The sequence below is a fragment of the Pongo pygmaeus genome, chromosome 12 (assembly GCF_028885625.2).
Source record: "Pongo pygmaeus isolate AG05252 chromosome 12, NHGRI_mPonPyg2-v2.0_pri, whole genome shotgun sequence".
Taxonomy (NCBI): Eukaryota; Metazoa; Chordata; class Mammalia; order Primates; family Hominidae; genus Pongo; species Pongo pygmaeus.
In genome coordinates this window covers 35,981,981-36,053,865 of record NC_072385.2, presented here as the reverse complement: position 1 = coordinate 36,053,865, position 71,885 = coordinate 35,981,981, and the positions used below count along the sequence as shown (strand labels likewise).

The following is a 71,885-nucleotide window of genomic DNA, read 5'->3' as shown; positions in this document are numbered from 1 at the left end:
CAATGATGATGAGCTTTTTTTCATAGGTTTGTTGGCCACATAAATGTCTTCTTTTAGGAAGTGTCTGTTCATATCCTTCACCCACTTTTTGATGGGGTTGTTTGTATTTTTCTTGTAAATTTGTTGAAGTTCTTTGTAGATTCTGGATATTAGCCCTTTGTCAGATAGATAGATTGCAAAAATTTTCTCCCATTCTGTAGGTTACCTGTTTACTCCAATGAGAGTTTCTTTTGCTGTGCAGAAGCTCTTTAGTTTAATTAGGTCCTGTTTGTCAATTTTGGCTTTTGTTGCAATTGCTTTTTGTGTTTTTGTCGTGAAGTCTTTGCCCATGCCTATGGTGAGGACAGTCTTCTATGAACCCAGACAAGAACCAAATCTGGCAGCACCTTGATCTTGGACTTCCAAGTCTCCAGAACTGTAAGAAATAAACATTTGCTGTTAACACAACCTAGTTTATGGTATTTTGTTATAGCAACATGAACTGACTAAGACACTCATCCAAAATGGTTTCTTAAACAAACACACAAAATAACTCCCCAGTGGGAAATTTTGCCTCAGAGTCTAAGCTCTTTATGGCTGGGCTAATTTTCTCTGATTCTGTCAGAGTGAAAGTTCAGCCAGAAGCTATTCTTCTATCTAACTCTGAGGAAAATTAATAGATTTTTCTCCTTAGCCTTTATTCTGGGCTAAATAATCACTAATCATTTAGCTTTCATTTGTGGTCTTACTTTTTACAGTTTTAAATTTATTTTTTGCATTTGAGGATGTTTCTCTTACACCTTCCCTAGGTTCTGCATGGCTCACAGTTGTAGCACCCAGTTCTGCATAATCCAGAGAGATTCTGTTTGGTTGGTCCAGTGGCCTCCTCCCCACCCTCTTTTGCTTCTATTTGAGGTTTAACTTAAGGGACATGAGTCAAGAGAGTAAGAGGAAACCTTGGGAATTTCTTACCCACTCGTTTTCTTTCTTCTCTTATTTCCAATCTCACAAGCACATCCTTCCAAACCTAGAATCAATTTTATGTTCATTCCCATTTAATACCCTTCTCATCTTATTCTCATGTAATGATCTGAAATACAAATCAACAAAAGTGTTCTCTAATAAAGACATAAAGGGCTACCTTTCCCAGGGCAAATGATAGCCAACAAATGATAGCCAACAATGCCCACCAAAGTGAAGACTGGATTTGCTGGTGGAGAAGTTGGTTTCCAGTTCCTCTAATCACTTGTAGGCATGAGTACAAAACCCAGAGAAGAAAACCCTAGATTGCTCCAAGGTAGGTTAGGAGTGAATATTCACTTTTTCAAGGATTGCTTTCTCATTAAAGGGCTTCATGATAGAACTTAAATTGCAAATTCTTTAAATTGCACTGAAAGTTGCTGGATTAAGATATCTTTGCAGTATAAAAATTGCCATGTCTATAATGCTCCCTACTTTATTTTTGAACCCTAATGCAATTAATAGATACACAGGGCTATTTTCATAATACTCTAGATTCACAAAGGAAGAAGTGAAACTAATCACTTTTTACAAACTGGCAAAATTTTGGGACTGGTTAATGGAACTAGTGAATAGTGTAGCCAGCAGAGGTTGCATTTCATCAAACAGTTATATGAAGCTCAAAAGTGAGATGCAAGATTTCAGACAAAGAATAAAATCAATTCAGAAAAAGAGAGGATGAATAGATCAAAAGATGAAGAGATGAGGTTATGAAGAGTTGAAAGTGGAAAATGAATTTGAAAACCGTTTGGGTTAGAGATTATAAAGGAGAAGGATTGAGATTGATAATTATTTCATAGTGTTGAAAATCCTGTTAATATGAGTCCAAAGTTGTGAAATGTGATACTTCTTGGAGACAAATCTTACAGTTAATCGGAAGTAATGAGAACAAAAGCATCAGAGTAGGCCGAGGAAGGGCTGATTGGGGGCAAATGGGTCTTTCCATAACCTTAAATAACCAATTGTCTTTGCAGACAGAAGACTGGGGTTTGAGTTTACTCCCCTCCCCATCGATTCTGCATAGCAGTCAAAATGCTTTTCTAAACAACTCAAATATCATCATGTCCTTCCTTAGTTAGAATTGGTCAGTAGCTTCTCATCTTTCTAAAAATCCAAAATCTGTAACATCATCTTTCCATAGGTGGTCTGTGTCCAGGCTTGCCTGGGACTGTCTGGTTTTTGCCTCTTGTTCTGGAGTGATTTTTTAAATAACATGTTTTTAAAAATCATGGTAAAATACACATAACATAAAATTTACCATCTTTTCCATTTTTAGGTGCACAGTTCAGTGGTATTAAGTACATTTATGTTGTGCAATTATCACTATCGTCCATCTCTAAAACTCTTACCCTGCAAAACTGAAACTCTGTATCCGTTAAACACTAACTCCCCTTTCTTCTCTCTCCCCAACCACTGGCAAGCAGCATTCTACTTTGTCTCTCAGAATTTGAATACTCTATGCACCTCATATAAATGGAACTGTACAGTATTTGTCTTTTTGTGACTACCTTGTTTATAACCACTGCTGCTCTCTTCTGGTTACTATTTGTATAGAATATCTTCTCGTCCTTTCACTTTCAACCTATTTGGTCCCTGGAGCTAAAGTGAGTCTCTTGTGCGTAGTTGAATCATGTATTTTTTTAAAAAATCGATTCTCCCAATCTTTGTCTTTTGATTGGAGATTTTGAAGTATTTACACTTAAAGTAATTATTGATGAGGAGAAACTTACTTGTGTCATTTTGCTATGTGTTTTCTTTTTTTTAATTAATTAATTTATTTATTATTATTATACTTTAGGTATATCTCCCAATGCTATCCCTCCCCCCTCCCCCCACCCCACAACAGTCCCCAGAGTGTGATGTTCCCCTTCCTGTGTCCATGTGTTCTCATTGTTCAATTCCCACCTATGAGTGAGAATATGCGGTGTTTGGTTTTTTGTTCTTGCGATAGTTTACCGAGAATGATGATTTCCAATTTCATCCATGTCCCTACAAAGGACATGAACTCATCCTTTTTTATGGCTTTTGCTATGTGTTTTCTATATGCCTTATAGCTTTTTTGTACTTCATTCCTTGCATTACTATTTTGTGTTAATTGATTTTTTTGTAGTAAAATGTTTAAATTCCCTTCTCATTTCCTTTTGTGTATACTCTACAGCTATATATTTTTTGCAACTACCATGAAGGTTACCCTTAACATCCCAAAGTTATAACACTCTGATTTGAATTAATAGCAGCTTAATTTCAATTAAAAAACAACTCTGCTCCTATACAGTCCCTTCCCTACCCCCTTTCAGGTATTGGTGTTACAAACTTACATGTTTAAATATTGCATGGCCAAAACCAAACAAATAATTTTAAAAATGCATTTATGTCTTACATTATGTAGAAAACAAAATCGGAGTTACAAACCAAAGTTACAATAATACCAGCTTTTATAAATTCCCATGTATTTACCTTTACTGAGCTCTTTATTTCATCACAGAGCTTCATGTTACTGTCTAGTGTTCTTTCATTTCAACTTTAAGGACTCCTTTCAGCAGTTCTTTCAGGGTAGGCCTAGTGGTAATGAATTCCTTAAGCTCTTGTTTATCTGAGAATGTCTTAATTTAGTCCTCACTTTTAAAGAATAGTTTTGCTGGATATAGGATTCTTGCTTGACAGGTTTTTTTCCTTTCAGCACTTTGAATATATCAGCACGTTGCCTTCTGGCCTCCAGAATTTCTGATGAGAAACCTGTTGATAATTTTATTGAAGATCCCTTACTTCTCTCTTGTAGCTTTCAAGATTCTCTCTGTCTTTGGCCTTTGACAGGCTGATTATAATATGTCTTGATGTGGGTCTCATTGAGTTCATCCTACTTGGAGTTCATTGAGCTCCTTGGATGTTTATGTCTTCTATAAAATTTGGGAAGTTTTTGGTCATTATTTCTTCCAAAAATTTCTTTGCCCCAGTCTCTCTCTTTTCTCCTTTTGGAACTCCCACAATGTCCACAATGTATGTTGGCCCACTTGGTAGTGTCCCATGGGTCTCTGAGGCTGTGTTTACTTTTCTCTGTGTTTTTAAGGCTCAATACTTTCAATTGTCTTAACTTCAAGTTAACTGATTTTTTTCTTCTGCCTGCTCAAATCTACCTTCAAATTCCTCTAGTAAATTTTTCATTTTAGTTATTGCATTTTCAGCACCAGAATGTCTTTTTGGTTTCTTCTATTGACATTTTCATCATGTTCATACATCATTTTCTTGACTTTTTACATGATTTCCTTTAGTTTTTTGTGGTTTTTTTTTGAGCATCTTCAAGAAAATTGTTTTAAAGTCTTTGTCTAGCAAGTCTGTCATCTGGTCTTTCTCCAGGATGGCTTCTGTTGGTTTATTTTTTGTTTTTGAATGAACCATACTTTCCTGTTTCTTTGTATGCCTTATGATTTTTTATTAAATTGAAAACAAGACATTTGAATCTAATAATGTAGTAACTCGGGTAATCAGATTCTCCCCCTTCCTCAGAGTTTGTTGATTTCTATTTTTGTTTTTGTCCTGTGATTGTTGTAAGCTGTCTCTGTACCAGGGATTAGCATGAGGTATAAACTTAAAGTCTTTTCAGGTCTTTTTAAAGGCCTGCATCTATCCTTGAGCATGCACTGTGACTTTCTAAATTCCTGAATATGTGGTCATTTTTTATTCTTTGAGATGGAGTCTCGTTCTTTTGCCCAGGCTGGAGTGCAGTGGAGTGATCTCAGCTCACTGCAACCTCCATCTCCTGGATTCCAGTGATTCTCCTGCCTCAGCCTCCTGAGTAGCTGGGACTACAGGCGTGTGCCACCACGTCTGGCTAATTTTTGTATTTTTTAGTAGAGACAGGGTTTCACCATATTGGGCAGGCTGATGTCAAACTCCTGACCTCGTGATCTACCTGCCTCAGCTTCCCAGAGTCCTGGGATTACAGGCATGAGCCACCACGCCTGGCTATGTGGTCACTTCTGAATGTCCTAGAGTTAAAATGTTTGGCTCCCAAAATAGGAAAGATGAGAAAAATGAAGTGAGAGGAGGGCACTGGCCTATTAAATCCCCTGGAAGTTGCTTCAGTCAGAGGAGAAGGGTCCTTTTTGCCCACCCTGGATCTTGGAAGCTGCTGGCAATCTGCTCCAGGAACCCATGTATGGCTGCCTGACTTGGGACTGGGATCTGAATAGATGTTATGGGTGGAAATTGATCAAAACTAGCCATAATTTACTGTCCAAGCTTTCCCCCAGGAAATTGCAAGACTTCAGATGTACTCCAGAGTTGCAAAATAGTTACATCAGACAGATTCTGCCAGTGCAATTATTGTCTAGGTGCGGAGACAGATTCCTGGGGCTTCCTACTCTGCCGTCTTCACAGAATTCTGTCTAATCCTGGTGTGATTTTTGACAGCACCCCCTTCATGCACATGAGCATCCAGTTTGGACACTGGCTATGAAGCCTACACCACCAGCCTCACATCATGGCCTCCTCGCCTCTGTCACTGCTGGCCAGATACACAGCTGGTTGCTCCCATTGTGTGGTCCTCTTCTTTCTCTTAGTACTAGACCTCTCAAGCTGAGCCCCTATCTCATAGAGTAAAGATATTTCTCATCTTCACTAGCAACTAGGTGTGGCCCTGGACTAAGTATTAGAGGATGTATGCAAAAAAGATGGATGTAAGTTTGAATAAAGTCCTTAAAGGGAGGAGGTGTGGATCAGGATCTTCCTGATCCTGCTGCTTGGAACATGAATGTGGGGGGAGACTTCGTGGATCACAGGGCTGAGAGTAACACCTTAGAGATTGTAACACGACTGCAAACGACTTAATGGCGCAGAGCTACATAGCAGCTCCAGATCACCTACTGTTGGACAGTTATATAAGTGAGAATGAATGCCTGTTTACTTTATGTCACATTTATTTTAGAACCCTTCTACATGTAGCTACATGTATAGCATACCCAAATAAAATAGAATCTGATACTAGAAGTGCCTAAAATATGTGGTATTGACTTCAAGGTGGAAGCCAGTTTCAAAGACTCAGAAATTGCAGGCTGGAAGGCAATGGCCCCTTTTTATGGTATGGTAAAATGCTTTGTAAAACCATCTTCTGCAATAACCTGGGAGCCAGATCACATACTGACCACATCTTAGCTCTAGGGAAAATTGGTCGGGTCAATTTAAAATTCTGTTGGGTGTTTTCTGCTTCTTGCTGCTTTTTGCAAAAGGCCTAAAAGGGAGAGATAAATTCACATTGGAGATAGTCAGTTGGCGAGCAGGGATGGAAGGGAATTTTGTGCTTCAAAGGGCAGAACTCAATGTTTGTAGCATAAAGTCTAGGTTGACTGAGAGACTGCTTATAAAGTCAGCTGTGGCTGGGCACAGTGGCTCATGCCTGTAATCCCAGTACTTTGGGAGGCTGAGGCAGGTAGATCACCTGAGGTCAGGAGTTCAACACCAGTCTGGCCAACATGGTGAGACCCCATCTCTACTAAAAATACAAAAGTTAGCTGGGCATGGTGGCATGCGCCTGTAATTCCAGCTGCTCGGGAGACTGAGGCAGGAGAATCCCTTGAACCCGGGAGGTAGAGGTTGCAGTGGGCTGAGATTGCGCCACTGCACTCCAGCCTGAGCAACAGAGCAAGACTCCATCTCAAATAATAATAAAAAATAAATAAACAAATAAATAGTCAGCTGTTCCTGTGCCCCGAAATAAAGCCATTGTAAATAAAGCCACATGCTTAGGAAGAGATAAGTTTGTGATCCAAAGTCCTTTTCGGCCACCTCTGTGTGTGTGTGATTTTTCCAAAGCCAGACAATGAGAGAGAAAGAGAGAGAGAGAAAGGAGGAGGAGGAAGAGGAAGAGGAGAGGAGGAGGGGAGAGGAAGGAAGGGAAGGAGACAAGGGAGGAGAAGAGGCGAGGGGAAAGGGAAGGAGAGGAGAGGGTAAATGGCAGTTCAGTGTCAAAAAATTGTGTGGCTTCCTTTCTCAAGCCTATCGTTTCAGGAGTCTCCAAATGCTATCATTCAGTTGAGAGAAAGGGAAGTAAATAGAACACAGGGCCAGTAAATATAAAAACCAAAACTGCAGGCTTAAAGACTTTGTTAATTGGCTGAAGTTACTTGTACATGGGATTGATAGGCCAGGAGGTGACTGAGTTTTTGAGGCAATTACATTGCCAAATAAGTCGGATGTTTGGCCTGCCCAAGCCTTTGAACATTCAACCCCTAAAGCCACTCCTGGGCCTCTGAAGTGGCACTGGCAGGAATGGGCTCTGAAAGCCGGACAGCTGCCAAGAAGGACAAACCCACCACTGCTCATCTCAGATGCTGCCACAGAGGGGAATGGATTAAATCCAGAGGGCAAAGTCCAGGAACACTGAAGACAATGTGCAGGGAAGTTCCTCCCAGAAAGCAAGATGTGGAGCTACCAGATGATCTAATGTGTACGCACACACAGCACACACTGTGGAGCTACCAGATGATCTAATGTGTACGCACACACAGTACACACTGTTCTCCACAGGCAGGAAGTTAGTATAAAATGTTTTCATGGACCGGGCGTGGTGGCTCATGCTTGTAATCCCAGCACTTTGAGAGGCCGAGGCGGGCGGCTCACCTGAGGTCAGGAGTTTAAGACCAGCTTGACCAACATAGAGAAACCCCCTCTCTACTAAAAATACAAAATTAGCCGGGCGTGGTGGCGCATGCCTGTAATCCCAGCTACTCGGGAGGCTGAGGCAGGAGAATTGCTTGAACCTGGGAGGCGGAGGTTGCGGTGAGCTGAGATCATGCCATTGCACTCCAGCCTGGGCTTGAAACTCCATCTCAAAAAAAAAAAAAAAAAAAATGTTTTCATGAGTGAGCGGTCACTGGAAATTTTTCATCTTTCTCTTTACAGATTGGGGCAGGAGAGTGTTATAATTACTCTATGTATTAGCCTACTAGGGCTACCCTAACAAAGTGCCACAAACTATGTGGCTTAGTGTCATCTCCCAGTTCTGGAGGCTGGAAGCCTGAGATCCAGGTGTTGGCAGGATTGGCTCCTTCAGAGACTGCGAGGGAGAATCTGCTCCAGGCCTCTCTCCTGGCTTCTGGTGGTTTGCTGGTGACCTTGGGTGTTCCCTGGTTTGTAGAGGCATCACACCATGCCTGTCTTCCTTGTTCACATGATGTTCTCCCTGTGTGTACCTGTGTTCAGGTGTCCTCATATTATAAGGACACCAGTCACCTTGCATTAGGGCCCACCCTCCACCAGTATGGCCTCATCTTAACTAATTATAGCTGCAGTGACTCTATTTCCAAATAAGGTCATGTTCTGAGTGACTGAAGGTTAGAACTTGAACATATGAATTTTGGGTAGACCCAATTCAACCCATAACACTTGATTCCTTCTCTTGCGTTGTATTATAGGTATGTCAAAGATAAATAATTTGTCTCTTAGTTCACGGGTCACCAGAATAGTATTCTACATCTGGGCCTGCTGAAGGGAATTCCAAATTGAAATAATTTTACTGGCAAGAAATCCTGAGCTTTGAAACAGATGCAGTATCTAGATGTAGGCTTAGGATTTTACTACTTGGGAAGTCAGTGAGTGTGTTCCAAAGGGAGATATGCACAGCTCTTTGCAGGGACAAAGGAACAAGCCATAGCAGAAGTTATTCTTATGCTATAATCAGAACAGAATCTTCAGTTTTTATCTAGATATGTGGATGCCCAGAATAAAGACCATATTTCCAGGTTGTCTTGCAGCTATGTTTGGTTATGTAACTAAACTCAGGCTGGGGTGTACCTTCTGGGTCATATACTGAAAGGAAGAGGATAACATATCTTTCTTCCTTCTCTTGCCCCATTCCCCAACTCTGCTGCTTAGAACATAGATGTGGGGGCAGCTGATGTAAACTCTGAGGACAAGGGCAACCCCCCAGCAAGGGAGGGATAAGAGAGAAGAATCCTGGATTCTGGTGGTGGAGCTGAATCACCACCCTAGTGCTGGGCTGCTTATTCATGTAGTGTTCCTGGAGAGAAAATGACTTCTATGCTACCTGAAACCAAGTGGATAGTTTCATGAAGACACTGACCTTCCCTCACTTCCTTACAAAGCCAAGTTTCTTTGCACTTTGGAGCCTTTGCACAGACTGTGCCCACTTCCTCTTCCTGCTGCCCTCTTCTCAAACTTCCATCCCCCCAAATTTCATTCAAACATCACTTCTTCAGAAGAACCTGTTACCTTCAGACTTGCTCAGGCCCCTCTCTTATACACCCTTGTAGCATCCTATGCCTTGCCTCTATAGCATATCAATCAATTCTAAGTCAACATAGTGGAATTATTTGATTAACAATTGTCTATATAGTCATAGTTGTTGTCTCTATGACAATAGTCATCTCAAGCTCTTGGGAGCAGGGCAGTTGTATTAGTCAGCGTTCTCCAAAGAAACGGAACCCATAGGATAAATAGAGCCATACCTATGCATAGATTATAGAGGAAATTTAGATTGCACACTGGCTTATGCAATTATGGAGGCTGAAAAGTCCCACAAGCTGCCATCTGCAAGCTGGCCCAGGAAAGCTAGTGGTGTGGGTCTCATCCCAACCAGGGGAGCCAGCGGTGTGAGTTCTGGTTTGAGCCTGAAGGCCGGAGAACCAGAAGCACCGATGACTGAGGGCAGAAGAAGATGGATGTCTCTGCTCAAGAAGAGAGGGAGTGAAATCATCTTTCTGCTGCCTTTTTATTCTTTCTGGGCCTTCGGCAGATTGGATGGTGCCCACCCACATTGGTGACAGCTGATTTTGTTTACTCAGTCTACTGATCCAAATGCTAATCTCTTTTGGATCACACTCAGACACACTCAGAAATGGTGTTTTACCAACTATCTGGGCATCCCTTAGTGCAGTCAAGTTGATCCATAAGAATAACCTTCGCAGCAGTGTAGGATTTGCTCTCTCTGTTAGGCAGTCTCTAAGATGGCCCCAGATCATCCTTGCTACCTGGGACTCCCATCCCCTCCCCTTGAGTGTGGACCCACTTTATTGACTTGCTGTGCTAGAATGTGGGAGGGATAATCAGAGGTTATTTGTGAGACTAAGGAAAAGGCTGTGGCTTCTATCTTGGGTATACCTCTTGGATACCTCCTGCTGGGGGACGTCAAACACCATGTCATAAGGCGGCCCTGTGGAAAGAGGCCCACAAGGGTGAGCTTGAGAGCAGATTCTCCAGCCCTTGTTGTGTTTTGAGACAAATGGAGCCTCAGCTGACAGCTTGACTGTAACCTCATGAGAGATTTTGAATCAGAGGCACCCAGGTAAGCCACACCCAGACTCCTGAACCACAGGAACCATGAGATAATAATCTGCTAAGCATTGGGTTCATTTCTTACTCAGCAAGAAGTGACAAATACACTTGTTCATCACTACATCTAAGCACCTATCCTAATGTTTGGCACAGAGTAGGCTGTTGATAAATCTAGTTAAATAGATAACTTATAAATTAATGGATTATCTAATCATAAGCTCTCAGGCTCTGTAAATCTTGAGCTCTTTATTATTAAAATGAGTTATATTTATCTTTAAATGAGAATTAGACAGTCTTCTGTGTTAGAGTATCTTATAAACTATAAGGGATGGCACAAATATTAAAATTGTTTCACCATGTATGTTTGCTGTGTGTTCTAGAAATGATCTGAGGGCACTGATGGTTTTATTTCCTATGAAGGGCCACCCTTGCTGGAGGTGCAGACAGCATGTCATATTGTTTACTTTAAATACTTCACAATCAACCATGGATGTGAGGTATGTGTTCACCTTTGCTTTAAAGGACATCCTAGGAATGGCAATTAGCATCTAAAAGACCCTAAGCAGAACCCATACCTCAGGGGTGATGAGTTATAAGGTGAAAGATGTTCACCAGGAACCCACACTCCAAAGGAAGTGCTTCAAGTATCATTCTCGAAATGTGCCCTGGACAGTCCAACCATTTGCATCCGAGATGTTAGAAACACCCTCTCACTGGTGAAAGAAATGGCATTGAAGATCAGTGGTTGGCTTGAGGGATTTGGGGGATCCCTACCACCCTTATGTCTGTAAGGAGCTGGAGTAGTTTTGGCCCAGTCTCCACTAGAGGAGGCCTGCCAGGCTGCCACAGACACCACTATGTGGGCCACAGAGTCAGCCTTTCATTCAGAGTGCAAGACAGAGTGGGACTTCCCTAAACTTCTCAGAATGGGTCCCCACGATTCTTTTTTCATTCCTTGTGCTAATAAATATCTGTGTGGCATAATTTTGCCAGAGACTTGCTCTATGGCACAACAAAGGGTTGTGGAGCAGGAGACAAATAGCATTTATCTACCTTCAATCCATGGCCACTACTCAAATTCAGCCGAACAACCTGACATGGTTGAACCTCTCAGTTGTCTCGGGCTAGCTCACAAAAGCAAGTATCTTTAGGTGCTTCCTGAAGTCCAGGACTTACTGTGGCCACATTGTCTGCTACCTGAAACAGGGCACACTGTCAAAACTCAGAAAGACTAATACAATTACTATTTAATTAATCCGATTTGCCCTAGGTCTCCCCAGATAGAGAATTCTGATGGGAATCAATTTGCTAGAAATAACTCAGGTCTCCAGGCTCTTGTCACGCCTTTGTGCAGGTCTCCAGCTTGTCACAAGTGTGACCTACCGAGTGACCCTGCGCTACCTCAGATCGCCAGCTGTGTCTGCTGCTGCCTATGAATATAGGTCCTACAGGCACCTGTGAGGCCTTCAGGGCTCCACAGAGAGGTCAGCAGACTGTCCTTGCTCCCTGCAACTCTTTGTCACCCTCTGTCACCCTAGCCCTGAAATGTCCCTGCTTTTACTATGGTCTCAGGGAGTCTCTTCCGGATTGCAGCTTGTGCCAATGGCAAACCTACTGTCAGGATCAGATCTACTACTTGTGGGGAGAAGAGACAGGAGATAGACACTGTCTCTTTCCCTTTTCTCTCTACATCCCCTTCTGCAGGGAACATCATGCTATAACCCTCTCCCTCCTCCTTCAGCTAAAGCAAAAGTCCCTAAGCCGTCTGGCTCTGAGTCAGCCAGTCTTCCAATCGCCAGACACACCAGATATACCCACACCCTCACCACGGACACTGACAGGCTCCATCTGGGATCTTGGCTACTTAATTAATGTAATTTCATAGCAATACTTTAAAGACATCAGGTCCAAGAGGGTTCTGGTTGGGCAAATATAGGGAATTTTCTCCCCGCTCTGTCCTCATAAAAAAGAAGTCTTACTCCTCAGTTTCTTCCTCCAGCTCTCACAGTCTAGGCTTCTGCAGCTTGGGAAGAAATGATCAGCTCCTATCCTAAATCAACCCATCAGAGGAGCTGGAAGGTGGAGGGGATGTTTTCCTGGTAAACGTAAGAACATGCAGAAAGTGGCACTAAGATTTTACATCAACAACTAGTCCTCTGTTGAGTTAACAAGTGGATTAATACCATTTATAAGTACGAACCCAAGAATGTGCTGGAAAACAGCCTCTCCAAGATGTATTGGGATGGAGCTGTGATAACAGATTAACAAATTCTGGCCAACAGACCGGATATTCTGTTGTTTGACAAACTTAATAAAACAGAGATGCTCACTGATATTGCTTTCTTACTAAATAGAAATATCCCGAGAACATATGCAGAGAGTATAAATAAGTATGTGACTTTGACAGAGTGTTGGAAGGAAAACAGAATGTGAGAGACAATAGAAAAGCTAGCTGCCTTTTCTGTATCTTCCAGGGGTTTCCCAGATCCAAAAACTGGACATTCACTGTGAATGAGCCTCCACTAAAAGGCAAAACCTATGTATACTTCTAGGTATTTTTTTCTTCATTTTAACGATAGATAATCAAATGTGCTTAGCTTTTGTTTATTTCGAAGTATACACAGAGCTATTCATCCCAATAACAAGAATGTGAAAATAACGATGTGAAGATGTATCAGGCTCCACGTTCAGAGTGCATAGGTACTGGTACGTTTTCTGTATGTGTGTTATACTTCAATGAAAAGGTTTTAAAAATGCCAATGCTGAAGATCGTAGCTCTTGTCTGGGCCTTGGTGAGCCAACCTTATTCACATACGTTTTACTGAGTGCTCTGATTGGTGTTAAATCCCACAGCAGAGCCTTTGATTGTATGATTCCTGGACTGAGTGGCGACTTCAGCACTGGCCACCTGAGTCTTCTGATAGTACCTGCATTTTGAGCTCTGATAGACACAGAGGGTGATGTCAGGAACATTAAGACAGTTACCCCAGGGCCTTAGTCAGCACCCAAGCCTCTGCCGTTCATCTGAGAAAGAATTTCCAAACTGCCTGATGAGGGAGAAAACCATGTCCATGGTCCCAACGGGGTCCAGGGGATCCCCTGAGAATCTGGATGGGAATCCAGAAGATATGCCAGAAAAGACCCACAGATGGTACCCTGGGATACAAAAGGAAGACTCCTTTAACACCAGCCAAGGGATATGTGTGTTACTGCAAGAAGCCAGCTGGGGATTCTATTCTTTAAAAAAAAAAAAAAGCCTACAGGCCCACATCTGCATGGCCTGTCACAGTCACAAGCGTTGCCTCTGGCTGCGGGCTGGAGAACAAGGCCCAACAAAGCTGCGTTTCAATTGCCCCACATCCAAGTGGTTTGCAATCCCGTGGCCATTTACCCAGTAAAGCCCACTACATGTTTTTCTTTTCAATCTAGGTAAATGAAATAAAAACATGCATTTTGAGAGTAATAATTCAAGTAGTATGAAAATTTATTGGGTTGAAAAGATCTGGAGATGAGTAATGCTTGAACATATTCCAGTATCTTTTGTCTGAAGCAAACCCAGACTGATCTGCAAGGTGACAGTGGCATTGGCACCATGAACGTCACACACCTCCAAGTCAGAAGGGATGCTGACATCATGGCATCCTCATCCCGTGGGGTGGCACAGGGCTGCTCACTGCTGTGTGTGCTCACCCTGGCAGGCAAGAGGTGTCCCTAGCAAACCCAGTAGCCACACATGGACGCTCAACCTGTCGTGTTGTGCGTATGACCTGGGTCGTGCTCAATGTTCAGGCTTGGAGCACCCTTACATAGAAATAAAATAAGAGAAAATAAGAAAATAAAGTACACATCTTGAGTCTTCTCTTCAAACCCTAAAGATAAGGGAGAAAAAATGGCTCTTTGGAAGTGTGAAAGAGAAGATAGTCAAGTTACTCAGGTATTGAATCTAAGCAGATTATCCTTATCCATCTGTTAGCAACTCCTGTGGGGGCCCCCCACACCACATAGTGATTTTTTAAGCATGCTTTTAAATGGTGCTCAACAGCTTTGGCGTGGGAATGCAAAGAGCAGTCAAGAGTAGAAGCAGAACTGGCTTTCGTGAGGGCGGAGTGGCCAATGATGCCGGTGAGTGATCTCAGCTACAATGGAGGCTTCCCCAGCCCCAAACTCCCTCCTTCCCCCTTCCTTTGTTTATTCAAGAGACACTTGTCAAGCACCTACAATGCGCTAGGTTCTGTGCTTGATGCTTGCCCGACCAGCAAGAACAAACTCGGCACTGCTCTGTGCAGTGACAGCAATCAAACACATTGCTCCGAATCCCTGGAGGGGATGGCTCCCATGACGGCGCCCTGGGTGCTGGAGGCGGAGACAGCCTGTGGGGCTCCGGGCTTGGGCCTGTGAGTGGCGTGCACACCCAAAAAGCTGTCAACAGGCGCGCTGCAGTCAGAGGTACACTTTTATTGATAGGCTTGATTTCAGGATAAAGACTTTTTGAAAATTGGCTCTTAAATTTTTAATATAATAATATTATATATCAGCTTATATTTGCATATTTATTTACACAACATACTTTCTGTGTCGCCTACAGCTTCTCCCCCTCTCTCCCATCCCTCTCTCTCCCGAGACCAGTTTTTTGGGTATGGGGTAGGTGGAGTTTCCTGAACCAGCTTTTCGTGCTTCCAAGTCTCGGGTGGTTCCTCTCTTTGTAGTTGTCCTTTCTCTTCCATGTCTTTTCCTCCACTCTCCTCCTTACCTTTGTTTTCTAACTTGACTTGAAGCACTCATGGATAAATTCATGTTTTTTATTTTCTCTGTGTCAGGGGGTATGTAGGGCTTTTCAAGTCCTCAAAGCCAGCCATGAACCTGCTGGGAGATGCTCTTCTCCCAGGCTTTCAGGACATGGTTCCCACCACACTTCTCTTATGTTCTACTCTGTCCGCTGCCTGGGTCATCACAGGCAGCATCTCCCTTTCAGCACATCCCTTGCAATGTCTTATGACTGTTTGTGGCTGTGTAGCACTTTTTTTTTTTTTTTTGAGATGGAGTCTCGCTCTGTTGCCCAGGCTGGAGTGCAGTGGAATGATCTCAGCTCACTGCAACCTCTGCCTTCCAGGTTCAAGCAATTCTGTCTGCCTCGGCCTCGCTAGTAGCTGGGATTACAGGTGCCTGCCACCACACCTGGCTTTTTTTTTTTTTTTTTTTTTGTACTTTTTAGTAGAGATGGGATTTTGCCATGTTGGCCAGGCTGATCTTGAACTCCTGACCTCACATGACACCTTGGCTTCCCAAAGTGCTGGGATTACAGGTGTAAGCCATCATGCCCGGCCCATGTAGCACATTTTGACCATACGGTTGTCCCTCAGTATCCATGGGCATTTGGGTCCAGGACTCCTTGGGCTATCAAAATCCATGAATACTCCAGACCCTGATATAAAATGGCCATATGTATATGACCTACTTACATCCTCCCATATACTTTAAATCATCTCTGGATTACTTGTAATACCTAATACAATGTAAATACTATGTAAGTAGTTGTTATACTGTATTTTTAAATTTGTATTTTTTATTGTTTTTATTGTTGTATTTATCTTTTTATTTTTCTTTTTTTCTTTCTTTTTTTCATGAGCATTTTACATCCATCGTTGGTTTAATCCATGGATGTAGAACCCATGAATAAACAGGGCCAACTGTATACAGTTATCCTCTTTCTTAACGTCAACTTAATCTCATTTGCAAAAACTCTCAGTAAATTCGAAACCATTCTTCCATTTGGAGAGCTTTATGATCTCCTTCAGGTACAACAGCAGAATTAGCTAACATTTTTGGAGCACTTACTACATCTTTAGCAGCCTACTAAGCACTTCACTGTCACGATAGTTGGTATATCATCTCTCAATTAACTCTCACATTAGTCCTGTGAGGTAGGTACTGTTATTTTACAGATGAGTGAAATAAGACCTGGAGAGTTTACACGATTTGCCTGTAGTTGCATGGCTGTCAATGGAATAAGGAGAATGCAAGGGCCCATTGAGTGGAGGAAAAGAGGATTCAGACATAGCATTTCTTTCCTTTCCACTTAATTTGTAGAGTAGAGAAGAAGCCGCTTGTAGATATATTGCTCTTCTAAGTCTTAGGGGAGCCAAAGAGAGCTGTAACAATCACTGTTGCCCAAACTTGACCTTCATTTGACCCCAGGGAAAGTTGAGCAGCCCAAAGAAGACATGGGCTGAAGAGCTTGAACCCCATAAACAACCCCAAGTCCCTCTATTGTAGCCCATTTTTAGTGCTTGAGTCTGTCATAAGGGCTACCATATTTTCCTCAGATACTTAATTATCACCAAAGCCAAGTTGTTGGTTGATCATAATGTGATTTTTAGACCATCTATATAATAACAAAAATGATGAAATGGTGAAAAATTCAGTCAAGTGCTTGGTTGGACGTTTTTTTTTCTTGTTTATGTAATGTCCAATAGAGCCAAATCTAATTTTTTACAGAATGAGTTGGGCCCACATTTTTCTATAAAAATAGATTTTCAGGGAAAATGGGAAATTGACAATTTCCCTAAGAATTATATATGAAGAAGTACTCTCTTGTATTTGAATAATGACAAGAGATTAGGCATTCCTGCATGCTTTTTCCCCGTTATTAATGAATTAGAATCCACAATTGATTTAAAATTAAATAAAATTCGCATAAGCATCAGTCACGTCTTCATTACCAGTCATTTGCGCTTTGTAAAACTGGATTTCCATTTAAACGGCTTCATGTCAAAATGGGAGTTGACTGTGGCTGTGGGAAGCCCAGCTGGGAGGCAGCCTGACCTGGCCTAGCCCGCAGCCAGTGCCCTGGCACAGGCAGCTGTGAGGGGCACAGCCAGGCATGGGCAGAGGCTGATTGGCAGGCACAGACACAGAGGGCCATGACCAGCTGGAACAGGGGCAGCGGCAAGCACCAGGTGAGACTAATGGATCACGGGCAAATTAGAGCTTCAGCTCATGACACTGGCTTCTTACAGTAACACACACATCCCTTGGCTAGCGTTGAAGGAGTCTTCCTTTTGTATCCCAGGGTACCATTTTTGGGTCTTTTCCGGCATATCTTCTGGATTCCCATCCAGATTCTTGGGATCCTCCAGACCGTTGGGACCATGGATATGGTTTTCTCCCTCATCAGGCAGTTTGGAAATTCTTTCTCAGGTGAAAGGCAGAGGCTTGGGAGCCGACTAAGGCCCTGGGGTAATTGTCTTAAGGAATTTTGGCCTCATGATTCACTAGTTGAATTGAAAATGTGAGAACACAATGTTACACGATTAATTTTACTTCTTAATTCTGGTGCTGTTTTCAAGAAGTGACGGATTTCAGAATAACTAAATAATTTCTAGTGTCACTTTTCTCCCAATATTAGTATCACGTGTGAAACCTGGTGTTTTGAGACGTTTCATCACCCATCTGATTCTCTAGGAATCTTTAAAAAGTGCAAGTACTTAAAAAAAGAAAAGAGTAAGAAAGAAAGAAAGAAAAAGAATTGTTTTAAAATATACATGTATGTCCATCTTGCCTAAGTATTTTCTAGTATTATCAGCAGGACACAATTTACTATGCATCATTATCTACTCTTATGAAATAATTTAAATATTTTAGCATAATTGATGTCTCCATGCATTGCCTAGCTTAAGGATTGATTCTTACATTCTTTGCTGTGGACCATTGGAAAATCGTTACTGAAACCATATTTAAACTGGATTTAAATAAATCTGAGTGGTTACTCACTAAGTGGGAGACAGGGAAATCTTCCTCACTCTTGCTCAAATAGAGTTGATCTCAGCTTCTCCTACTCTGCTTATGTATCATTAGATCATAGAGGATCATGAGATCACAGCGGACTTCTTGATAAGTGAGGACAGTGGGAGATTCCTCAGCTGCTCCTTTCTCCTTGGACCAGGTGGTCACGTGCTCTTGAAAATTCACTCATCTTTCTTCTACAATTCTTTACTTCTTACTCTTAAAGAGTGAATGTACTCCCTCATCTTCTCATCCACAGCTATTTCTACAAAATTATCACTGTTTTACCATGTTATAAACGTGTGTGAAGATATGAGTTCTGAATCTTGGTTTCTTTTCTCTTTTCTTTTTTAACTTCGCTTCTAGAGATGTACTCATCCCAAAGCATTTTCATCAATGACAGCCCCGGAAAGTGAACCATCCGTGTCTGGGAGTACTCATGCATGTTGCTACAAAGATCCTGAATAAAATATTGGTAAATAGAAATGGCAGGGCACTCTTTAAAAAGACCAAATGGACTTCACCTCAGAAGGAAATAATAGTTTAATATTAAGAAATCTATTCATGCAATTTGCCATGTTAATAAATTAATCATTTGTTAACCTGAACAAGTACTGAAATGTGTCTTAATAAAGACAATATCCAATTCTGACTTTTAGAAACCTTTCTATAATAGGTCTAGGTGCATACATTCTTAACATGATAAAATCACACACACACATGCACACACACACACTCTCACACATTCATTCCAGTATCCATATCATAGTATCATGCTTTATAGTAAAACCCTACAAGAGAAGTGTTTCTACTAAAGTCAATGGCAAGTCAAGGGGCCCTGTTATCACCAATATTATTTAAAATTGTTCTAGAAGTACTAGTCAAAGTAATTAAAATAACAAAATAAGAAATATAAATAGCGGAAAGAATGAGGCAAAATTTTTATTACTTGCAGATAATGTAATAGGATTGTACACCTGGAAAATCCCATGAGGATTAAACCAAGCCTTAGTCAAAAGCAAAAGGAATACATAGCTACTTCAAATATAATAATAATAATAGCTTCTTATTCTGCAAATATAAGAGAGGAGAAAAAAGCAGAGGCAACATCCACTTATTTGCTCAACGCTTTTTCACTTGAGAGGCCCCTTTGTGCCAAGCCCTAGGGATGTAGCTAAAATAGGAGAGTAGTTGTTCTCCAATCGTTTGCTTTGTAATTAAAGGAAATAAGCAAAATACACTAAAAAGCAAATACCCAAGTAGATATACAAGGCTTTTTAGGCAGTGGCAAGTGCTATGAAGGAATTCAGGAGAATAAGGGGATGGGATGTTGGAATTAGAGAGGTCAGGGACAGATGGTTGAGGAAAGTCCTGCATTCTGTAGGGTGGCCCAGGAAGGCCTCTCCTAGAAGATGGAATAGGAGCTGAGATGTGATGGATGAGAAGTATCCACTCATGCAAAGAGCCAGAGGAAGGCAGAGAAGGAAGCACAAACAGAAGAGGGAAAGAGCTGCAGAAAAGGAGCTTGGCATGTTAGAGAGATGGGGGAAGGAGCTAGGATGATGATGAGGGGCTGGGGCAGGATCCCACAGGATGCCTGCTGGGTCTTTTATCGTGTGCAATATGCCACTGAAGGGCAGGAAGGTAGGGGTGTTGGTATGATTTTGTGGACTGCTGAGAAAGCCAACCCCGGCAGATATGCAGAAATAGATTGTTGAAAGTATTGGTAGAAAGCTGTTGCCCAGGGGAGAGAGAGATGGCGGTGAGGTGGCGACAGGGAAACATGCATAGACGTATATTTCAGATGCGGAAAGAACTACCAGTACTTGCAAACAGACTGATGTGGAGAATGAGCAGGAGGAGAAATGGGGTGTAATTCAGAGATTCCATTCACAATAGAAAAACAAACAAAAACACAACATGCCTAAGAATAAATTGCACAGGCAATGTCCAAAATCTATATGGAGAAAACTATAAAAATCTGCTGAAGGACTTTAAAAAATCGCATAATGGAGAAACAACTTTGCTGGGACAGGGCAGATATCGACAGGTTGAAGAAGTCAGTCCTTCCCAGCGCAATCGCAATAGAAGTTCCTGTTTTAACATGACAAAAAGGACACCAAGGTTTATCTGGAAGAATAAACATTTATTTGGGATTAACCAGGACAATTCTAGAAGGGGAAAAGAAGAGCAACAACGGAAAACAATCTCTACCAGACACTAAAATGCAACATAAAGCTGCACTAATAAAAACTGGGAGACATTGTACTGGGACAGGAATTAACAAGCAGATTAATAGATCCAATGGACAGTCTAGAAATAAACCCAGCTACTGATCCATTGTCTATATTATAAAAAGGGCATTCCATGCAGAAAAGCTGGGGTATTACATGCAGATTGTGAAATAGTCAACTAGCTCTTTGAAAAAATAAAGCTGGATCTCTGTTTTACTTCTCATCAAAATAAATTCAAATGGATCAAAGATGCAACAGGAAAAAAATGAATATGCTCTATTTCTATAATCTTAAAGTGAGGAAGACCTTTCTATGCATCAAACAAAAATTAGAAGCTGTGTGAGGAATGATTGCCAACTGGAACTACATGAATATAGAAAATTGTTTGTATGCCAATGAAGCAAGCAAGCAAGCCAACCAAAAACTCTCCCGTCTATTTGTTCATGACTTTCAAAGGCTATCACCAGCCAAATATGTTCCCATTGCTGTGGGTTGAATTGTGTCCCCTCAAAAGGTATGTTCAAGTTCAAACCCCCAAAACCTGAGAATGTGACCATATTTAGAAACAGGATATTTGCAGATGCAATCAAGTTAAGATGGTCATACTGAATTAGAGTGGGCCCTAATCCAAGAACCAGTGTTTTTGTAAGAGAATATTTTGGACACAGACACACACAGAGGGAAGATGGCGTCCTGCAGAGGAAAGCAGAAATTGTAGCAATGAAGCTATAAGCTAAGGAGGCTGAGGATCGCTGGAAGCCATTAGAAACTAGAAAAGAGGGCTGGAACACATTCCCTCTTAAAACCTCAGAGGCATGGCCCTGCCAACACCTTGATTTTGAACTTCTGGCCTGCAATATACATTTCTGTTGTTTTAAACCACCCAGTTTGTGGTAATTTGTTACAGCAGTCCCAGAAAACTAATACACACATTAATGTCTAGTAGGACACTGAATTTAACTTTGTTAAAACAAAACTCTTCTTCAGTTACATATTAATACATATGTAAGTAAAATCTGACATACCATTCAGCAGACAGTTATAGTAGTTAACCCTGGAGGGTAAGAATAAAGGGACTTCCACTATATGCATAAAGTGGAAATATGCAGTTTGTAAAATAGTCTATGTACTAAATACTATGGTCTATTTAAAAAATTGCATGTATTAGTCTTATAATAGAATGAAATTTTAAAAGAAAGAAAATAGGTAGTAAAAGTCTGTCATGATGCTATGAGTGGAATCCAACAAAATCAATCATGTGAGATGAAAGGTCGTGTTATTGAGCTAACAGACCAGGATGCACATGAGCAGCCAGCCAGCTAGGAGTTCCAGGTGTCCAGATGCTCATTTCCAAATCCATCCTCATCCCAGTTGGACCTTGTCGCTGCGATGGCAGTTGTCTGTGCTGGTTAAATACCCATAAGGTTGATACCAGGTCTTAGGGCTGGCTAGGATCTCTGAAATAATGGCTCCATTTCCTACCTGTTTCATGAGCTCACTGGGAAGTCTGGCCTGAGGAACTCAGCGGACCCAGAGACTCATTCTCTGCCTTTATCTTCCCAAACTGCATTATTCATCTGCCTGGTTCTCATCCCCTCCACGCCCCTCTCTTGCACCCCAGGTACCACAGCCTTAAGAGCTTCAGTCTTGGAGGGCTTGGAATGTGTAAAGGACAGGAACTGATATACATCGCCCTATGCATCAGACTTGTAAAGGACAGGAACTGATATACATCGTCCTATACATCAGACTTGTGAAGGACAGGAACTGATGTACCTCAGTATACATTTGACTTTGCCTTTCTACAAGGTGTGTTAAAGAAGTGTGTGTGCCATGCCATATATTATACCACGATTTAGATAAGGAACACCATAAATGATGTTATTGTATCCTACATGACTCAAAGCCCCAGTCTCACCATCCTAATGTTTTCATATTCTTGTTTGAGATTCACATTTCACAGATTATTGGTTATTAACTGGATTCATTCCACTGGATTGCCCTTTGCAGTATATACTCATTGATACTTTATTTCTTGATTTTTTTGGTTGATTTTTTATATAAATACAAACTCACATTTCCAGGACTTTTTGCTATACCCATTTCACTCCTGCTTTGTGTACACTTTACAGTGGCCCTGTTGGTGACATATGATAGACTATACTGTAATAGGTTCAGATGAACTAAAGGTACATCATTTGATCACCTAAGAGAGTTTTAATTGTTCACTCTCTGATAATTAGCTCTAAGTAGTTGACCCTCCAACCGTTCCCCACAGCTGTAGAGTAGAGGGTGCCACTTTAATGTGCTACTTTGGGCTACCTAAAATATTGCAAATCCAATTGCTGGCAACTTGCTCTTCTTCTGATGGAAATTCTGGCTTTGTAGTGCTTTGCAAATGCTTCATCCCTGCAATACTTACCATGAAAGTCCTCTTTCATACTCTAGGCCCTCTAGAACCTTCCCCATCTCAGAAAGCTTAAGGCCATTCAGCTAAGAATCTGAGTCTTACCTACGACTTCCAATCATTCCAACTCACTTGGCCTTTCCTTGAGCAAGGAAAGGAACTTGCTGATCATTCAGCAGACCAACTTGAATAAGTATCAAAGCAAAATCAGAACCAAATCTTAATGTAGCTGATGTATGTACAAGCCAAAGAATGAAAAGCCCATCTTCCTGCAAGAACTCGTAGAGCCTCTTAACCCCCACAGACAAACGTTTTTCTAACAGAAAGGTTATAGGAAGGAGAGGCTGAATTTATTAACCGTCTCCTTGTCCCGCCACTGCCTGACTTCCTTTGGGCTCACCAGACAACGTTTAGGCGCCAGACACATATGCCTGGTGCCATTTGCGTGTCTGTGTTAAAGTTGACTTAATTAGGAGAGTTTACCTCAAATAAATGCTTAAATGAATTCTCTTAGTGGTGTAACATTTTGTCTACTGCCTATTACTGTGCCTTGTGGCTGAAACAGAACAGCACATATAAAGTGTGCAGCAGCTCTGAAGTCATGTTTACACTCATTGATGTGCAGTAGGAAAAGAAAATGGGACTGAGGTCAGGTGAACTCCTGTAGGATAAATAGAGATAAATAATTCAGATTCTCATTATAATAGAGGCATACAGCACCGGTGCATGGGAGCACTCTGTCTTTGTACGAATTGGTATGCAGTGGCTGTTCAGAAGCCATAGCATGTAATCTAGCATTAATATTAACATAAATCAGAGGCAGGAATTAGCAATATTTCTAAAGTCTTATAGGATAACTGAATTCACACTATATTGTTTAGTCCTCCTGGGCATTTTAGTAATTGTGTAATAGAAATGTTGAGGTAGTTGAGATATTCTTTATATTACACTATGAAAGGATCTTTAACACAATGTCTTTAGCAGACAGTTTTGATAGAATGCGTTGAACAAAAAGAAATATGCCTATTTTGGTAATATGGGTATGTTTCATTAGCTCAGCCTGCAGTGATATGACATTACATTCTAAAAGGAATACAATTAATAACAATGAGAGATTTTTAGCTCTCAGAGTGTCGCTGGAGGAACTAAGCGCGATGTCAGGGCAATTAAGCAGAGGCCCTGCATTACCTTTGTCTGCACACCCTTAACATCACCCTGTCTCAATGTGGTGAATAGTTATTTCTTTAGTGGAGAATTTGTAATTTATTTTGATGTTTCTTATAATTCAGGCCACCATTATAAAAATTATTTTTTTCTCCCTTTTTTTCAGGTAAGAAAAAAATCATTAAACATAACTAGCTAGTAGAAATTAACATTTCTTCAGATTGCCATAGCTGCCATTTTTTTGCTATAAGGGAATGAATGACTGCGAGGGAGATGCACACAGTCACTGCTGGGGATTTGACTGACCGCTACTCTCCTATCGGTACAGCAGGAAAGTGGCAAACAACTGCAAAGCGTGTACAGTCCACATGTTCTATAACAGCAATCCAGGGGGAAAAGTTGTACTTTGAGACTATTAAAATAATCAGCCAGGGTATTGTTTTATTCAGTGTTAACCTTTATGTTTTATGTTAAATGACAGTGAAGGTTCTGGAACATGGTGATTCCCCAGAGTCTCAGGAGCTGAGATTTCTTTGATCTCTAAAGAGGCTTCATTCCACTCTGCAATGCCAAAATGCTCTTGGCTCCCTCTTTACTGGTCAGTTTTAATAAGTGCAACAAAAGACAAAATGTTTTAAAACATGAAAACTCTGGTTTTTAAAAACAGATGATGAAGAGACTGGCTTAAAATCTCCCTTCTGAGTGTCCCATTTGCTTCACACTTTTGGGGTTGTTGTTCTGTTGGGCAAGGAGAAGGTTGCAGGTAATAGGGAGTGATGAGAGGGGGGCAAGAGAGGGAAGAGAGGGAGAGGGAGGTAGGAGAGAAAGATGGAGGGAGCCTCGCTAATCATTCCTGACTCCCCAAATTTCCCCTGATGGACTTTTCCTGGTGAACGTCTACAGTCTGTAAGCAGGTGTCTAGAAATGTTGCTGCTGAGTCTAAGCCTTGGGGCATTAATATGCAACTCCATTTCCACTCATGAGTAATGTATTAAAATTTTGTAGCTAATAAATTCTTAATCTGAGAAGCTCCAGGTTATTTCTTACTTACACAGCAACTTGGTTAATGGAACACCAACCCAGCCATGGCTCTGGCTGCCTGTTATTTTCTGTGCTGTTTTCCCAAGGCTTTCAAATGCAGTCAGCTCCACTGCTAACTCCCTCTGCCTGTGACCACTGCTTAGTTCCTGCATATATGCAGAAGCACACACCTCTTCAGACAATTAAATCGCACCAAACTGCTCTGGGACTGGAGACCTGCGAGTGTTATGTGAGCAGTCCCCCTCCCCTGCTAAGTATTATTGACAAATCCATCAAGGGCAGTGATGCATTGGTTTCCACCTTACCTAGAAGGACACTAGGGCAACGGTGACATGCTGTCACCGTGGTAACTGCGGCTGAAGTGAACAGCCTGTTAGGATAGGTGACCTCTGTTGGCAGTGCGCCTAGAGATGTAGCACTCACCCGGCTGCCGTGTCATGGGGACCCCAAGGAGCAGCTCAGTGCCCTCAAATTGATTCATTAGGCCCTAAACATATCGATTGCTCCAATTTGCAGGAATTTATTATATTGATATTGGACTGATTAACATTTTGTGCCAGACTGGTTCGATATGTGCTTGTAACAGCTTTTAATGATTAATTGACTTTTATGATTCCATCTCAGGGCTGTCAGCGAGCTGTGAACTGTGGGCAGGCTTGCTCCTGGGCTGCCTCTCCAGTGGCACAGGGCAGTGATTGAATACCTAGGAAATTAGTGTCCTTGCTGTCTCATTTTATGAAAAATAAATGCTATGACATTTAATGCAGACCTTAATTTAGAACAGAACTAAGCAGATCATTTTGCAATTTAATCATAAACAGGTAAATATCAAAACTTGTTTAGCATTTTACAAGTTAAGCACACAGAAAACAGAGGTAAAGTGGAGCAGGCAACTGGGAGGAGACAGCAAGAGGTAAAATAAAATAATATGGGCAGGAACTGCACAGCATTTTAATAATCATGTAATTTATTAGGGCCAACATCCGAGCCCATTTTTCAGTCCAGAATATACTGCTCTCTTTCACTCGGTAGTGAGCCGAGGGTGTGCCACTTGGCGCAGGCTGAAAACTTAGCATTTACCTTCCTGGCCACAGGCAGCCCTGCAATATTGCCTGGTGAGTCAAGGAAAATACGTTGATTTGCCACAAAAGTAAATAGCAGAATAAGGGACAGGCTCTAGTTTAATATGTGCCCCTGACATGTAATAAGGGGAATATCACATTCAGTATGGTTTATGTGTTACCTAAAACAACCATAAACATTATGAAAAGACGACAGGAGAAGATGAGATTTTATTGTGCTCGCTAACAACAGCGAGAGAAGAGTAGGAAGGCTGGGGGCTGTCAACTCACACCTTCTCGCATTCATATTTAAAGCGTATTTTCTTCCTTTCATTTTAATTAAAAGACTTAAGTTAGGGGGAAACTGTCTAAACATCATGTCAAATTATTCATGTTTGTACATATAAGGAATAAAATGGAATGGTTCTCCTGCTCACGGTTCTTCTTTCTTCTTTACCATTCCATATTTTTCTATGTAGCTGTGCAGCGTAAGGACGCCTTCACTTGATGTGCAAGTGTCAGTTGTTAAAGTGTCACCTAGCCATGCGCAGTGTACATCGTTTATGGCCCTTGTCTGAGATACACTCAAACCATAGGATTTTTATTTTATCCAGCCCTCTATTGGTGAAAAGAATTGGAGGTCACCCGGTCTCCCATCATAGAGTCACTAGAAACTCTATCTTGCTGCTCTGCCCATTTTCATCAAAGGCCTAGGCCACCTCCCTCCCTCAGTGCGTAGACAAGCTACCTGACATCATCTCCATTTCAATTTGGAACTACGGCATCTTGTGATTCTTGTGATCCTGGAGAGCAGGATTTAAGCGGGCTCCCTGCTATGTGCTTCTCCACTTGGACACACACCCACAAGGGCAGTCTTAGAATGTGTGTATTTCACCTGCGTGGTCGGGAGTGCCTTCACCCCGAGTCTGTCTTATGCCATGAGGCTTGCTTGGCATCCGTTGCTGTTGGCCACGCATGGCATCGCTGTCCCCTCCCTGTTCAGCGCCCAAAGCGTGGATAGGACGAGAGCTTGGAAAACCTCAAAGTGCCTCTCTCCTGTGTGGAAATTGAGAAAGCGCACACATAATTGCTTTTGTTGGATCACAGTTCCGAACAGCAAAAGACATTTTAAACATCTGCCCTTCCTTTGATTGGTTCTACATCCTCTCTCTTTTTGGCTACTGTTCATTATTCTGCATTATATTCATTACCGAGAAATCTTCTCCAAGCCAATATTTTCATTTGGATACATTTGGAAAGATGACTTGAATTCAGGGTATTAATCTGATCCAGCCCCACTCAAACCCATAATAGACTATGACACACCACATATAGATAAATTCTATAGAGAGCTGTGTTTCAGGCTTAAGGATCTTATCCTCTCTGTTATGCCAGAAATGCCATATCCTCAGGCACAGAAGGGAAAAATGGGTCTCTTTCTAGTTTCTCTGCTTTACCGGAAAGGGGAAAGGAAAGAATCAGGGCTGTCCCGAAGCTCTACTCTGGGCTCACACTGCACTTGTGCTACAGCCCCGGAGTTCCTCTGTGGGTGTGGAAACACACAACCCAGGCACACCAGGCACACACAACCCATACTGCCGATCCGCCGCTTATGTGCTGCTTCTGTGAATTTTCCTGTGTTAGGGAGGAATCATCCTTTTGAGTATCTCCGTGGCACTTCGTGCTCACCATGCTCCTAGGATTAGGATTCAGATTTCTTCCTTTGGTCAAAGTTTATTGGTTTCATCTCACTGGCATTCACTCTATAGGGAGAATTTTCAGGAGTCACTAAATACTCTCTGGCCTCCTTCCTTCCAATCACTAATCGAATAAGTTTCTGTATCTATTTTATCTTCTGGTTCTGCTGTCAGATACCTGTCATACTATTAGCAGGAATTCCATGAAAAATTTAACAGGAAAAAAAAATGTTGATTCCCCAAAGTGGACTACTGGAATACATTCTTTCCTTATCCTGTGGGTAACAGCCTTCAAAATGCTTACCTTTTAGTGAACATTTTAACTCAGGCAGAAAAAGGTACGAAAAGATTGGGAAATGATCTCATTCTAAAGCTAGCATCTAAGGAAAATATTCAAAAATTCAAGCAGAAAAATTCAAAGTGTCTTGTTTTTTAAAAACACTTTTTATCTGTACATTTTGTTAGTAAGGCTTACCAAAGGACCACTATGGTAGGCTTTACTTCATAGTCATAAAATATGACTGTATTTAATTAACTCTTTATATGTAATAGAAACTCTAGTTCCAAATATTTTACATTTTTGACACTAGAATTTCTATTCTACATGGGAATTTTACTTAATAATTATTGCCATTAAACTTGATGGCATAATTGATCACACTGGTTTGAAGACTTATTTTATTTTATTCTATAATCATATTTTTATGCCTCTAATCTAAACAATAATATCCCCAGGAAAACGTATCTTCATTTAAGCATCTTAGTTCAGGCCGCTATGACAAAGCATTACAGACTGGGTGACGTACGAACAGCAGAAATTTATTTCTCACAGTTCTGGAAGCCAGAAGTCTGAAATCAGAGGACCAGCATGGCTGGGACCCGGTGAGGTGCTCCTTCCAGGCTGCAGACTGCCTACCTCTCCATGTGTCCTGAATGGGTGGAGAGAGATGGAGCTGGCTCTCCGGCTTCTTCTTAAGTGGGCACTAATCCCATTCACAACACTCACGAGGGCTCCACCCTTGTGACTAATCACCTCCCAAAGGCCCCACTTCCAAATTTCATTACCTTGGGGATTTGATTTCAACATCGGAACTCTGGGGGGACAAGAACATTCAGTCCCTCTTATCACTTAGGAAAACAATTTTTTCTCGGGTATTTTAGTAGCCACATGAGTTGTGGTTTTGAACCTAGCCAAGCTTATCTCTTAATCTATCTTCACAAGGCCCTAGAAAGAAAGCCTTTCTTGGCTTCCCTGTGTTCGTCTTTGAAGGGATACTGAAATGTCCTATCCACCCAGCATTTCCAAATATCTAAACCTTGGTTGAAATGCATATAAACATTTGGTTTGAGGTGATGTCTCACTTTTTATCTAAACATTTCAGCAGTGTGCAGACAAAAAGATCAACTTCTGAGTCATCACTGACTGATTCTCCATTCATTTCCAGCACTGATGATTCCTTTGCCTGAGAGCAAGGGTATCTGTGTTCCCCGCATGGGCGGGGCTGGGGTTCGTCCTGGGCCTTGGAGTGGGTGTTTGTGCCACTCACCATTAAGTGGGCTTGTGAGCTGGCTGGCAGAGCTCCTGGAGATTGGCTGAGTGGGCTGTAGGGGGAGGGGGGTTTGTCCCCTTACTTCTTCTCCCTATTCCAGGTGGGAAGGTAAAAATGGATGAGCAAAGGGATGCTCTGTTTTCCTTTCTCCCAGGTGTGGTTCTACCAAAATGAACAATTCCTAAACACCTGCCAGGGTTGGGGAGCAGAGACCCAGGTCCCCAGTTCTGGGTGGAGGAGCTCTGGGCAGCTTCTGTAGAAATAAAGACTCAGTACAATTGAGGGTCTGGTTCTTCATTCTGACTCTTAGTAGCTGTGTGATCTTAGGCAGCTTACTTTATGCTGCTGGCTTCTCCGTCTTTAGCTCTAAAGTCAGGTCCTTTCAACTCTAAAATGCAATGCCAACCTTGGCATCTAACCCCTGACCTGAAGTTAACTCCCCTTCCCAATTCCTCTACTTCTGGACTATCAGGTATCCCTGACATGGGTGTGCTGGGATTTTAACCGTAAGCTTTCCAAGAGAGAGGAGGAAACTGGACTATTTAGGACAAGGACTCAAAGGTGCAATGCCAGTGTAGGACTGCCCATGAAAAAGGGCGTCCAACAGCCAGAGTCCCTTGATTTGAAGCTCCGAGGACCAATCTGTGTTGCACCCATGTCAAGGGGCCTGACCTGGTGTCCCAAGCAGGCATCCAGATCCCACAGATGAAGGGAACACCACAGCGGGATATGAGACCATCGTGATCCCACGTCAGTCCATCTTCACTCAAACAGGCTTCTCCAGGAGATGCTGGGCACAGGGGTCAGCACTCAGGCTTCACCAAGGTTCGACGAGAGAATGAGGAGGAGAAAGGGACCAGGAAGTGGAGTGTCATGAGGAAACTGAGCAGAGGGGATGGTCTGGCTGCAAGCCGGGCTCTCAGCCACATGATTTAGCCGCACAACCTCAGCCTTTCTTGAGGATGCCTTATGTGCTACCTGTGGAAGAAGTTGTGAGGGGATTTTAAAAACCTACTTAAAATAGAGTTATTACAAAAGTATGGGGGAACAATGCAGGTGTTAGAACTGGACTGAACTTTGAAAGATGCCGTGTTATCTCGTAGAACCTCCCTCACAAGCTTCTGGGGTTCCAGGAATTTTTGGCTTAGGATCCTGCAGGGCTCTTTAGTCCATCTGGAATTAGATCCCAGTCTGGCCTCAAGTCCACATCCTTTGGATTGCACCATGTGGCCTGGGGGTGCAGGTGGCTGGGGCCATTATTCCCCCAAGACACAGGGCTGAGGGCAGAAGGTCCATGCAGGGACCTCTACCCAGCTAGGTTTGGGTCTAACAGGTATGGGGATGAGAGGGCCAAGCAACACACAGCTAGAGACTCTGGAGTCCTTCTGGCTTCTTTGGAGCTGGGAGGAAGCTTCCAGCACCACATCCCATTACTCAATCCTGCCTTATTCTTGGATCCTAAACCCTGGTTTCCACGTTCGAGTTCCTGCTCCCTGCTGCTCAGGCTTCCCGGTGCTGACTGCCCAGCTACCGAGCCCTTGTGTGCTGAAACAGACTCCCTGCTCATCTGCCCCAGCTGCCCACCTGCAGGGCAGTGCTGGCCCTTCTTGGAGATGACTCTAGAAGCTTCCTGGAGAGAACTCATACTCCCCAGGGCTAGCTGGCCTTCAGCCTGTGGCCTTCCAGGTCGGATGCTTCTTTGCTCAATTATGCCCATTTCTGAACCAGCAAACAAATCCTAAGTAGTTACAGAAATGCTCAAAACCCCCAGATGAACAAAGTTTCCCGTCAATATTTTTATCTAATAGATCCAATGATTACTTCTGAGGTTAAATAGAAAAACTGGGGCATAGGAAGTGGAAAGTAACGTAAGCAGCAGCAGGAATAGGGTGCAGAATTATTTCTCATTTGCGTTTGTTTGTCTCTTGTGGCTCTTCTGTTTTTCACTGTGTTTGGATCTCTTGGAATAAATTTTTCAAATTGCATGTTAATTACTGCATTTGTGGCTTCCGTAGTATCAGACACTTTCAGGAAATATTACAGTTATAATTTCTAGATTAATAAAACTGGAGACAAAATTGACCCAGTAGACATAATTTAGTGTACTTTTCAGAAAGCTTCTGATAAGACCCCTCCTAAAAGGCTATTAAGGAAAATAAACAACCATAAGGTAGAAAGCAAAGTCCTGTAAATTACAGCATCTGAAGGAACTGAACCAAGTGAAGAGAGTTACAGCGCCTGCTTATATTTTGTTGTTTACCTAAAATATGTGGGCAGTTGGTAGTGAAGATTTAAAAAGAAAAAATACCCTTTGAGTTTTCATCAAGTTTGATTGGCTTTGAAATTGTCGGGCCCTGTAGAGAAATAAACATAGCAAAGGCTTTGAGGACCGCTCAGCACAAAAAGGTGCAGCTGTATGTGAAGTATGGATGATGCTTGAGGGATAGGGCCAGTGAGAAAACACACACACACACACATGCACCTGGCACACACATGGTGAAGATGCCCCAGTCTGGGCTCGGAGGTCTGATTTATTTGGATATTTTGTAAAGCTCTAAATAAAACCCCTCAGGAAAATAGTACAGTTAAGGAAAAGATGAGCATATGCACAGAAAAAAAAGAGAACACCAGGCCCAGAAATAGATAAGGCAGCCCTAGGGGAGATCTGGGAGCTCCCTGCTTGTTCTCAACCCTGTGGGTACAGGGAGCAGGGCTGATGCTGAGTCTCCAGAACAACGCAGGAGGAAGACCAGCTCCCCTTAGCATGTCTATATTGTAGGGTTGTTTATAATGATCTCTATGCAGATTTTTTGGACAGTCTGCTTTTCACTGAAATAGCGATAATCTTGGTAAAGGAACTCTTATTATCTGTCTGTGTTTTTTGAATTCTGCCCTGAAAGGCACAGCCTGGCCACCAGTTGACTCCATGGGGCGCCTGGGTCAGGCGGTGACCACACCGCTCAGTTGGACTAATCCCCTTTCCTCACCCCATGGTGGATGCAGACCCAGCACCCGTGCAGGCTACAGGAGAGGAAGAGGAAGCCTGGGCTGAACGGTTAGGCACAGACCCATCACCCATGGGGCTGTGACCGGGAACACTCCAGAACTCACCATCTTGTTTTTTTCACCTATAAATGGAAATTGTTGTCAACGTATATCTCACAGGAATCATAGGAAAAAGCTTAACTAATCCTTTCATATAATGATGTGGAAGCAGTTTTTAAAGTCAGACCATTAGATTAAAGTGATATGTTATTGTGGTCAATGCTGAAAAAGGCCATTCTACGTAAAATTCTTAATTTAATAGTGATAATGCCTAACATGTGCTGTGCACCAGGTACAACTCGTGTGTAATGCGTATCTGATCCTGTTTAATCCTCACAGAGACTTTCACAAAACCCCACTGGACACACAAGGATACTGAGGCACAGAGAGGCTGAGGAATGGGCCAAGCCCGTGGAGCTGACTAGCAGAGCAAGGATCTTAACCGCAACAGCCAGATTCTGGAGCCCACCAGCTCATCCTCCATCTTCCTATATTTATGTAATTTCATACAATATGGTGCATACATAGCTGTGCCATAAGAGCTAACATGATTGAAGCACCTACTTGTACTTAGTACAAACCCCTTGGCACGCACTGCATCTTTTTTTTTTTTTTTTTTTTGAGATGGAGTTTTGCTCCTGTTGCCCAGGCTGGAGTGTAGTGGTGGGATCTCGGCTCACTGCAACCTCCGCCTCCAGGGTTCAAGCAATTCTCCTGCCTCAGCCTCCTGAGTAGCTGGGATTACAGGCGCTTGCCACCACGCCCGGCTCATTTTTTGTATTTTTAGTAGAGACAGGGTTTCGCCACGTTGGGCAGGCTGGTCTCAAACTCCTGACCTCAGGTGATCTGCCTGCCTCAGCCTCCCAAAGTGCTGGGATTACAGGCACGAGCCACTGAGCCCAGCTGCATCTTTTAATCATCATCCAACTCAGTGAAGTCAGTGCAATCACCATCCTCATTGAAAACGATGCAGCGGCCATATAGATAGTTCTGGTCCAAGACGTTTCTTTTCCTTAGGTAGGTCAACCATTGCCCTCTGCAGATACCCAGAGACTGCTTCCTTTCCCTTGTGCGGCCACAGAACCCAGTGGTGGGTTTTGCCTTCTCTGAAGTCCAAAGAGCTGATCCAAGTAGCTCAAGGCTCAGGACACTGGCCCAGGCTTTTTCGAGGTGACATCCAGACCCAGGGTGAGCACAAGAGGAAGCTGGCCCAATGACGACGGACCCGTCACACTGGGGACCATCTTCACCATCAGAGAGTTTCTAACTCATCTTTGTCAACCTGTGCTTATTTTGTTTTCAGAAGAGTGTTAGCTGGGGCCCTGAGCACACCATTGAGTGACTGAGTGACTTGGAGGGTCACTCAATATATATATACATGTATATATATACACTTACGTATATATACACGTATATATATACACTTACGTATATATACACGTATATATATACACTTACGTATATATACACGTATATATATACACTTACGTATATATACACGTATATATACACTTACGTATATATATACGTATATATACACATACATATATATGTGTATATAGGTGTGTATATATGTATATATATATGTGTGTGTATATATGTGTGTGTGTGTGTATATATATATATATATATATATATATGTTGCTAATCGTCCATAAAATTTAATATTGCAGAGCTGCCCTCTCCTTACACATTTGGGGTTTTCTGTGAATAAGCCTGCCATTCGAATCTAGTGAAATAACGTGAATGTCCTTAGCCAACCCCTGAGTCGAATTGTACAGGCCTTGGTGCAGGTAAACCTCTCAAAGAGAGCTGTCCTTTTCAATCTTCTCACTCATCTTCCATCCTCTCAATCTAAAGCATGAATCAGCCAGCCCCAGTGGCTCACGTTTATAATCCCAGCACTTTGGGAAGCTGAGGCAAGAAGATCACTGAAGCCCAGGAGTTTCAAACCAGGCAGTTCAAAGGGGAACAAATTGAGACTCTCTCTCTCTGGTTCTCTCTCTCTCTCTCTCCATATGTGTATATATATACATATATATATATACACACACACACACGTATATATATATATGCATACACACATATATATACATATATACATACAAAATCAGCCAGGCGTGGTGGCATGCACTTGTAGTCCCAGTTACTTGGGAGGCTGAGGCAGGAGGATTGCTTGAGTCTGGGAGGTTGAGGCTGCAGTGAGCTGTGATCACACCACTGCACTCCAGCCTGGGTGACAGAGTGAGACTCTGTCTCAAATAAATAAATAAATACATAAGTAAATAAATAAATAAGTATGAATATCTCACATGGCCACATGTTCATGAGTGAGATTATTAAATACTGAAGTGACTTGGTTGCTTGAAAGCTGCAGATTCTCACTAATTCTGCTACTAATGAAGTGAATAAGCCTGAGGGCATCATCCTGGGGCAATGCAGTTGGCTGTCCTTGTCCCATATGCAGGCCAACAGGTATTCCTATGCTCTTGCTCTCTCCGTGATGGGCCATCTTCACCACAGGACAAAATCATGGAGTTGGAAAGTATGCCTCACTCTGTCCCATCCTGTCACTTGCTAGGTGAAGGGTGCCTGGCCCAGCAGTGTGCAGAAGGCTCCGGGCGTCCTGCTCAGGTCTCCAGGTCTCCCTCTCAGGTACTGTGTCCAGCTCACACCATCAAGGGGTTTGATCGGAACCCAGGTGTGCGCTTGTGTTGCCTGATGGAAAAATTTTGCTACGAGTATCTCCCTGTTTACACCTCAAGAATGTTGCTTCTTCAGTGAGCTATAAGCATAATGTGCTTTAGGCTGTGTCTAAATAATGTATTTCTCCAACCAAAAAGCAAAAACTCAGATGGTTTATGCCATATTTTTGTATATTTAGAAGCAGCTGGTTGATTGACTGGATTTTTAATTTTTTCACAGGAATGTTTGATGTCGGGGAGACTGCGCCTTTAAAATCCTCTGAGGAAAGAAGATTTCTATAAAAGTTTTCTCCCATAAATATTTTATGTTTCATTGAATTACTATGAACAGAAATTCGGTGATGGAAGAGAAGTGCCTTCTCTGCCCCCACACCAACCAAAGGCCCATTTCCAAACTCATGGCCATGCTCTGCCACCTGGGAACCTGGCCATCGAAGCCCCTCTTCAGGATTCAGTTGCGTTCAAACCCTTCTATCACATTTTAGAATTACTCTTCCAATTGATTTGTGCTATCTGGCTGCTTTAATTTTGAATAAACAAGCCCGAATATTTGGTAAAAATGCTTAAGTCACCTGAGTTGCAAAAAATACAGCCAGACTGATTTCATGACTTGTGCATAAGACACCCAATATATATATTCATTAGGTATATATTCTATCAATATTAAATATGTATTAATTTTAATATCCTAAAATATTAACATATAATTACTGTATGTTATATAGTAATAAAATATTGATATAAGTGAATGTATAATTAAGAATATAAAATATATTGAATTGAATGATATCCTTCAAGGCTAATATATACGGGTAAGTAAAATGATCTGATTCAAAGAGCTACAAGATCCTGGATGGAAAGAGGAGCTAATATTTACTGAATATGAAGTAGGTGCTAGGTGTGGTGCCGGTTGCTTCCTAAATGATCTCATTTAATCTTCACAGAAACTCAGCGGGTAGAGCCTACTTTCTCCAGCTTACAGATAGGAAGCCTCAAGATTCAGATAAGTGAGGGAACACGCTCAGGGCTGCACAGCTAGTAGCCAGAGCAGCTTGAAAGTTAATCTAGGCCAGTCTGGTTCCACAGGCCGTGGCTTCACCCCTTTTTGCTCCCTCAAACCTGCTCCCTTATAGGTTTCCAGTAGAGTCATCCCGACTCTGCTTGGAAAATTCCACCACTGTGCACTCAGCAAGATTAGAAAGCAGAACTCCAAAAGTCCATGGTGAACATGCACCCACGTGGCCCGCGGTGGAACAGGTGGTGTAGGAATCTTTCTGCTTCTTTTACCCAAGTCTGGAGGAACATATCGGACGGGCTGTCTATGTCCTTGCGTGCTTGCTAAGGCCCAGCAGGTTTGACATGATAGGACCCTCACCTCCCACCATAATTGAAAAGCACTGACTCAGGGGCCAGGAGACCCAGGATAGCCAGAGAGAAGGAGGAGTGAACAACCCAGGTGTTTTTCACCAAACAGTTATATACTTGGAAACATTCAGGGGGTGGCATTTTTTCTTGTGCACAGGAATGCTTGATGCCACTTCCCCTCTCTTATTAGACGCAGGCTGCTCCTTGCACAGGGAGTTGAGCTAATGAGGTTGCTTTCCTCTGAGATGTTACTGTGGCCATGAATACGAAAGAGAATAAAGGAAGGACAAACCCTGTGTTGCAGAAAAAGTCAGGTTCTTGTCACACAACCCGGAAAGATCAGGCTCGCGGACACCTAGAAGGGTGAGGAGCAGAATTTAGTGGTCACAAAGGAAAAAGGAAAAACAATTCAGCAAAGTGAGATGGAGTCCTGCTAACAGGCTCTGCACCTAACGGACTGAATCCCACGTCCCCACCCAGGAACAGGAGAGGCCAGGCTCCTCCCCACTGCAAATGGTGCAAACTTCTCATGGCTGCACCCTGTCCTCCCGGTGCGCACGCTGGTCAGAGATTCTCCTGGGAGTCCTTTTTACTTGGCTATCTCACTTGGGACCTGAGAGTCCCATGACAGTCAGCCACAGTAAGACATCAAGGGTTAAACCTTGAGGTCACGAGCTGCGGGGTGAGGGAGGAAAGGCACTGACATGCGCTGCCTGCCTGTCATCCAGGCAGGCCACCCAGGTTCAATTTGTTCCTTGCCCTTTGGGTTCTGATAAGCCAGTGAGTGAAAATAAAAACTTACAAGAAAAGATTATTTAAAAATAGATTTTCTATATATCAGAAACAGCTGTTAATTAGGCATGTTGAACTTCTTCCTCATGCCAGACTTCATAATGTTTATGAAAGTTGTAAACTCATTCAAGTTAACAAGCGTTTGCCTGGCACTTGCCATGTGCCTTCTTGAACGATGCCAGGTAGGAACATGAAGAACAGTTACCTGACAATTTAACTACGATGGTGCCCCTACCACTGTGGGTCTCAGGGTTGGACATTCTGTGTCTTCTTAAAGAGGTGGCCCTTATCAGAGGGGAAGAGTAGGCTTTGGAGGTGCTGGCCAGTTCCAGGACCTTGGCTGAGTTACTCAGTTCCTCTGACCTTTGGTTGTCCCATTTGCAAGGTATATAAATACTACTGAGACAGCCAGGTAGGAAGGGCTCCGTGGCAGAACCTGCAACCGACCAGCACACTGGGAGGAATGTACACTGGGGTGGAGCATGGCGAAGTTCCCCATTTGCAGCTGGGAGGAGCCTGGCCCCTCCTCTTCCTGGGTGGAACCTGGCATTCAATCTGCGAGGCGGGAAGCTGCACTAGCAGAACCTTGGCTTTGCAGAGAGTCCCTGTTTCCCTTTTTTCTTTTCTGCTCTGTAAATTTCATTATTCTCACCCTTCAAAGTGTCTGTGAGCCTAATATTTCATGGCTATGTGGCAAGGACCCGGCTCTTAGCTGAACTAAGGAGAAAATCCTACAATACCATCTCTTTTTTTGCGAGTACATTCGAAGATTAAATCACATCATGGAAAACATTCAGTAGCGCAGCCTCTGGCTCCTAGTAGGCTCTCATTGTTATTACAGCTAAGGAGGTGGGCCTTCTACATGGAGTTCCACTTATGCGTGGCAGAGCAAGGCCTCAACACATTAGTGAGAGGCTAGGTTCAGCTTATTTTAAAAAGCATCATCAAGATTTGATGAAAGGTTACAAGTAGGACAGCTGAAAACAAACATTTTAGGTCTTTGCAGTATGGATGCAAAAAAGGTTTCCCCTCTTTTCAGTGGTATGATTTGGGAAGCACTGACTAAAGTGTTTGGATCGATGAGAGGGAGGGTGGTGGTGAAGGAGAAAAGAGAGAGGCCTGTTAGCCAAGATTTGCAGGTGTTAAATACAAACCCCAAATTGGTTACTGTGATTCTCCTGAGAGTGGGGAAGGAAGTGGGTGGGTGGATGGGTGGGGTAGGAGTGGCAAAATCAGGCCCGAAACCAAGGACTCCATATGATGCATCTTAACAGATACTCCCTCAAATTTCCTTCCTTCTCATGGGGGTGGGATTTACATAAGCATTTTCTTGAGTCCAGATAACAAAACCATGCCTTGAAAGACATTTCACTTTTTCTGCCCATAATCAAGGCTGGTACCTTCCAAGATTCAGAGATCCTCGATCAACAACAACAGAAAATGTCCTCACTATGTTCTGAAAGCCTTCCAAAGCATGGCAGAATGAAGAACGAGGAGATGGCAAACCCTACCACCAGCCTGGGGTCCCAGCTGACCTTCTATCCAGAAATGTTTTCATCTCACCACACAGAGCTGCACATGCACCCTTTTCAAAACCCACACTAGCTTCTCGATTTCTTGCACAACAGAAACTAATCTGTTAGACCTTCGTAATAAACATTAACCCTTTAAAGAGTATCTAATGTTTGCCCCGCAAGAACCTGTAAAAATATGTCCATTTCGCACACACAGAGCAAGGCTGCCTACAGAAAGAGCGAGGTGTGTGTTTTTCAGATGAAAGATGTCTTTTTAAAGTGCAGCATTGTTACTACAGGCGCATTATATCTGAAATGGATGCACTCTTGAAAGATAATGAATGATAGCACTTCCTTATTGTTGGTACCCACCCATCACTCTTCTTAAAAGCACATGCTGTATAGCATTTGCAGTGTTCCTACAAAAGAAAAATTTTAGATGATTTAAATACCTAACTGCTCCTAATTGTTATTCAGAATAAAAGGTTGCACTTCTTAAGTGTTCCCCGCTTTTAACACTGTTTTTAGTACCTCCATTTAAAGCCTGAAAATAAAATGCTTTTGCATGTGAAAGGGTTGCTGTAAGTTCATGGACCATGGACGCATCCATCCTTGTGGCTGGGCGTGGGCTCCGGAGTTCTTGAACAGCTTGCACTACTCTCCTAGGAATGCACCTGGGACTAGGCAAGGCCTTATGAGCTGGCATGCTTCACGGCTCTCTTGAGGTCACAAATGAATGAGATTTTCTGCCCAAACTTTAGAAATTTAAAGTTTTTTTGGCAGGTAGAACCACTCCATCCATGTGTCCCCTGCTCTGGGCTGGGGACAATGAGCAATTCCACATCTAAAATCATCCCACACTGGTAGACGTCAGGGTAAGTTTAAAGTCTTCTTGGAAGAAAGTTTCCAGAGATCCTGCACTATTCCATGGTTCTCCTTTAAGCCTTATCTACGCAACTAAAGACATGTCTTGATCAAACGATGGAGATGCATTCTAAGACATGTGTCGTTATGTCAGAGGCATGTAAACCAGAACAACTCCATCTTGAGTAGCGGCTGGGTAAAATGAGGCTGAAACCTACTGGGCTGCACTCCCAGGCAGTTGAGGTGTTTTAAGTGACAGGATGAGATAGAAGGTTGGCACAAGATACAGGTCATAAAGACCTTGCTGATAAAACAAATTGCAGTAAAGAAGCCGGCTAAAACCCACCAAAACCAAGATGGTGATGAGAGTGACCTCTGGTTGTCCTCGCTGCTACACTCCCACCAGTGCCATGACAGTTTACAAATGCCATGGCAATGTCAGGAAGTTACCCTATATGTTCTAAAAAGGGAAGACACAGATAATCTACACCTTGTTTAGCATATCATCAAGAAACAACCAAAAAAATGGGCAACCGGCAGCCCTCGGGGCTGCTCTGTCTATGGAGTAGCCTTTTTTTTCCTTTGCTTTCTTTTTTTTTAAATTTTTTAAATTTTTTTATTTTTTTATTTTTTGGGACAGAGTTTCACTCTTGTCACCCAGTCTGGAGTGCAATAGCGTGATCTCAGCTCACCGCAACCTCTGCCTTCCAGGTTCAAGTGATTCTCCCGCCTCACCCTCCAGAGTACCTGGGATTACAGGCATGCACCACCACACCCAGCTAATTTTGTATTTTTTGGTAGAAACGGGGTTTCACCATGTTGGCCAGGCTGGTCTCGAACTCCAGACCTCAGGTGATCCACCTACCTCAGCCTCCAAAAGTGCTGGGATTACAGGTGTGAGCCACCACGCCTGGCCTGTTCCTTTACTTTCTTCATAAACTTGCTTTCACTTTACGAACTTGCCCTGAATTCTTTCTTGCGTGAGACCCAAGAACTCTCTCGGGGTCCGGATCGGGACCCCTTTCCTGTAACAGTTATGTGATTTTCTTGTTGTGCAAACATCACAGAATGGACTTACACAAACCTACATGGTATAGCCTGTTACACACGTAGGCTCTATGGAATGGCCTATTGCTCCTAGGCTGCAGACCTGTACAACATGTCACTGTACTGAATACTGTGGGCAATAGCAACAAAAGAGTTTACCTACATATATCCAAACACAGGAAAAGTACCATAAATACATACTATAATCTTATACAATCACCACTGTATTTGTGGCCTGACATTGACCAAAATGTTGTTATGCATCACGTGACTATGTTGCCGGAAAGGGTCCGGATCCAGACCCCAAGAGAGGGTTCTTGGACATCGTGCAAGAAAGAATTCAGGGTGAGCCCTTAGAGTAAAGTGAAAGCAAGTTTATTAAGAAAGTAAAGGAACAGGCCAGGCGCGGTGGCTCACGTTTGTAATCCCAGCACTTTGGGAGGCCGAGGCGGGTGGATCACTTGAGATGAGGAGTTTGAGACCAGCTTGGCCAACATGGTGAAACCCCGTCTCAACTAAAAATACAAAAATTAGCCGGGCATGGTGGCAGGTGCCTGTAATCCCAGCTACTCCGGGGGCGAGGCAGGAGAATCACTTGAACCCGGGAGGCAGAGATTGCAGTGAGCCGAGATTATGCCATCACACTCCAGCCTGGGGGACAAAAGTGAGACTTTGTCTCAAAAAAAAAAAAAAAGGAAGAAAGAAAGAAAGGAAAGAATGGCTACTTCATAGGCAGAGCAGCTGAGGGCTGCTGGTTGCCCATTTTTGTGGTTGTTACTTGATTATGTGCTAAACAAGGGGCGGATAATTCATGAGTTTTCCTGGAAAGGGGTGAGCAATGCCCAGAACTGAGGGTTCCTTCCCTTTTTACCCCATATAGGGTAACTTCCTTGGGTTGCCATGGCATTTGTAAACTGTCCTGGTGCTGGTGGGAGTGACTTTTAGCATATTAATGCATTATAATTAGCATATAGCGGGCAGTGAGGAGGACCAGAGGTCACTTTCATCGCCATCTTGGTTTTGGCACCTTTTGGCTGGCTTCTTTACTGCATCATTTTATCAGCAAGGTCTTTGTGACTTGTACCTTGTGCTGGTCTCTTATTTCATCCTGTGACCTAGAATGTCTAACCTTCTGGGAATGCAGCAATGTAGGTCTCGGCCTTACTTTACCCAGCCTCTATTCAAGATGGAGTCACCCTGGTTCAAACGCCTCTGACAACTGTTTATAACATTAGTAGCAGGAAGGAAAGTCGGCAGACTTTCTTCAGTCATATAAACTGTTGTGTTCACAAAAAAATGCTTGGATTGATTGCACAGCTCAGAGTATTCTACTGTTTAGATCATTGGACAGACATTTTTTCAGTAACACAGAGTTTAACCTAAAATCCTTATGCTTAATGTTTAAGTCAATTTCCCCCTTCCTACCCTGGTTAAGGATGGACGATCATATTTTTTTGTCACAGACTGGGATGTGTGTCCTACATTTTGTGTAAGAATGCTGCCCTCCTGCCCCTTGCCCATCGTACCAAACAGGTCTCAGTGCACACTAAGTGTGTGAAGAGCCGTATCAGACACCTTTAGTGGCTCTGTTTTCAATCACCCCACACTTCCACTTTCCTTACCAATAACCTCTCCTTCTCTCCTTATTTGTTGCTTGGAACACCTAGGTTTTCCAAAACAGAAGTCCCTCCCCAATAAGACGATCACTACAACGTCCAACCTGCAAGCCCAACTCATCCCACAGTGGGGCTTGGTGCTTCTGCCACAATACAAGACTACATGGCTGACTGCTATTGGCCCTTCTGAATTAGAGAAGAGTCCTTGTAAGTTTACAACACCACGCCCTTTGTGGGTTTTTACAGGGCTAGAGGGTTTTGCCTAATTCAGCTGAGACATGGGTGCCCTGCAATTATCCCCATTAGCTGCAGTGCCAGATGTGTTGAAGTGGAGTAGTGCATTCTGGCTTCCTCAGAAAACCAGCTTCCAGGTTTCTTCTTGAGTTGGCTTGAGGCTCACAGAGAAGCTTTTCTTAAATTGATATACAGCCATTAGTTGGATGCCTGGGGAGATCACAGTGGTCCCCTGCGGTGTCCCTGTGAGCCCAGCCTTCTTAGAGAATCAGTGCAGGGCTGAGGGAAGGGCTCCTCTGCCAGTAGCTCCAGTTCCACAAATTCTCATCCTACACTTGACCAGACATCCTCTTCTGCTGGGTGCATCTAACCTCTGGTATTACCCAGTGTTTGTTCTGAAAGACTTCTTTTGATACCACCCCTAGACAAATGTGTTTTGAATTTCACCACCACTCCAAAGTAATTCTGAATTCTAATGACATTCTATCTGGTAAAGTCACACTCTTCCCTGTCACCCCTTCCATAGTCCACTCTACAGATCATGCCAGATTGGTGTCATCTCTAACTTAATGAGCATGGTCTCTATTCTCATCAGTCCCCACAGGTAAGAGCAATTCTACCTCATCTGCAGCAATTTGAAAGGGACCACTGGGAACTCACCTAGGGAAGTGAGAGTTGCAGAAACATTCTTTTTTCCATCTTCCTCCAATTTCCTGCCCTTTCCCAGTTCTGTCCTTAAGCTACTGGCAAGCTCAGCCATTCTGAGAAGGGATCGCTCTAGGAACCAGCCTCCCCACTATCCCAAGCACATGCTGACTTCTTACCAGTGAAGGAGCCTTTTACAAACATCCCCTCACTCCTACCCTCTATAGCCTTCCAGGATTCAGAACCATAATGATATTTATTCTGGATGTTTGCAACTTTAGAACACAACATGCTGATTTTCTGACATTAAACACACCAACAGCTATGGAAGAGTCCTAGAAATATGTTTCCCCCTCTGTACCGGGAGCAGGGAATTGCACTTGTTAGAGTCTCCCAGGTGTTAAAAGAAGAGAAATGGGCTGAGAATGGTGAGCTGGACAGAGTCCAAAGCTGCTGTGTAATCTCTCTGACTCTTCCTTGGCCAGCTCCTCCATGTATGATAGCACGTTGTGCACAGAGCTCCCACAGAGGAAAGACCTGCTGGTTTCAGCCCTGTCTAATGAGAGACCAACGTGTGTGCATGGCCAATTTGAAGAAGAAGGGGGAAAACAAAACAAAACAAAACAAAACCAAAACTGTAATTGTGTGGCTTCTATTGCCCAAAGTGAATCCAGGGTCTTAAGCTGTTTCATGGAGCCCCAAGGTCAAGGCTGCGATGTGCCTGGGGGAGGGGTGTAGCTCACACATGATGCTGTGCTGCTGTGTTACCCACCAGGATGACTCTGCCCTGCTAATGGCCCTGGGCACTTGTAGTGGGCTTCTCCCTGAACACAGATCAGAAATGCAGGCTCCTTTTCTGCAGTACTTCTCCTTAATCCCAGCAACTCTCCGTAGCAAAGACTAGTTTTCCACAAGGAAACCAAGCTGGTCATCTCTTCTCTCTGCCAAGAGAGTTTGCCTTGCAAACTGCTGTGGGAATGACTTTCCTCCTAGGACCTATCTAGGTGCAGAATTACATTTAGATGGCTATTACTTTCTCATATTCAATATTCCTCTTACTAACACCTGTCATTTTCACCTGTTGTTCTGGTATTCAATTCTAATCCTAATACTCTGCAAAGCTTCCACTTTGTTCTGTGATATTTCTTGGTTCTTTCTAGAGGAAGAAAGTTAAATTAAAATTTAAAGAGGAAAGAAAATAATCACGTGGGAAGGTGTACATAACTCTCGAAACACTTAGAGTGTGAATTTGTTTCTGAATTCAGATTTCAAGTGTTTTAGTCACACAGTGTCAGATATGAAGATGATAGAATTCATGGATTACTCTGACCATCAATGTTTGAGATCTTAAAAGTCAGGACAGCTTTTAATTCCAATATTCACTCTGTGGATATTTATTTAATTCCAGTATCCACTCTATGGAGAGCCTAGGTGAGGCTGAAGGAAGAAAAGCACAGTTAAAATATCCAGGGCGCGGTGGTTCACGCCTGTAATCCCAGCACTTTCGGAAGCCGAGGCGGGTGGATCACCTGAGCTCAGGTATTTGAGACCAGCCTGACCAACAAGGTGAAACCCCGTCTCTACTAAAAATACAAAAATTAGCCGGGCATGGTGGCAGGCACCTATAGTCCCATCTACTCGGGAGGCTGAGACAGGAGAATTGCTTGAACCTGGGAGGCGAAGGTTGCAGTGAGCCGAGATCATGCCACTGCACTCCAGCCTGGGTGACCGAGTGAGACTCCATCTCAAAAAAAAAAAAAAAAAATTTCAGGTTTTCTTTCCAACCAGAAAGATTTTCTAATCAGAAAGCTGATTTTGTCAGGCCAATACCTGAAATTTGAAACTCAGATAAGACTTGAAAAACATACAAACAACCTTTCACTTTGAAACACTCTGTATATATTTTTAGAAACCTATTCCTTAACAGATTTTATCTGCTGTAATAATTTTTTAGTGAGTCAATAACTCTACCAACTAGGCAATAAGCAAAATAACAACTCGCTTCATTATTTTCCTTAAAGTCCAGGTTTTACTCATCCTTCTTTCTCCATTTTCAAAGACAGAAGAAAAGAAGAGCAACCAAGAGATGCGGTGGAGTGGGAACAATGATAATCATCTATTGACAGATATCTGGGTCGAAGAGTCGGATCGCCCATGTCTGAGGCCGAGGGAGAGTTCTCACCCCGCTACGTGTTCATGCAGCACCAGCTCAAGCTGCCGGAAAGCACATGGGTTCCCATGAGCCACATGGAACCCTCCATTGGAACCCTCCCAAAAAATCACCATCGTTTAAAACTTTAATCAAGATTATTTTCCTGAATTTAGGTAAATGTATTAGTTTTTATAGATACACCTATGTCTATGTCTAATGAAAATCAAGGAAATCCATTGAAAAGCCAATCTGAAAGAATACCTATGTGTGTGTATGTGTGTAGAGAGAGAGGGAGAGAAATGGAGACAGAGAGACAGCAAGAGAGAGAAAGAGAGAGGACAGAAAGAGAGAGGATGCATGGAACGTCTGTGTAACCATTGCATATGAAAAAGATTAGGATGGGTGTGGGGGCTCATGCCTGTAATCCCAACACTTTGGGAGGCTGAGGCAAGAGGACTGCTTGAGGCCAGGAGTTCAAGAACAGCCCAGGCAACTCAGTGATACCCCCATCCCTACAAAAAAAAAAAATCTTTTTTTAGTTAGATAAGTGTGGTGGTGTACACCTGAGGTCCCAGTCACTCAGGGAGTGGAGGTAGGAGGATTGCTTGAGCACAGGAGTTCAAAGCTGCAGTGAGCCATGATTGCACCACTGCCTCCAGCCTGGGCAACAGAGAGAGACCTTATCTCTCAAACAAGAAAGAAAGGAAAGAAAGGAAGGAAAGAAAGAAAGAAAGAGAAAAGAATATATGTGAATAAAAAAAGGTTATATGTGAAATAAACTGTATGTTATTCATCCCTCTAAGGGTCTAAAGTCTATAAGAAATAATATGTTCACTTTATGAATGTAATAAGTTATTTTTGATACACTGTCTTTGTCTTATGGACTCTAGAGCATTTAGGTGATAAGTTGAGTCTAATTCCACAACCTCTGCCTAGGTGTACAGGGCAGCCTTCAATGGGTTTATCTAGTGGAGTAGCCCACCATTCCTAACCCATCCCTGCCCAGGATAAAGAAAACCTGTCCCAAGCTCTTGGCCCACAGAAGACGTGACATGGTGCTCTCGGGCATTGCTGAGAGAACACAGGGACAGCACAGAAACCCCAGAGGACTGGGTCAACAAAACACACCCTGACCTTTAGGACAAAAGAGGAAAATGGAGTGAAGTGGTGTTTGCCTTTTCTGTGCTCTTGCACCTATCCATTGGCATGGAAAGGCAAACAAATCAGAATGGACTTGAGAAAATAAGAGTGGACTGACGTGGACACTTGCAGGGAGGCCATCACCAGCAATACTTACAGATGCAGCCAAGGATCTCCACTGCAGCATGGTTGGGCACAGGGCAGGTCTGGGATCAGGCAGGATTTGTGAGCATGGTGGGGACCCCTAGGCTGCTCCCCTAGAAGAACAGGTCTCACGGTCTCCACTCCAGCTGGCCCCAGCTGAGCTCATCTTTGTACAGACTGCACTCTGTCCAAGCACAGAACCTGGAAGTGGAGCCAAGGGAGGGTTTTCTCCTCCTCTAATGTTGGAGAGGGCATTGTTGCAGACTACGTGAATGAAGGAGAATCTGGCACGAGGAATCTTTCCATCCTCCTGGCTGTGGAGTGAACAGGTGGCCCCAAATCTGTCTATGTGGTGGGGGGCGGAGGCGGGTAGGGAGAGGATGAATCTGAAAATATAATGTCCTGAAACTTAAATTTGAACCACATAAAGGAGAAAGAATAAGCTCTAAGGTAGCACTCCCAAAAATTTCCACCAAAACATCAGAAGAAACTGCTTATGCTTGGATAAGAAGGAGTGGGTATTGGCCCAAAGCCACCCTCTATAGTCACAAAATGCATTCGAAGTCTTAGCTTTTGTTTTTCAATCGTATGATGATTTTGTATTCTATTGTGTGGTAGATCTGTGATTGTTTTAATATAAATGTATAGTTTGAAGTTCTCAGTTAAGTTACTTAGCTCGTTCCTCAAAGAACCACGTGGTAAAGAGATGCTGCAGGAAGACAACCCACACTTGTTCTGTGACTTGGTTTCTGCAACCTGGATACATCCCCTGCACCTCTCGGTAGGTATGAATTTCACAAGCACAGCTAGGGAACAGGAGGTCTGCTCCTGAAACAGAGAGAGAGGCTACAGGGTAAGAAGGAGGTCACACAGCAAGGAAGGAGGGGAGACAAATGCAGCCAGTGCCCTGCCCCTCAGGGCACCCCACTTCAGGGCCACCCTGTTCTGCTCACCAGAGGACTCAATCACCAGCCACCTTTACATGCCCCAGCCCAAATGTGGAAACAACTTACTTCTGGTGGTTTCTCTTAACCTAGCTGAGACAGGTAATTTTTTTTTTTCAAAGAAATTGGGAAAAAAATAAGGAGAAATAGGAAAATAAGTACAAAGAAAATAAAAAACCAACTTTCTTCCCTCTCCATGTACCCTCTCCTGTGACAGTCACACATTACCTCAGATGACTGGAAGGCTGTGCAGCTGTTTTACCCAGCACCAGCTCACGTACCCCTGCCAGGGCTGGTCTCCCGGACATCCCAAGAAGGAACTGTGGTCAGAGCCCAATCGCAGCTTAAGACACAGGCTCCTCTCTCGGTTTCTTCTCTCTCTCTCTCTCTCTCTCTCCATCTATATGTGTGTGGTGTGTGTACTGCATACGTTGTGTGCATGTGTTGTGTGCCGTGTGTATTGTATGTGTACTGAAGATTATGAGTGTACTGAAGATTTTGAGTGTGTTGTATGCTCTGTGTGGTGTGTGTGTATAGTGTGTGCTGGGTGTGCTGTGTGTTGTATGTGGTTTGTATGTATATGTTGTGTGTGCTGTATATGTTTTGTGTTGTGTATGTTGTGTGTTGTGTGTGTCGTGCTGTGTGAGTGTGCTATGTGTTGTATTTGTGTGTTGCATTTGTGTGCTTGCGCATGTTGTGAGTGTGTTGTGTGCTCTGTGTGTGTTGCATTTGTGTGCTGGGTTGTGTGCTGTGCTGTGTATTGTGTGAAACACACACAAATCTGGACATAGTGCAGTGACTCTCAGGACCAAACAGAGCTCCAACCTATCTTTGCCACCCACCCAGAAACACCCTTCCTCAGTAATTCCACCAGAGAAGTTTATTCTTCACCAGGATGTGGTAAGGATGGGGTGACTGGCAGATTAAATAATCCCAACCCTCAGGCAAGATGCCAACTTCTATATACAGGATTTGCCTCAGCCTTGTAGTCTACCAAGTGTTAAATAACACTAAATTCATACAATAAATATAACAATCACACAGTAATTCTAACTAGAATAGTAAGAGTGCAGCCTTTTCACAAAAGCATAATGTGGAATAAAAGCACAAAGCTTCCATTGAGAATATGCAGAAGGTTGAAAGTAGTTCGATTTAATTATTTCATTGCAGCCTATACTGTAGTACTTGCAGGTACACAATATTTATATAACAATATCAATGATATATCTTAAGGCTTTCTCTATAGCATAGTAGAGAAACTGGCAGGCAGGAAAAAAGGATCCACTCCATTGGAAATAATTCATTCTTATTTCCAGACCAAATCCTACAATTGAATTCAGCCTCTAAAATTTGGGTAAATTGCATGATTTTTGTTTCCACTCTGACCTTTGGAATCTGGCTGATTAAGGCTGGGTCTGCTAGCACAGCCGATCTGTCCTTCCACCAAGCTGACCTACAAGAAACCAGCCAATTCAGCCAGGCAACCAGCTACTAATCAGCCAGTTTCTAGTTAATCTGTACTGCTTACAAGTTCTCAGATTACTTAACTGCCAGCATTCAGGGGGGTGAAGGAACCTGTCCTTCTTCCCATGAGGACAGGAAGAACAGTATTCTGGGAAGAAGGGTCATTGTACAGCTTAGAAAAGAATCAGTGGGCGGGTGCGGTGGCTCACGCCTGTAATCCCAACACTTTGGGAGGCCGAGGCGGATGGATCACGAGGTCAGGAGATTGAGACCATCCTGGCCAACATGGTGAAACCCTGTCTTTACTAAAAATACAAAAATTAGCTGGGCATCGTGGTGTGTGCCTGTAATCCCAGCTACTCAGGAGGCTGAGGCAGGAGAATCCCTGGAATCAGGGAGTCGGAGGTTTCAGTGAGCCGAGATTGTGCCACTGCACTCCAGCCTGGCGACAGAGTGAGACTCTGTCTCAAAAAAAAAAAAAAAAAAAAAAAGAAAAGAAAAGAAAAGAATCAGTGATGGCAATTGAGCCCAGAGACTGTGGCCTCCCAGCCAGGCCACACACACTGCACACATCACTCTCTTGGCTCTGTCTCAGCCAGGTCCCACTCTCTCTGCACTGTGACTAGAATGGAGCTGTGTAAATACGGGTGGCATTAGTGCACACTCCACCATCAGTGGAGATCCTCCACTGATATAAAAACAAGACACCAAAATGAACTGCAGAGTCCTGCCTGTGGTCTCTGGGTTTATGGAAAGGGCATTTTGCAGGGTAACTGTGTGTTAAGGATACACTTTGGCTATCTCCCCTGGCAGGGTCAGTTGGAGGGAGAGCTAATCGCTCAGTAAACAGAGAGAAGAGAGATGCTTATACTTAATAAGCCATTGCAAATGGAAAAAGCAAGCTCCTACCCACCGTGATTCTCTCTAGAAACAAATGGCTTGGATCCAAGCACTACAAAGCCCTTTCAGAAAGCTGAGAGGGTCTCCGGGTCCCAGCGCCCCCAAACGTAACCCTTTTGTATGGTTCTCTTTCTTGTGGAAGTAGCTTTAACAAGGGAAGAGGCAATGACTGTGTGTGTGTGTGTGTGTGTGTGTGTGTGTGTATACCACAGTCATGATTTTTCCTTTTGTCTTAAGTTATGGCACTCCTGATGTGCAGTTCGCCCTTCTCCCTTGAGGGCAGCAGCAGCAATTACAGGGGAGGGCCAGACTGAGGTGCTGGGTGTTCCCAATCCCCTTCATTTAAGCCCCCTGAACCCTGAAGAGCGAAAGCAGCACAGAGCTCTAGCGGTTCAGCAAGTGGCAAAGCTGGCCTGGTGGCAGAAGGGAGGTCGAGGTCTCTGCCAAGGCTTGCTGCTCTGGTTTCTCTCATCTCTGGCCTGTGCCAACCATCCTGTCAGATGAAAGAAAGTGTGGTTCAATGCGCCAAGTCAAAGCTCAGGCTGGGCGCCGCAGCCATGACCCCGTCTCCACAGTCGTTTACATTTATTATTTTGTGCCCACTCTGGATACTTTCACTTAAAATGTGGGAAATAAAAACACAAACCTGTCTCCCCAGGCTATAAAAAGGAATGACTAATATAAAACAGGGGAAACAAGGATCATAGAGCATTTTGTAGATACACTACACATAAATCCTAAGTAAGCCTGGCGTGGGGTAATGGCAAATATAGCCGTGTGAGGAGATAGAGGGGCACTTTGTCCCTGAGAGAGCTCCAAAACCAGGGAATTCCAGGCATGGAATGACAGCCTTCCTGCTTGCACAGTGGCTATTACTCGGCCCTTTTCTAGGAAAAAGGACTTCAAAGATTTCCACCAATCACCCACACGGCCAATGTCTAAGGCACTAGTATTTCTTTCCATTTCAATTTGAATACAGCAAGGAATCCAGGAAGAAGACAAGGAACATTTTTTTTCTGTCTTCTACACTTAAGAGAGGGTGAATCTCTGGTTACTTTCTAAAAATAAAGGAAAAGCATTCACTAATAATATAGCCCTTTGAACTTCCAGCTTCTGATTAGAACCAGGGACCTAAACATAATCATCCAATAGTGTTCCTTCTGTGTACCTCTCCATTTTTGTCATTTCTCTTCTTCCTGTTTCTAAAGCTAGATTCAAAAGTTAAAAGAGGCTGGGCATAGTGGCTCATGCCTGTAATCCCAGCACTTTGGGAGGCTGAGGTGGGCGGATCACCTGAGGTCAGGAGTTCCAGACCAGCCTGGCCAACGTGGTGAAACCCCATCTCTACTAAAAATACAAAAAATTAGCTGGGTGTGGTGGTGCACACCTGTAGTCCCTGCTACTTGGGAGGCTGAGGCAGGAGAATCGCTTGAACCTGGGAGACAGAGGTTGCAATGAGCCAAGATTGCACCACTGCACTCCAGCCTGGGCGACAGAGCGAGACTCCATCTCAAAAAAAAAAAAAACAAAAAACAAAACAAAACAAAAACACAACACAACACAACAAAAAAGAGATTTAAAATAAGTATTGGGATATTTCCATTCTGCTAAAACTTGTAGCTAATTTGCCAAGTCTTATTTCATTGTATTTGTACATTTGCTCTTTAAAAAAAAAAGTGTTTCAAAATCACAACGACATATCACTTCACACCAACTGGGATGGCTGTTACTAAAGAAACAAAAAATAACAAGTGTTGGTGTGTTGGTGAGAATGTGGAGAAATTAAAACTCCTGTGCATAGCTGATGGTAATGAAAAATGGTGCTGCTTCTGGGGGAAACTATGGAAGTTCCTCAAAAAACAAATAAGAAAATTACCTTATGGTTCAGCAATTCTACTTCTGGGTATATGCTGAAAAGAATGGAAAGCAAGAACTTCAAGAGATATTTGCACTCCCATATTCACAGCAGCATCATTCACAATAGCCAAAACGTGGAAGTAACTCAAGTGTCCGTGGACAGATGAATGGGTAAACCAAATGTAGTAAATACACACAATGGGGTCTTATTCAGCCTTAAAAGGGAAGGAAATTCTGCTACATGCTACAACATGGATGAACCTGGAAGATGTTAAGTGAAAGAAGCCAGTTACAAAAAGATGAGTATTGTGTAATTCCACTAATATGGGGTCCCTAGAGTAGTCAGATTCATAGAGACAGAAAGTAGAATGGTGGTTGCCAAAGGCTGGGGGCAGGGGAAAATGGGAATTATAATTATTACTTAATGAGTAGCGAGCTTCAGATCTGTAAGATAAAAAAAGTTCTGGAGATGGATGATGGTGATGGTTGCACAACAATGTTAATGTACTTAATGCCTCTGAACTATGCACATAAAAGGGTAAAAATTAGGTCATACATATTTTACTACTATAAAAAAGTGTTTTGAACATCTGACATCGTGTTCTACCTCCATAACATTTGTGACGGAGGAAGAATAGGTATTCTAATCTGCGTATAAACACAGGAAGACAGATAGAAGGCCTCAGTCCTCTAACAGCGTTGAGCCTGGACTGGTGAGATCTATCATCTTCCCCTGGAATCAGCCACCTGCCCATCTACCTCCGGATGCCTCACCCTTTGCTTGAAGGCATAAAGATAGGTCCCCCACACTGTTCAACTCCAGGGCCAATGGCAGCTGTGGGGTCCGAGGAGAAGAGGTTTGGGCCTTACTGGCACCTCTCCTCCCTTCTCCTGCTTTCACATCTGGCCAGGGGCACTCCCATTCTGCTAGCTTCTCAGACTCCACCCAGTTCTCCTGACCCAACAGGAGTGCATGTTCCCGATTACCTCCCATGACTACTGGCCCTCACGGTGGCTGGGAACCCTGGCGGGGAGGCCTGTGCCTCCTCAAGCTCCAGCCCCTCTGGATGGATGAGTCCCTCCGGTGCCTCTGTCCTGTGTCCAGCTTCCTTTGTCCTCTCCAGAGGTCCCTCCTGGGCTTCACCACTGGTCATGCTCCTCCAAACAGCAGCTCCCAATCCCCAGGGCAGCTCTTCAGGACACCACCCCTTCCTCCCAGGAGACCCGCAGGTTTCAGCTCTCCTGGGGCCACTGCTGGACCAAGTCCTCAATTGCTTTCTTGCCATTATCCTCTTTGAACTCCCTCTCTCTCCTCTAAAAGCCCCTCTGGCTGCAGACTCCTTAATTGCTTGGCTGTTCCTTTCCAAAAGCAGGTGCGCCTGCCTCAGGCCTCTTCGGACTTTCCATCACAGGCCAAAGGAAAACCAGCGAGAGCTTGCAGGACACCGGGGCCGTATTAAGACAGGCGCAAAACGATCCTTCCTCTTCTGTGCGCCTTAGGGAACGCCCGAAGGCAGGCAAGGCTGGGGCTCAGGGGAGGGTCCTTGAGCGGGCAATCAGGGCTGCCCTCAGGCCCTGGTCAAGGAGGTTTCCGGAGGCTCCTCAGTTCTCGAGTGTGTGTGTATGTTTTTCGTGGTGGTAATTGGGAGGCAGGGGGTCAAGACCCAGGAGTGCAGAGGGTGGGAGAGAGGACCTCCTCCGCCCATCCTGGGCTCCTGTCGGTCCTAACCTCCACCCAGCGTCAACTTTTTGCTGCTCCCGTTAGATGGCGCCCAAGACTTTCTAACCACTTGTGAAAGTGCTCCTGGCCCGGAACAAAAAGAACCGTGGGGTGTGAGTATGAGTGTGTGTGAGTGCGAGTGCGCGCGCGGGGCTGGCCACAGGGCACGGGAATCGCCTGGCACTACGCGTGGCCCCGTCGCGGGTCGGGCCGGCCCAGGGCTGGGGCGCGCTCACGGGAGGAGCTGCGCGCGGCCGGCGGACAACTTTCTTCTTTTCCCTTCGCTCTCCCTCTTGAGCTCGCGCCTAGGCCCTGGCCACTCTCCCGCAGAGAAGCCAGGCGACCTGGCCGCGGGCTCAAGCAGCCAGCGCCGGCTGCAAGTGACCGCGGTGCGCGGGCGGAAAGGGGTCCCGGACGTGCGAGTCGGACAGCAGGGACGCACACGACAGCCCCTTTCTCTGCCCTTACTTACCGCCCCAGCGCTCACAGCCGCTGCTCTGTTTTTAGGAGAATGGGGCAGGTGCAAGTTTGGTTGTTGCGGTTTTAGCCGCTCCAAGGAAATTGTTCAGTGTGAGGTTTCCTAAGCGTACTGCGTGGGCGTGTTTCCAGAAACAAAGGGCAAACTTTCTCGCTCCCAAAGCCAGTGAAGTTAAACAGACTCCCTTATGAAAAGTCCCTTGGGGACCCTAGGGCGTCAGATGCGACAGCTAATTTTAATATAACTGTTTAACAGGTGATTAGGGAGCGCACTTTCTCTCCACCACCGAGTTCACCTCTTCTCCCACCCCGTCTAAAATAAGTGACTTGACGATAGGTGATCCCATCCCCTAGTCCTCTCCTTAATGCCAGTCTGGAGGCGCACTGTCAAGAAGGGATACGTCTCCTAGCCCTCGAGAACCAGCGCGGAGACCTTCTTTTGTGCCTCTCCTTGGCTGTGAACTTTCCCGCGCGGTAGGTTCTCCTTTAAGAAAGTAGCAACCCTATGAATATTTAATGCAGTGCGCGGGCCGGCGGGGCGGAGGGGAGCCCACGGCCCGGGTTTCCGCTCGCACCGAGACCCGGGCGCAGAGCGAGTGCGTCCCCACCAGCCTGGCCGCCGCGGGAACTCGGGGACCGGGAGGGCGGGGGTTAGCGGGAGGAAAGGGTAAGCTGAAGAGGGGCTGGGAACGGGAGGGAGGCTCGGGGCGAACGGGCCGTCGCGTTCATTTCCATAAGAAAGCTGAAATCGCAGTTGGAAGCAGGATTTCTCGCCCCTGCAGCCCTTCCCCCATACCCGGTTTTCTGCAAGAAGCGGGCTCCGGAGCTCAGAGCCCGAAGTGTGTGCTCTGGTCTTTGATGATGTTAATAAAATGTGGTTTCAAATGTTGTCCCGAAGAGGCCGGTTTCCTGTCTGTATGTGGAATGGAAGGACCGTGCCGGGTGAGTCCAGAGCGCCGGGGAGCGGACAGGAGGCGCAGGGCTGAGGAGAGGGAGGGCGCAGCCGGCCGGCGCAGGGCATCCCTGCAGGGGAAGTTCTCCCGGGGGTTTTGAAAGGGGTAGCCAGGTTGAAACCAAGTTTCCCGAGCAAGGAAGATTGTGTGTGTGTGTGTGTGTGTGTGTTCGGGGGTGGGGAGCGCGATGAGGGAAGACATCACGAAAGCCCCAGAACCCAGGCGGCCCGGGAGTGGGAAGGTCTGGCAGGTCTTGTCACCTCCCTCTTCAAAGAGCGGGGGAAACTTTCGCAGGCCGCCGCTGACCCTCTTCCTGCGAAGGAATAAAGTGATGCCCAGATACTGGATTCCACTGGCTGTTCAGTTGTTCAGTTCTTTCTGCGTTCGCACTGAGCATTGAGTTTCTTTCTGACTTGCAATGTGAACAGCAGCCATGTGACCTCAATTCTATATCATATATATATACACACACACCTCCTAGGTACTTTATGATCCCATCTGGAGAAATTAAAACCCAGATCTGTAATGTTTATTCTTAGATAGTTTACCAAAAGCAGGGGGGAAATGTGTGAGACACATGTCTGCAAATATAACAAAAGTACTTTCCCTTATGCTTGAAAAGTTGCCTGCAAATGGCTGGCTTCCGTTTACTGACTGCACCACCTGTACCTCTCCATGAAACTAAATGGAATCAGGAATAAAGCACCAATCAGATCAAGCAATTAAATACCAATTATGACTATTAATGACTTTATTACTAATGACTGGAGTTGAGGACTCCAAACCCGATTGAGGTAATCAAGCTGTTTTAAAATTCTGCTACCTAATATTTTTACCGCACTCCTTCCCCAAAATAGGAGGTTAAAAAAAAACAGAGGTTATGTTTTCAAAGAGTCCTTCAGTAGGTATTCATGGTCAATGTTGAACTTATTTTTCTCAGTAAAGTTTATTGCTACTGCTGGTAAATAATGGAGTCTTCCTTTCTGGCTCTGCCAAGTTACGCAAAGTGTAATTGATGATGGTGGTTACACAATATATGGTACTTGGTTTGGATGCAGAATTGGGATAGAGCAGGGGTGCTTTCTCTCTTCAATTACTGTGATAATCCAGCAGACCCTAGAAGATTTTAAGGAACAAGTGTTTTAATTCTTCAGATGGGGTAATGGCTATTGGGATGTTTGGAAGGTGAGGAAATGAAGAATGGGGAACCCAGACAGCAAAGGAAAAGAAGGAATTAGGCCTATGTTTTGAATTTTCTTTTTGCTCATGGGTTGAAATGCCTTTAGCTTGTCATAAGCTAAGTGACTGAAAAGAAAAGGTTACTGAGAACAGTATATTGGTGTAAAGGCTACTGTGTAGCTGGGTTTATTTATTACTGAAGATGATTTGCCAGCCCTCCTTGCCTCTTGATTGACACCCCTTTTTATCCCAAATGGAAGTCCCTGTTCATTCTGGGATAGGAGGAGGAGGCCTGGAGGGAGGAAGGGAATAAATTTCTGCTGGAGTCTATGAGAAGAAAGGAGGGGGCAGTTAGTAGGGATTCTTTAGTCACCATGAAGCAGGCAGGCTAGGCAGCTGGGCACTTGGAGAAGCCAGCAGTTCATCTTGATGTAGGTCATCTCTGCTCATTGTCCCATAGTTTAGCTCTTCAGGACACAAGGAGTGTTTGGAACAATGAACTTCAAGTCCCTGGCTTGGGATATTTCCCCTTCACCTCCCTCCTAGGTGGAAGCCTATAGCAGCAGCAGCAGCAGCATCTGGTTCTGATGTGTTTACCAAGCTGGTATGGAAATGCCCAGGCTGCATGGCAGAAACCTGAGCTGCTAGTGACAAGCACACTCCTCTGCTAAGCAGCGAAAAGTTTTGATACTTTTTGAGCGCTGGGTGGCCTCTTCTCTAGATGTGAAGCACATGATCCCCCCTCCCCATTTCTATTTGTCACAGTTAATTGCCCTGCAGTGGGGCAGCTCACACCTCAGGCAGTGCCAAGAAATACAGCAGGGAAGGAATCCTGCACAGGTGACAGGATGGCGTGGTATTACCTGAGACACCTAGGGGTTCAAAAACCTCAGTGGAATGAAATGGGCCTGGGGTGTTCTCCCTTTGGTGCCTCCCTAGGGACAAGCCTCTTTGGCCTGGCCTAGACTGTGGGCAGCTTATGTATGATGGCCCTGAGTCCTGAAGGTGAAGCTAATCACTTTCTGTAAGTGGACAGTCGACCCCAGAGGCAGTTCTAAAGAGGAGAGCCTGAGGTGTCCACAACAATTTCTTTTCTGTTCCAGGGCACCAAGATGCACCCTGAGAACTCAGAGGACCCAGAGGCTCCCCTCAAGCAAATTCCCTGCTGACCCTGGACACCCCTTGAAAGAGGGGGCAAGAGGCTGCCACAAGGCTCGTCTTTTAACTCCCAGCAAGGACTCCCAGCAAACAAGTTCAGCTTGGGATCTGCCCACCACCAAGCCTGGCTGGGAGGTGGAGGGGAGGGAGGGGCGGTGGAGAGGCAGAGTCCCTGAACAGGGAAAAGACAATCAGTTGTTCCCCTTTCTGGTGTCAGAGGCAAAGAAGCCTGAAGGGCTGCCGGTGGTGCTGGCTCTGGGTTTATTGACTCTGTGATCCTGTCCAGCTGTCCTACGGGGAGTTCAAGAGCTCTCCCAAAGTGCATGGGGACCTGCACAAGTAGGACTGGGGCACAATACCAGAAGCTATTTGTCTCCTACAACCTGGCACCCCCTCCACTTACCTTACAGGAGACCCACATTGCTCAGTTCCCAGGACACCTGGTGGGAGAGTCTGGTGAGAGTTGGAGGCAGACTTCCTCTACTTACAACTTGTTTGAAAATGGACATAAAGAGGAGAACAGACATTCCATTGCCCCTTCAGGGCCTGCTTTGTGTCACAAAACCTATCCCCTCCTAGGGCACCCTTGACACTCCCCTAGGTGGGCCTACACATTGTTCAGGACCTGTCCCCTGTACCCAAATAAATATAAATGAGTTTGTTTCTTTAAAAGAAATATTACAGCTTTAAACTTTTCCCAGCTGGAATCCACCTAATTTCATCAAGGTCTCTTGCTAGCAGCCATAACCCAGGCCAAAGGGGCTTGTCCCTAGGGAGGCACCAAAGGGAGAATATCCCAGGCCCATTTCATTCCACTGAGGTTTTTGAACCCCTAGGTGTCTAAGGTAATACCACCACCATCCCCACCTGTTTTCAGTTCTTTCTTTGTGGATTAAGATTGCATTTTAGGAGGGTTTATATAATGTTGTTCACGTCAGCAAGTCTCCCTGCCCCACCCTCACCCCACTGTCCTATATGGAATTATAGTTGGAAACCACACACACATAGAAAATCTTTGAAGATTTTTTTCTGCTATTCTTCCTGACTAGAAGAGTTGACAAGACATAGACACATTAAGTTGCATAAAATACAGTAGTGTGATCAGCCTAAATGCATCTCATTTGCACAGTTTGTAACCAGGGGTAGGGGCTTGTGTCACTCATTGCCTCACCCTCCTCTGCCCAAGCCAGACCAGCCGGCTGGAATTTCAGAGCAGGCCCCAAGACAGCAGCCATTTGGGAAGTGGAAGCCCTAGCCCACCCCAGGCCAGCAGGGGTGGGGGTGGATAGAGAGGGTGTCTGGAGGTCTGGCCTGAGGGCTTGGACCAGCTTTAGCAGACCTGGGCTCTGGGAGGCTTGGCCGGTGGGTGCTCGCAGCTGGAAGTTGGAGGTCTGCAGCGATGCTTCTGAGCTTCTCCTGGGTTGAGTTCAAGAAAGGGGACACCAAGAAGTAGGGGAACAGTCACTGACTATATTTTACCTCCACGCCTACCCCTTTCCCAGAGTTGTGTTCTCACCACCCACTTTGTCGGCGGAGGAGAAACACCCCTGCCTGATGGGTTCCTGCACCTGCTCCTAGCCCTGAACTCGGGCCGTGAGCTCCTAACTGCCGCCTGCTCTGCGCTGAGCCCCACTCCTGAGACCGCGAAGTGCCAGAGCAGCGCCTCTCCCACCAACTCCTAGACGCCTGTAGGAGCTTCGCCGGAGCCTTCAGAACCCCGTGGGGGTGTGGGGGTGAAATTGGAGGTCATCCGGGTGATTTTTTCTTACTTTTTCCCAATTGTTCTCCTGCGTTGATTTCAACTCTTCCAGTCTCCCGGTGCTGGGGCGCCAATCCTTTACCACCAATTCCTACCCACCAGCTGGAGGTCGGGGCCCAGGGTCACCCCAGAGTTCTATGGTGGCAGGGGGCGCCGAGTAGAGGGGCGGGAGGAGCTGGGTCCTCGGGAACCAAAGGGGACCTCAGCGGGGGCGGAGTGCGCAGCCTTGGCTGCTGGGAAATGCCCAACTAGCCGCTGTGAGTGCCCACAGCGCGTCGTGGGGGCGTCCGTTCTGCAGCTCGGGTGACTCAGAAGCCCCGCCAACCCCACCAGCTCCCGGCTTCTCGAACGCTCTTCTGCTCGTCCAGCGGGGAGACTTCAGGGCCTGCCTCGTCAGGCCAGATTGCAGCCCGCGACCTTCCCGGATCAACCAAGGGCGAGGCATGTTGCCCAGCAAGGCTGCCGCCTAACTGAGCCTCCCGGGGAACAGCCATGACCAAAGCCCCGCGGGCCCAGGCGCGGGCACCTACCCCTACCCGCGCAGGCCTGTGGGAGCGCAGGGGCCGAGGCCGAGACGCTGGACTTCAGCTCCACACCTCTGACAACCCGGGAACGTCTGCGGAGCCCGGGGGAACAATCAGCGGGCTCTGCGTCCCAGGAGCTGGGACACGCCTGCAAGGTGTGTGATCCTTTAAAGATCCTTAGTACTAGTTTTGTAGGGAGCCTTTGTTATAGCTTTGTCAGCCTGCGCGCCTTCAGCAGCTCCCCCTCCCGGGCCCCTCGGTTCCCTCCGGGCTCGCCCCCAGCGGAGAGGGCCTGGCGCAGGGGATCTGCCCAGGATCAACTGCCCTCTTCCAGCTCCCCTTCTGCGAGATTCTTTTCCTTTGGTTACAATCTCCCCTCCGTGCCTGGGGCAGATAAACACGGTTCGCCCCGCCTGCAGTATTGGGGCGATGCTGTACTGGAAGAACAGGCTTTCTGAATGTGACCTCGGGATGCTGCAGCGGCGCAATACTGTTACTGCTGAATGAGTAGCTCTCCTGCCACCGCAGGGCGACTGCGGTGGGCACAGCAGGGCGCACAGAGGAAGGGGTAATCTGCCCTCCTAGGCTAAGGATTTGAGGGTTCTGACAAAAAAGAGCTGGTTGAGGATGACACAGCTGTGAACTAACCTGGCTCCTACGACCCCACAGGGAAACCAGGTACCAGTAGTCTTGGGTACCACTGTCCCCACCATACCACCATTGTAAAGTATGGACTCCTGCTTAGCCAAGGTGCAGCTCTAGGCAGGATCTCTGAAGGATGCTCTGGCACAGAGGGTGCAGGTATGACTTTACCTGCACACAAGCTTACATGTGCCCTGTCATATATGGCTACACGTTTCCCCATTTCCCCACAGTCTTCCTATTTAACTTGTCTTCATTCCTCCTTTCTAGGGCTTTCCGCCTGCACACAGTCATTTGGAGAAAATCAAGTGAGTGCACCTCTCCCCACAGAGGATTCTGTATGTTATGTAACAAACTCACACTGGGATTCCTCAAGTTACCATTTTGCCCCAAATCAGCCAGCACTTGGTTTTCTGGCGGGGGTGTCAGGATGATGCAAATGGAGGTGGAAGCTTCATTCCCTGGGGGCTTTTATTCCCCTCCTTGAAGCCCCAGTTCAAGGCCCAGGAACAAAGGGGAAAGGTAACTGATCTCTCTTTTGGTCTTTCTCTCCCCTCACTTCCACCCCTTCACCTGCAGGACCTCCTCTTTCATAAATAGAGGAAAGCCTGTGGGATCAGGTACATATGTAAATACTGCTGACCTCGGCCGCCCCTCCTCACTGAAAAGCAGAAAGCCCGTTTCAGGTGCGGGCTGCTCCGTGCCTTTGAGTGTCCACCACTTCTATTCCCCCAGAGTGCGTGGGATTCAAGGCCACTCACTTAACATCCCTTTCTTGTTAAAAACATTCAGGACAACTATTAAATAGTTCTTGGAAGAGTTAAAGACCTTCTTTCAGGAGTGAAACGTTTTTAAAGCTGTGCTTGGCAGAAGTCTTTAAGGCGTACAAAGTAGAATCGGTAGACTTGCCTGAGCGATTTTGAAATTTGAAAGATTTCTCCCCATGAAGTGGTAATTTAAAGTAGTTCATAGATGCTGTTTTGTTCTATGATGGCTTCTTCACTATTGTCACCTAAAGATTCTCAAGACCAAGCTACTAAGACATTTCTTTTCATTTGGTTAGTTTCTGGGTGATACTATGCTTTCTGATTAGACCTATTTAATTTATTTTTTAACTCTGCAGGAGAGTTTTCATCCTTGGAAATGTAAGTGAAACACAGACTCACTTCTGAGACCTTGGTAGGGGCAGAAGGAACAAATCTGGCTAGCCCCATTCACACCTGGAAGTTTCCCTGTCTAAACCTGGGTACAGTGAGGATGGTGGGTTTTGACACCTTTTATTTTATTGCTGGCTCAAGAAAAATTCTTTGAAATGAACATCTATTCTATTTCAATGTGCAATGTTCCAGCCGACTTAATGGGCTTGCCTTATGCGGAGAGGCAGTCCTGCAGGACAGAGCTAATGTGTGGTCTCTCAGGAAGCTCATCAGAACACCTCCTGTCCCTTTTCTTTAAAAGAAAAAAAAAAATCTAAAAAGTTTTTGCTTCCCTTTCAATGTCCATTCCATTATTTTGTAGCTACAATAATGAAACATGGGCAGCAGTGATCATTCTTTTTGTCCTATGTAATCATGTCCAGTGTTAGGACCTTCCAAAGCCCCAGACATACCTCAGGTGTATTCTGCACTTTTCATATGTATTCACTGCTCACTGGGTCACACAGAAAATTCACACTTGATTCCACCTTCCTCTGGACAACTATCCCTCAAACGACACCCCTCTATCAACTTATAGGGAAAGGAGATTCACTTAGAGAAAACTTCTTGAATTAAAGACCAGATTCAGTTTCGCCAGGTAACTGATCCTGGCCATACCGGTGACTAGGAAGTCATCACCTAACACTCTACCTAGATATAAACTCTCAGGAAGGAGGCAAGCCGGTGGGCACATTTCCACAGACATTTCTAAAACTGTGGCAATTGAGTACATTTTACAGATACAATTTTGGTATATTCCCATCCAGCTTAAGGCATTTAAAATGCAATTTTGTTCACATGCATGTGCGCGCACACATACACACACGCACGTGTCAACTAGGGTGATATTAACAGTCCATTTCCACTGGGCAATTATGGTGACAGGAACTACAACTAACAAATTTCTTTTCTCAAGAGTAAAAAAGAAAACAAAAGCCTCTCCATCTATTTTAAAAGGTTATTTTATATTGTTTAGCATTCTTTCGAAACAGGAATTGGCTGGACACTTCTCCCTTTTCAAAGAACAGGTAAACTACTCTCCTACCCACCCCCTCCCCAAGACCAAGCCATTTTTAAAAGCAAAAATTTCTGTTTCCAAAGGAAGAAAAAGGAACAAATTCCATTAATGAATTACATACATGGAATGTGGCTTGTCTAGGACATTTGTATTTGTAAATAAATGGCTCCCTGTTTATTATGTATGTTTTACTGGAAAAAAAAAAACGAACTCTAATGCCTCTGAGCATGTTATAATACAGCAAATATTTCCACTTATGGTATAAGTTCCACTGTTTCATGGTACTCACTAGAAAGAAATCGGGTTACATGAAGTCAGTTGTGGGGTTTAAGCGTCCAGGCTGACTTGGGGACGCGGCACCTCTAAAGTTCTCATGTTTGCCAAAGTGCGGGGGGAAGGGGGAATGGCTCCCTAGGAATCTTATGGGGATTAATCTGGGGTTTCGCCTTTGTCCCGGCATCTTTCTAAGGCTCACCACGGCCTCCGTCTGCAGCTTCAGAAGCGAAGCCGGCGTGCGATCTCCTTGGCGGGCGGACTGGGCACAGTCCGTGCCTTGCCCTGCTGCCGGCGCCGGCACACCGCGGTCTCAGGATCTCCCCGTAGGCCTAGGCCTGCAGTCCTCGGGCGGAGACGGGACCTGGGGGAGCGACGTCACCGGGCCAGGCACAGGCAGTCTACCCTGGTGCCTGTAGGGTGCTCGAGTTTCCCACACGCGGGAAGCGGAGGCGTGGGCCAAGCGCCGGGGGCTGCCCAAGAACTCCACCGCCCAGCGCGGCGCGCAGGGCCTGGCGGCGCGAAACTTCCACAAAGCCGCCGGCCGCCTCCGGCCTTGCCTCCACTCCGCAGTCCCAGCTGCCTAGATCTCGGTGTCTTCCCAGACAATGAGCCCTGCCAGTGCACTAGGCTGTTCCGCTCTGACTTCTTCTGCCCGCACATGGGGACCCGAGCGAAAGGTTATGGTTTGGAACAAGTCAGCGCACCCCTTTCCAAGCGCCGCATCCTTCGGGAAGACAAACAGAGTACGGCCCCCACGTCAATTTCAGGCCCTGGTCTGTGGGCTGGGCCACAGTCCTGGAAGACCCAAGGGGTCACGGGTCCAGATCCGTCTTTACTTTGTCCGCCGCTCCAGGGCTCCAGGGCCCTGGGCAGCAGAGAGGTGGATTTCAGAGAAAGCTCGGGTCAGTCAGGCCTTGAACTCAGCCCCTCTGAACTCCACCGTCAGCAGCGGGGGCGGCAACTCAATTCTCCCGGGAGGAAGCTGCACCCCCAGAACGGAAAATCCGCAAACGTCGCGCAGAGACCCACAGGCATTTCTACCTTTCCTTCCACAAGCACTCCAGAAAGTTATCGCCAGAACCTCTGGAACCTGAGCCGACTCCAGCCTCCAGCAACTCCCTCAACCTTCCAGGGAAACTTTCAGAAGTTTCCCTTTCCTTCGCTCCTCAATTGCTTGGACTTTCTCCAGTCCCCAGGTTTGCTCATTACTCTGCTGACTGCCCTTTAGTCTTTAGGGCTCCACAGGCCTGAGTGTTTCCAGAATAATAATAATAATAATTGTTATTATGAGGCTGGGGAAGAACAGGATCAGAGGGTAGGAGGGACTGAGGGAGAGAGTGGAAATGTTTATGAAAAGGTTTATTTAATCCTGTGTTTCAAAAGGGTTCAGTTGACAATTATCAGTAACCCCGATAGACAACTCCATTAAAAAAAGAAGAATTTACTATTGCTCTTGAAAGCCGTTATTTTTTACATCGCTTTTTAGGAAGATAGATGAACAAAACATCGCGTTTCAAGCCATTTTGATCTGTAATTGAAAGGCAGGATCGGTTTGTATTCTCCTACGGCTTTTACAGAAGTTGCAGTGATCCAAAGTCGGGTTGCTGTGTCAGAGTGGCATTTTTATTAATGAGAATACAAAAAGCTTGCATATTCTTAGCCCTGCTTGAATTTAGTTGCTAAGCAACCGGTGTATGGTAATTCATCCGCGAAATTTAAATCTTTGAGAAAGGTTCGTGCGTTTTGCTGAATGGTCGCCACGAGGAAAACAACTTGTGGGACCCGCAGCAGCTGCCACAGTCTGGCCGCCCGGCCGTGCCGGGCCGAGCAGGGACCCGGCCGCCCCACCGCGACCGCCACCGCCCCACCTCCGCTCCCAGCCCTGCCCTCCCTCCCGGAGAGAAGAGAGCTTTGGGCGCCCGGCAGCCTCGGGTCCCCCTCCCCCTCCGCCTCTTCTGACCCGGGGTTTTCACCGGAGGCAGGCCTTACACCTGACCCAGTCGCCTGTACCCCTAGGGCTTCGGGGTCCAGACTGCGAATTTCCGCTTCCCCCTCCCCTCACGCGCACCCACATGCACACGGCACGCGCGCGCACACACTAGCGCACACATCGTGCCGCCAGGAGAATGACTATTGCCCTCTTCCCAGACCCCTCTGAGGTCACTTCCAGAGCCAACTCTTCCTTGAGGAAGACCGGACTCATCAAGAACGCAGCCCACAGCCCGCCAGAAGGCCAGGCGGCCGCCTCTGGCCGGCAGTGACATCATAGGCTCCTGCTCGCCAAGCTCGCGCCCGCATTTTAGGATACAGGAACAAACACGGATGTGAAATCAAGAATGAAAGAGAGAGTAATCTAATTAATAGGCCATGAGCCAGGCTAACAAAATCAAAGAATCTGATTACACAAGTACCCCTCCTGCTATCTCCGCTGCCCCCACCCCCAGCTCCTCCAGCCTGCGCACTATTTCCTTTCCTAGGCTGCAAAGTTCAGGATGCAAACGCAGAGCCTTCTGCTTTCCTTATTGAAATCAACGTCAAGCCTACCGTGGGGATCCCGCACCCAGGAGGTCACATGGGTGAACTTCAGGCCCTCAGACCAGCAGCCCTGAGGAGGTGAGATGACCAACCGACCTACAGAACTTGGAGAGCCTGAGAGGTTGCCCCACACTTCTCAAATGCATCATTCTTAACAACAACAACAGCAGCAGCAGCGACAACAACGACAACAACGACAACAACACCTGTGCTGATTGCTTATGCTGTTAGTAGCTGGACTAGGACAAAGGGCTTCTCCACTCACAGTCATTTTATAGATCATCTAATTTTTTTTCTTCAGTCTAGCACAACTCTTCTTTTTTCACATCACCTTGCTTCTGGGTCACCGATAACCTCAAACTCCCAACTCTTATTACAACTCACTTTCCCAACGTAGATGTCTGAGCACAGTTAGGTACTAGGTTATCACTGAAACATAGCATCTGCTCTAATCGTTGCAGCCAGCCACGTGCATTTCATGAAAGAAGAAAATTCTTTAAGTTCTGTCTTTCTGCCTTAAAAAAACAATCAGGTCCACCTTTTAAATAATTAATTTCAAGTCTGCATCCAGTGCCAATACTTGTTGCATCCATTTTAGAGGTGATTAATTACCCTGGAACTTGGGCAAACTAAACTCCATGTGGAGAGAATGTTTCTTCCTTCAATTTAGTACTGAAAGCTACAAGTTATTAATGGATTTTACTCAATTTACATACAAATTAGTGCAAATATGCCCATCTCTTAAAGTACATTTTTGTATAAATATATAAAAGTATCATTTTTGATTTAGCTTGAAGAGGTTGATCATTTATTACAAAAATAAACGAATAAATACAACAATATATTGTTGCTTTCAACAGGATAAATACTTTACAAATATATAATTTAAAAAACAAATTTAATTGTTAAAATTATTTAAAATATTACACTTATCGATAAAACTATCAATAGTATATACTGCATTTAATATTAGAACCAATTATTCTCTGAATGTTCAAAACCATTCATACAAAACAGATTATGAGCATGGTCATAAGCAAACACTGGAGGCTACAGGGCAGCAAAGGGAATCGCTAAGATCAATAATGAACAGTTCTCTTCGGAACAAAGAAGTAGTCCTTGGCTAAGTACTAAAAAAAAAAAAAAAAAAAAGGCAGAGCAACAATAGCAAAGTGACTATTTTCAATACACCTTGAATGATTTATCGCACAGAATTCCCAGGGGAAGATGGTTGTGGGAGTGAGGTGACCGATGGAGGCTTGGACAACTGATCAAGAGCCACAGGAGACTGTAAACTGTAAGTGGGCCTAGCTTGGGATTAGCAAGGCTGATGGAACAGAACTTTGTCACTTTCCTTTGGGTTGGAAGGGGAGGGGGGGTTGGATTGAAATGGAGGAAACAAATGGGCACTTTACGAAGCACAAGACACTTGCGCTGCAAAGGAACACAATGACCAAATTCATTAAAAAGATCTGGTGATATATAACAATATTTTCATTATTTACATGTGTAACAATATAAGCCTTAGCACAAAACCTCTCAGTTATATCTGCCCTCTTTTGTTTTTCAACCATGAATTTCATTTTGTAATTACATTCAAAGGGTTGATTAAAAAAAATGGAGTGCAGGCATTAGCTCACTTTATAAAATGCAAATAATGAAACAAAATGGGTTTGCTTTCCCAGCTTCTCCAATTAAAAGTTACTCTGCTACCCCCAAATCAGGGATTCTTCCAAAGTAATCAGCAAAGTTTGCTTTTTAATAGAAAACAGTGTGAAATGTAATGTTAGCTCTTTTGTTGTCAGCTAAATCAACTAAGTAGATACCTCCTAAAATTTTTTAAATAGACCCATTACTTGTCTAATCAACCACCACCATTCCCATAGGAAAAACAAGATTCCATCTCACGTGCCAGTAGTATCCACCACATAAAAACAACCTGACCAGTCCTCAGCTTTCCAATGAGGACTTCTTTGCTTGCCTCTCTAGACACCCCCAAAATGGTGAACTTCTCCCCCACCCCCACTCCAGGTTGTAAATTTGCTGGGCATAGGGATTACAGCAGCAAGAGAAATAGGGAACAAGAAGGCAAAGAAAAGTAAATTGTGGTTTCTTGTCTTCATTTTTTTCTTCTCTCTGTTTAATACATGTGGCCTTTTTCAGATTTCACAAATCAAAATGATTGTGATTTTTAGTACGATTTGGTGTTTAAAATAATGCAACCCAATACATGGCCATCTGGCTGCACTTGATTTATGAAAGTGACACAGGGCCTGTCTGGGAGAAATAACTGTTCCTTGTTGCTCTCACAGTTATCCGGGTTTTTTTAACCCCTGCATTGATATCACAGGGAGAGGGAGTGAAGATGAGAGAAGGAGGAAAAAAAGTGAGTGACAGCTAAGTGAGATTGGGGGGAATTTGTCTATAAAATCGTTGCTCTGTCACTGCTAAATACTTTTATTTTAAGTACAATATATAGGGACTCAACTAAGCCGAGCCTTTAGCGTCTTAAGTACTCACAACCTGAGGCATTACACTTTCATTTTCCCACATTGTAAATATTGAAACATTAACTTGATCAATGTAACCACTCTGCAGGGTTTATGTAAAAGGTGACCTAAAACCCCCAGCACCAGTAAAGAAGATACAGAATCATACTGGGGAGAGACAAAAACACAGAAATATAGAACCTTAAGTCTGAGTTGGTAATTGCACAGATGGTATGCAGTGTGGACCATAATCAGGATTTTAGAACTATATTCTTTTATTATAGGGGGGAAAACCCAAAAAGCTTAATAATTTAAATTCAATTACATATAGTTATTGATGGGAAGTAATTGATATCAAAATATTTTATAAGACTTATAAGCGATTCTTAACAACTACAGTCTTGAGGAAAAGAGAAAAGAGACAGGAACATGTTGGGAGGGGGACAGAAGAAAAAAGAAGCTGAACTTGGGGGGGAGGGGCTGTATTAACCATTAATAACCAGTTGGCTCATTTTTACTGGTGATATCGTTCAATCTTTCGATAAGAAACACAGGTATCTCCAAGAAAAGGGTTAATATTTAGGCAATCTCACCTGAAAACACTAAAGACATCCACTAAAATTAAGGGAAAGAAAAATATTGTGAATTTATGGATTATCGAGGAGTGACTACTATGTTAAAATACTAGCTGTCTCAGCAATGCCTATGCTTTATTCTAGATTTCCAAAAGTACCTTAAGTGGAGCAGGCTCTACTTCCTCAACGCTATTACTTAGGGATTTTCATTAGTAAAAAAATATTTCTTAAAGAACTCTTTTCTTCCCACACAGTGTTTACGCATCAGACACAGACTATTTCATTCTAACAAATTTATTTTCTCGATCAGCTCTTACGGAATCACTACTCAAATTAAATTACAATCAAATGATCACATCAAAAGATACCCTTATTACCTAACAACTGTCCATATTTTCATTTCATTTTGATTTGTGCTCGTCTGAAAAAAACACGTAATACAAGATCTGGGGAAAAATAAATTACCGTTTTGCAGCAGTTCATAAGTATTCTGAATAAAATATTAAAAGAAGTCATTTAATGAAAATATAAAGCAAATATTTTTAGATCAACAACGGATCTAACAATTCTATATTGCCGTCTTTTGAAAAGTCTGTTTATTAAAACCTACCAAAAACACTGCTTGGAAATGGCAGTATTATATAATCACATCCACAGCACCCATTCAATCAAAGTTGGCAACGGATTGAGGAGAGAAGTCCAGAGAAGTGCAGCGGCTGGTGCTCAGTCTTTCTAAATTCCTTTATCTGAGTCAGTCCAGAAATAAAAAATAAAAAATATTAATAAAAAAAATATTAGCGGTGGAATCTTTAGGCATCCTCCACCCTGAACAGCAGCCGTCAAAGCCTGGGTACGCGGCCTCGCTGGCTGGGCCCCCGCTCTGCTCCCAGTCCACCCGCCCGCCCGAGACCCGACTCGGCCGGGGCCTCTCGCCACTCCTCAGCGGACGTCCCCCTCTCCCTCTGCTCCTTCCCGATGCTTTTATTTCCAAGGTTACTTTGAGGATACTTTTCTTTTGGCTTTGCTATTCGGTCTGTTAGTTTCAGAAGCTGTCAATATAATTATTTTTTTCTTGGAGACTGTTTTTCCCCCCTCCTTCCCATTTCAGAGTTGATTTGTTTGTTTCCAAATGACTTTAATATGGCCAAGAAAAACAGGGTCCCAGAGCACGGTGTCGTCCCCTGATGGAACCTGGTGCCTCTGTTTTCTCTCAGGTCGCTCCCAGGAAATAAAGTTTCCGTGGATCTCTTTAGGCAGCTGTTTTGGAGGGAGAAAGTGAAAGGAAAGGGGACTTTCTCTCTCTCTCTCTCTTTTTTTCAAAGAGGAGAAGACGAGGCAGGTGCTGTCCACCGCTGCCGTGTAGGTCATCTCAGGGTGGAAAAACCTCACGAGTGCAGTTTTCGTGCGTCAGGCATCTTCACCCTTCTTTAAAAACAAAAACAAAAACGAAACACCACCACAGTATAAACGAGATCTCATGATCGCCCCCTTTTTCTCTTCTGGTTTTGTTTGTTTTATATGTATACAAAACAGTCTGGGTGTTTATTATGCTTTTTATTTTTTGGCCCCTCCTTCCTTGGACTGCAGAAATGCCTCCTTGGTCCGTTTCTCCCGCGTTTTCTCCTCCAAGGGCGGGCATGCCTGTCTCTGGGTGGAGGAGAGGGCGGCGGATGGGTCTGGGCTGGAGCCCGGAGCGGCCCAGGTGCAGGGTCGGCGCGGCGGCGGCGGCGGCGGCGGCGGCGGCGGGGGCGGCGGCGGTGCTGACGGCGGCTGCGGAGGCGGCGGCGGCGGCGGCGGCCCTCTTCGCTCTGCGCCCTGGCTTCACTGAACGCTCGTCTGCAGCCCGTGGTGAGGCGGCGGCGTGTCGGCGCTCACGGTGCCCACCTGCGAGTAGACGTCGTCGGGCGTCTGCTGTTGGATCCCGGGCGGCGTCATGCGCTTCTCCTTTTGGCGCCGATTGCAGAACCAGACCCGCACCACCTCCTTCTCGAGCTGCAGGCTGTCGGCCAGGTTGGTGATCTCCTGCGCTGAGGGCTTGGGGCACTTGAGGAAGTGGCTCTCCAGCGCGCCCTTGACGCTCACCTCGATAGAGGTCCGCTTCTTGCGCTTGCGGCCCTGAGCCGCGATCTTGTCGATGCTTGTGGGGCTGCCGGTGCTTGAGTCCGCCTCCTCCAGCCACTTGTTCAGCAGCGGCTTGAGCTTGCACATGTTCTTGAAGCTCAGCTGCAGGGCCTCGAAGCGGCAGATGGTGGTCTGCGAGAACACGTTGCCGTAGAGTGTGCCCAGCGCCAACCCCACGTCGGCCTGCGTGAAGCCCAGCTTGATGCGCCGCTGCTTGAACTGCTTGGCAAACTGCTCCAGGTCGTCCGACGTCGGCGTGTCCTCGTCCGAGTGCGGGTCGTGGCTGTTGAGTCCAGGCCCCGCGCCGCCGCCGCCGCCGCCATGGTGCGGGGGTCCCTGCGCGTGGTGCGGGTGCGGTGGGTGAGGGTGCGCGTGGTGGTGGTGGTGGTGATGGTGCTCGGCCAGCTCCGGCGTGTCCCCGCGCACCAGCCCCGGGTGCACCAAGCTCTGGGCTCCACCGCCAGCGCCGCCGCCGCCGCCGCCGGGCCCCGGGGGCGCGCTCAGCATGCCGTTCACCGTGAAGCCTCCGGGCTGCGAGTAGAGCAGACTCTGCGGCGGCGGCTGCTGGCCCCCGGCCATGGACGGGAGGTGCGCGGCGGCGGCGGCGGCTGCGGCGGCGGCTGCGGCAGCGGCGGCCGCCCCCCAGCCCCCAGGGTGGCCCTGGTGTGGGGGCGGCGGCGGGGGTCCGAGGTGCGGCGGCCCGCGGTGGTGTAGCGCTGTGCCCGCGTGCAGGTCGTCGCGCCCGGCGCCGCCCTTCACGTCGGGGCCCTGCGGCGGTGGCGGCGGCGGCTGCGGTGGCTGCTGGGGGCTGCCAGCCATGCCCACGGCGCTGCCCGACCACGGCGAGCTCGCCTCCACGGCGGCGGCGGCGGCAGCGGCAGCGGCGGCGGCGGCGTGGGGCAGGGCTGTGACCCACTGGTGCGCGTGGCTCAGCATATGGCCGCCGTTGCTGGCGGCCATGGCCCCCTGCATGAAGTCGCTCTGGACCATCTTGACAGAGGACGGGTCCCCCCGGTAGGCGCCCGAGGTCACGGCGGCGCTGCCCGGCTGCATGCCGCCGCCCCCGCCCCCTGCACCGCCCCCGCCGCCGCCGCCGCCGCCACCCCCGCCGCCGCCGGCCCCTGCCGCGTCCGAGTGCACAATGGAGCCGGCCGCGAGCAGGCTGTTCCCCGGCAGGTAGGGGTTAGAAGCCGCCGTGGCCATGCCGCTCCGCTCCCGCCACCCCACCGCCGCCACCACCGCCGCCGCCGCAGCAGCAGCCGCGGCCGCCGCCGCCGCCGCCGCCGCCGCGCCCCCCGCCTCCCGCCTCCTCCCCCCTCCTTCCCCGCCCCCGCCCCGGGCCCCCGCCGGCCCCGCCGCCTTCGCCGCCTCCTCCTCCGCCGCCGCCTCCGCCCCCGCCGCCGCCGCCGCCGCCGCGGCCCCCGGCTGCAGCTGCAAGGCCGCTCGGCAGGGCGCGGGGGTCGCCGGCCGGCCTTGGTCACCAGCAGCAGCAGCAGACGCAGGAGCAGCGCTCTGGGGAGGGGGGCTCGCTTCTCGGGGTGCGCTCCGTGGCCACCCCCTTCAGGGGGGGTCGTGGCCGCCCCCCAGCCCCGGCGCGCTGGGCTCGCTCCAG

At 45.4% G+C, this 71,885-nt stretch overlaps 2 protein-coding genes across 2 annotated transcripts; one reads left to right on the top strand and one right to left on the bottom strand.

The window, feature by feature from the left end:
- The first annotated feature begins 54,364 nt into the window (after window positions 1-54,364).
- LOC129030389 (uncharacterized) lies at window positions 54,365-61,628 on the top strand. Its single transcript, XM_063649020.1, has 2 exons — window positions 54,365-54,790; window positions 58,641-61,628. Exons 1-2 carry the CDS (start codon window positions 54,365-54,367, stop codon window positions 58,818-58,820), a joined length of 606 nt encoding a protein of 201 aa, XP_063505090.1. The 3' UTR covers window positions 58,821-61,628.
- Window positions 61,629-69,318: 7,690 nt separating this feature from the next.
- POU3F3 (POU class 3 homeobox 3) lies at window positions 69,319-71,635 on the bottom strand. The gene has a single exon (XM_054476337.2). It carries the CDS (start codon window positions 71,474-71,476, stop codon window positions 69,974-69,976), a length of 1,503 nt encoding a protein of 500 aa, XP_054332312.1. The 5' UTR covers window positions 71,477-71,635; the 3' UTR covers window positions 69,319-69,973.
- Between the last annotated feature and the right edge of the window lie 250 nt (window positions 71,636-71,885).

Coding starts and splice junctions, on each gene's coding strand:
- LOC129030389 (XM_063649020.1), top strand. CDS start 54,365: ATGCAGTGCGCGGGCCGGCGGGGCGGAGGGGAGCCCACGGCCCGGGTT. Junction 54,791..58,640: donor GAATGGAAGGACCGTGCCGG/GTGAGTCCAGAG, acceptor CCCCTTTCCCAG/AGTTGTGTTCTCACCACCCA.
- POU3F3 (XM_054476337.2), bottom strand. CDS start 71,476: ATGGCCACGGCGGCTTCTAACCCCTACCTGCCGGGGAACAGCCTGCTC.